The 72,089-nt window shown below is 44.9% G+C and overlaps 2 protein-coding genes across 3 annotated transcripts; both read right to left on the reverse strand.

Annotated features, from left to right (window-relative positions):
- Positions 1–23,617: 23,617 nt before the first annotated feature.
- On the reverse strand, positions 23,618–54,694 carry LOC306785102 (scavenger receptor cysteine-rich type 1 protein M130-like; the record flags this gene model as incomplete). Its single annotated transcript, XM_079279327.1, has 11 exons — positions 23,618–23,711; positions 24,618–24,753; positions 44,058–44,112; positions 46,778–46,860; positions 46,977–47,306; positions 47,602–47,904; positions 47,997–48,374; positions 50,898–51,182; positions 51,275–51,652; positions 52,141–52,425; positions 54,652–54,694. 11 exons carry the CDS (start codon positions 54,692–54,694, stop codon positions 23,618–23,620), a joined length of 2,370 nt encoding a protein of 789 aa, XP_079135453.1.
- A 5,876-nt stretch (positions 54,695–60,570) lies between these two features.
- On the reverse strand, positions 60,571–70,917 carry gtpbp1l (GTP binding protein 1, like). Of its 2 annotated transcripts, XM_079279530.1 has the most exons (15): positions 70,829–70,917; positions 70,352–70,545; positions 69,505–69,616; positions 68,168–68,348; positions 67,401–67,584; positions 66,780–66,944; positions 66,224–66,347; positions 65,776–65,890; positions 65,457–65,601; positions 65,083–65,265; positions 64,717–64,852; positions 64,445–64,623; positions 64,214–64,360; positions 63,566–63,616; positions 60,571–62,985 (listed from the first exon to the last, which is right to left on the reverse strand). In XM_079279530.1, exons 2-15 carry the CDS (start codon positions 70,541–70,543, stop codon positions 62,872–62,874), a joined length of 2,028 nt encoding a protein of 675 aa, XP_079135656.1. In that variant the 5' UTR covers positions 70,544–70,545; positions 70,829–70,917; the 3' UTR covers positions 60,571–62,871. The 2 variants fall into 2 exon arrangements, with proteins under 2 accessions (XP_079135656.1, XP_079135657.1); XM_079279531.1 differs by lacking the exon at positions 63,566–63,616.
- Between the last annotated feature and the right edge of the window lie 1,172 nt (positions 70,918–72,089).

Consider the following 72,089-nt stretch of genomic DNA (forward strand, 5'->3'; position numbering starts at 1 on the left):
ATTACTTATCTCGTTATTGTGCAAATTCTGTTCTTTTACTCTGAAACAAGACTTCCCATGCTGAGATAGCGAGAGAGTGATCCAGTGAGAGTAATACCAATCAGGGGAAATCAGTTTGGAGCACCTCCTCCCATCTTTCACTCTGGTCCCACTCGTCTCCTCTTATCTCTCCTTTTTATGATCTTCACCCTGCACTCTCCAACTCTTCTTCATCCGACTCTACTTTACCTGCAATGTCCTCTCCTTTCTCTGTGCCCGTGCCCGACGCCGCCCTCCAACAGCTCGTGTGTTTCGTGGAGTTAAGTGTGTTCATGAATGTTACTGACTGCCAGTTTGGTTACCGTTTGACTTTTTAAAGAAGTCGCCCGGTGTGTCACGAAGATGAATGGTTCATACGCACATGTGTCTGAAGGTTTGTGGACGTCCTGATCATTGCACCTATACGTCATCGTTAAACAGCTCGTTCCAAAACCTTTAATCAGTGAGTAGGTGGTGAGATATCCAAGGCTAGCCTTTATAGCTCAATTACTTTTTTCCTCTAGCTGCTGTAATTAAAAATGTGTATAAATTCTGACGTCAGCCATGTTGGTAATCTAATTCATCATTTAACATAAATAAGCAGCTACATTCAGTCACACAGAGGACAATAAGCATTTCAGCTTCTGACTCTACAATACATCCATAACACACATTACAACATATCAGCCTGAACACTTTACTTTTTCACTTCAATCTCTGTGTGTAATCTCAGTGCTCGCCTTTTCTGAGGCAGTATAGATCTTAAATGATCATTGTAACACAAAAATTTCATGAGGGAACATAGGGCTGAGGGAACATAGGCCTGAGGGAACATAGGCCTGAGGGAACATAGGCCTGAGGGAACATAGGCCTGAGGGAACATAGGCCTAAGGGAACATAGGCCTGAGGGAACATAGGCCTGAGGGAACATAGGACTGAGGGAACATAGGGCTGAGGGAACATAGGCCTGAGGGAACATAGGACTGAGGGAACATAGGGCTGAGGGAACATAGGCCTGAGGTAACATAGGCCTGAGGGAACATAGGCCTGAGGGAACATAGGCCTGAGGGAACATAGGGCTGAGGGAACATAGGGCTGAGGGAACATAGGCCTGAGGGAACATAGGCCTGAGGTAACATAGGCCTGAGGGAACATAGGCCTGAGGGAACATAGGGCTGAGGGAACATAGGCCTGAGGGAACATAGGCCTGAGGGAACATAGGGCTGACCCTGCAGGGGGGAGGTGATAACACGATGTCCCGACAGAGACATCCTCCGATACACCCCGTCCTCTTGTTTACTCCCACCTTCACCTCCCTCCTACTTCTGTCCCCACCTGTAACCGCCGCCCTCTCCCTCGGTCTCTCCCTCGGTCTCTCTGGGTCAGACAAAGCCGAATTGGTGTTTGGCGATATCGGCGACTCAGCAGCAGACTGTTCAAGCCGCCCTGAGCTCCACTGGAACCAACCGAGCAATTAACTTCTTATTATCCTGACAAAGGGAGGAAGAGAGAGAGCGAGCGAGACATTGAGGGAGAATGTGGGGTTTTATGTGCAGGAATGAAATCATTGCTTTGTATGAGTGAGAGTAACTCTGGGTAATGTTTGTGTGTTTATTTCTTTTTTGCTTATGTTTTGAATACCACTTTCTCACACGTTGCCGTTCATTTTAAGGTCACTGACAACCGATTGTGTTCGTATTGGAGCATTAGAAGAACCCTGAATGACTGAATGTGAGTGTGTCCCTTTGGGCTATTCATCAAACATCGAGCAGACTTTGCAAACGTCAGTGTATTGAACATCTACAAGTACAGTATCTTTGACACAACTTTCAACATCTTGGAGATTCTAACAGGAGCCTAAAGCATCATTCAGTCAATAAAACGACGACAGTGGCTGATATTCAAGTAATTTACTGCTTTCATGATTTTTAAATCAGTCTGAATGAGGTGCATTTATCTTTTGTGACTCGTTCTCTGTCCATTCTTTCACTTGTTTGTACAACATTTTATTTCTAACATTTTGTTGGCAGTATTTTGTGATTTATGGAGTGAAACAAAGATATATCTCTTTGTAAATCCTCCTCTCGCCCTCTTTGACTCTTACTCTGTCTGCACCGTTGACTCTGTATTCCTGCCTTAAGCCCTGATGGTCTCTTCTCTGTTGTATCTCCATCTTTCCCGTTTGATTCTCCTCATTTGTGCATGCGCTGCCTCATTGTCTCCGTCCTGCTGCCCTCCCCATGTTCCTTCCTCACTGCGTCTCCCTCTTTCCATCTTTACTTTCATGTTTCTGTCTCTCTACCCATCTTCGACCGCTGCATGTCCATTTCCATTTGTCTTCTTCCAGCCCTTTCTGCTTCATCTTACACACTCGCCTCATCTTTGGGTTCCCTTCAGAGCCGACCTGACAGCTTAGTTCTTCGGTGCTTCAATCTCTCTACTCTCTCAGCCTACATCCCACATGTCATCGTGTAGTTTTATAAAACCTTGTGTGATTTATTGTTCAAATGATCTCTTAACATGAGAAAGTGCTGTGTTCATACGGTCTATCTTACCCATCCAGCATGGCCTTTGCAATGTTTATTGTTCAGGCATTCCTTGTTATCACAAAGTATTATGTGATCACTTAATATCAGATCATCTTCCAAACGACCAGAAGAAAGCAACATGACTGATGGATTTCCTGACATGTCTGCAGCCTTTATTGACACTGCCAACCACTCAGGAGTACTAAAATGAAAAATATAACAGGATGGTGATGTTTGGACGAGACGACCTATCGTTAAACTAATTTAAAGGCCTTTCTTGAACGGCTCATCTCTGTCAATAAACCTGTCTGGCATCTATTGTGCAGGGCTGAATTGCCCATCACCCTGAGCTTCACACTCTCTTAATTATATTTGCTAAAGAGCTGATTTTAGCTGATGCAACTCTGCAATGTCCTCTGCATGTATAATAATCTCAGCCAGCGGTTACTTAAGAGTTTCCTCTCTGAAGCCGTCTCGTGGATCTCTTGGTATCTCGATGTCTGAGCAGCATTGTGAAAGTGATAGACATGCCGCGCCGCATGTCAGATGCATGGAAGTAAGGTTTATGCGTATCGTTCCAGCAAAGCAGTGTTTGACTTCTAGTGGTCGAAAAGACTCAACATCAAACAAAAGGCATTCCTGTTGCTTAATCTCCCCGCTACTGTACTTGATCATCTATCAAAGAGCAGGAGGCGAGACTGTCTACCGATTATTGGGTGTCTGGTAGGCTAATGACGAGAGTGGTAACCAGAGTGAGCATTCCACTGCAGCTAAATAGGTGACGGGTGAATAGGTATCAATATCTTGAATCAATTATTAATGGCTTTGCTTGTTATAAATCACCCGTGAGGCCGTGTGTGTGCTGAGGGAGGGCTCTCTTTATGAATAATGAACATTCAATTCTCAACTCGACCGGGAATTTCACACCTTTCAAGCTCAGGAGTGTGTGTGTGTGTGTGTGTGTGTGTGTGTGTGTGTGTGTGTGTGTGTGTGTGCACGTAAGGGACAGAGAAAACGCATTCAAATGAAATCAGCCTCGGCCAGAGTTGTTACCCATTCATGTGTGTTTGCGCGCTACATGTGCAGGCCTCCGTCCATGCGTCATCCCGAGTGTTGCATTATTCAGACGGCGGGTAAGTGGCGGGCTGAGCCGTTACCTGCACCACACTTTTACCATTACGTTTGGCTTTGTGTCAGAATGACGGATTCCCAGACGAAGAAGCGTCTTCTCCTCGTTTCAACTTGTTTCTCCTGCATGCGGACAGACCGCTGCCTGCCACGCTTAAAGCCCATGATGGGATCAACCATGGCTGTTTACAGCCCAACAGGGAGCCAGCAACATATCTATTATATCATTTACTGACGTAAAAAAAATACCGTTCATTCTTTCCTTTATGCATCACTGTTTGCTCCTATTTTTCTTACTGGATTCAAGAAGTTCTTTTTTATCATAATGCAATCGCAGAGAAGCAAACGTTGGCTCAATCCAACAACGCTCTTTATTAAATGTGTATATAAAAGGAAATCAAGCCAGTAGAAGCAAAATATAAGAGAAAATAGTGCAACGTTTGCACCGTTGAGGCGATTAAAGTGTTTTGTCAAAAGTACATTTGACTACAAATCAGCTCCAAATGAGGGCGACTGATGCCAGCTGGGTTAAAGTGGCAGTAATTACAGACAGCAGGTGACAGTGTACAACAGATCATGGAGGACAGCAGCCCGGTTGGCCTGTTTTTCACTCTCCTGGAAAATGGAGGAAAGCCAGTGATTTGTGAAAAGTACAATCAAAGCAGTTGATGTTCCTCCTTTCTGTAGCCGGTCTGAACGAATTGATTTTTTCTGTAAAAGTCACTGCCTGAATGCTGGTTTATTTCCTCCACTCACGTTACCAACCGTCTTCTCAGGATGTCACGAAAAAGCAGATGCTTTGGTACCAAGTTGATGCCGCTGTAAACGCGGCGGTACTTCAGGTACAATAGGTGCCGGGGCCCGGTTTGAGACTTGTTGCGTCACAGAAATAACTGAACTGAGCTGTGATGCGTTACAATCCAAAAGGGCGCAGTATCTCAGTACCTTTTTCCCTGAAACTGCTGATGTTGTGACATCCCTAACCCCTTCACTTCCTTTTGATTTCAAATCCCGTTTCCCCATCACATTTATCCAGATGTTAGATTCTTCACTCATTCACCACATGGAGACTCCATCAGGAGTCTCTTAACCCTTTTAAATAATCTGAACAGTCTCTGCTGAATAAAATGCTGCAGTCAAAAACATTTATTTTATTGACAACAACGCTGCTTTCAGCTGACTGTACCTGCCGTAGCTGAAATAGAATCTGAGACGTCGGGGTCATTTTAATCTCCTCGGGGCTGAGATTCAGTGTTTCCTGCCGTTCTTGACTTCTGCGCCCGGAGGCAGATCCATGTCCAGATCACAGTAGATGATTGATGATCTCTGTGGGGAAACTAGATTAATGCAGCAGGAAAAACCAATGTGATTCAGAGTGAGACCAAAAACACGCACACGGATGAAAGGAAGTCATACACGAGAGATGGTGGAACCTGGAATGTGGTTCCAATGAAAACAATGCTGAAAAAAGACCCTTCAATGTAGTTTTACCTGTAAAATATCTCCAGAAATGCTCCTAATATCCCATCACTGTCTTGCATTATTAGAGTAATATAAGACAGAAATCCTAAAATGTATGTTCCCATGCAACGAAACTGCCTCGTCAGTTATATTTTGGATGAACGTATTTTCTCTCTGATTACATTTGTTCATCATGTATCACAAATACGTTGAATCAAAGTCCGTAGAGGAGTTCGGGGCGAAGGTTTGGGTCAAACAGGACTTTCACCCAGGACACCGGAAGTTATTACCGAGTTTATACGAAGACGAATTATTTCAACTCAAAACATGATCTCCTACCAAACCGAACCAATAAGTTTGGTTCGGTTTGGGAGCGCCACAAGCGGTTAAAGCACTAACGTTAATACACGGAGACATGTTGATATGAAACATGTCTGTGGTTGAGAAATTTAAGATTTAAGGAATAAGAAACGTAAAATGCCAACGTTTTACTGGCGTCCGGGTTGAGAAACCTCCTGACATTACTTCTATTATTGAGCAAGTTATTAAGCCAGTGTGGATGAATGTTTTTGCCTTTGTTGATTAATGTGATGTAAAAACAATCCCTGCCCTTCTGTCTGGTGCTTAAAGCAATTAGAAGGATTGAGTTCAGTTCACACAGAGTTCAAATGATCAAAGACGTCCTTCTTCCTTTCATTCAAGTTGAGTTCGAATGTGTTGTTTTTTTCAAAACACGTGCAGACTTGTTTGCATCAAAACGTGTTCTCTGCATCTCTGAATAGCTCCCGCTTGTCTTTCTTTACTTTATCAGACATCACACACGTACCGGATCAATGAATACAGGACCGAGGCCATGTGGGTACAGACGGCCCTTGTGGCACCGAAACAACATTTCCCCAAAATGAAAACAAATGAAGCTGCTTTAACGGTGGCACTCTGTGGTGAACTAACCCAGCAGCACCTAAAGCTCTGCACCCTGTAGTCACTGGAGGAAGCTAACATAGCCTGACCGCCTAGCGTCCATCATTAGCCGCCACATTAGCCGCGTGCTGAAGGAAACGGCTGCAGAGTGCAGCGGCAGTAATGGCACTTTGAAGTAATCAAGAGACAGCACGGATATATCTGACGGGTATAGTTTGATTTAGTGGACAATATGCTTTTATGCATTGCTGTAATAAACATGAAGTGATGAGCGCTGTAAACACGCCACTGTAAGGCAGCTGCAGTGTGGAATATTAAACGGCCCACTCATTTATTAATGGAGCTCAGCATACAAAGGCATCCCGAGACACCGGCGTGACGGAGAGGAAGAACAGTTTGTGTTTTTCAGATGGAATATCACGAGATTGCATCAGTCAGTCTTGCGTGAACGGCTTGAGAGGAAATTCGGCGTTTCCTCACAAAGACGCGTGTGTGTGTGTGTGTGTGTGTGTGTGTGTGTGTGTGTGTGTGTGTGTGTGTGTGATGCTCCGCTTCTTTTCAGTGAAGGAAAACACACACAGGGCCATTTCCGTCTCGCGCTTTAATCACTAAAATGATCAATCCAACAGTGGTCGTCGATCCTGTAACGTGAAGCCATATGCGCCTAATTGGTTGCTGAGCAAACCGTACTCATGCTGAGTAACCTGTGCATTGAAATGTATCCTCGAGGACTTTCTTAATTGTATGTACTACCTGCTGTTGCAACGGGTGTTTGGCTGTACTTTGCACTGAGCTTCATGCCCCGCGGATACTTCTCATCTCAACACACACAAGTCTAATCGGCCGTTTATCCAAAGTAGCTTCAGAATCTTCCTTGTTATCTTTTCTGGGATTTGGTGTTCACACGAACACAGAGAAACTGTTATTCACATCCCTATACACATGATACATACTAGTCACACGGTTACTGATAACTGCACTCTATTAGACCCTCTTTCCATTCAGCTGTCAAGCAAGTCTTGGAAGTCTTGGCCTGAATATCCGCTGTCTGGATACGTTCTGCTGTCTGGACTCTGTTTTGACTTTGATGTCTGTACGTATTAAGACTTCTTTAAAACAATCCTCACACACACATGCATACACGCCAGTATTTAATATTGTTAAAATAATCAGTGTCCACTGATGTGGATCTGTGATCACGAATGCTGCAGATTTGTGATCACTGAGGATGACCAGACTGATGTCAGTTGCTTTGTGGCATGAAAAGGTTTTAAAAATCTCTCCACCTGGTTGAATAACTGCCGCATACTCATTTAATTCAAGGCACCACACACGTGTTGGAGCCCCGTTTCTAATGAGTTGTCCAGTGTGGTCTTTGTATCTGTATTCCAGAGCGTGGTCTCGTCATGAAGCGTCTATCGACCCCTCTGCAAAGAGAGAGAGAGAGTTGTGTGGTAGGTGGCCATGAAAGTGTCTCTGGATTCACTCTGTAATGAGACACGCATAGCAGAGAGGGACACAAACATTTTATGGAAACTAATCAGGCTACAAGCATGGTGTGTGTGTGTGTGTGTGTGTGTGTGTGTGTGTGTGTGTGTGTGTGTGTGTGTGTGTGTGTGTGTGTGTGTGTGTGTGTGTGTGTGTGTGTGTGTGTGTGTGTGTGTGTGTGTGTGTGTGTGAACTACAGCTCCTGGCTGCTGCAGTAGCTTGAGGATAATCTATAATGAACAAAGAATTGGTCATGTGGAGAAAATGGATTTTTCCACCTCGCCGTCATGGTTACTGCAAGGTGTGTCTCTGAGTAGTCCGTCTTCTGTTTCTAATAGCAAGTCTAATTGCAAGTACGTTTCTGTTCAAACTATTTTTATGCACGCGCGGGCACAAACGTGTGATCGTATGCGAGTAGGCGTCTACATGCGGAGGGAAAGGTAATTGCTTCTCGCTTAATTCCTCCGTCCATACCGGAGCTCAATCCGACCAAGGGAAGAAGGGCAGCTGGTGTGAAGAACGGTTTGTCAGCCATGTTGAAACGTTCCTAATTGGATTCCCTTGGCGGCAGCAGTCTGGGATGAGGACCCGGGGAGGGTGAAAAGAAAAACGAGACAAGTTCATTTAGTCTCCTTTCAGACAAACGCTCCCCCTCCTCTTGTTTGATTTCATCCCGCTTGAATGTGGATGAAAGTACACAAACTGGGACAAAAGTCATTGTACGATATGATGCGTACATGTGAACATCATGTATCGCGTGCTTGTTGAAGTTTCATGCCATGGCTCGGCCTTCCAATCTGAAGATCGGCGGTTCGAACCCCAGCTCCTCGAGTCCGTGTCGAAGGGTCCTCGTCAAGACGCTGAATCTAAAATGACCCCCAATTGCTGTGCCATCGGTGTACGACTGGAATTAATTGAGACACTTGGTAGCCTCTGCCATCAGTGGGTGAATGATGGGAAGTGAAGCGCTGCGAGCGGTCAGAAAACTAGAAAGGTGCTCAGAAAAACACATTCATTGATGATTGAGCACGGCCCTTTTGGGTGACTTGAGTCACCACAGTCAGACTGGCTCGTCACGTTCAATATCAGTGATTCATGAGCAAGAGCTTTCATTCCTCCCATCTAATCTGAGACCGATTTTCAATCTCAACATCAGGTGAACCCAGGGAAGTGTCTCAGATGACAGAGAAGAGGCGTTATCTGGCCTCTGATGGCCTGAACGAGGTTTGTGTGACCTTTTCATTTACTACTGCAGTTTATATCTTCATTTGAGGTTCATGGATTTGGGCATTAAATTTAATTAACACTTCTGCATTCAGGGATTAATGGCGGCTACGTGGCTGCTCAAAACGTTAACTGCATGTCGGGGCTTCTACGTCCACGTTTGGATCTCGAGAACTCTGATATGTTTCTGATGCTGCAACACGTGAATCCAACATGAAGCGCGAATATTCTTATATTTATTATATTTGTTGTTTCATATTCAGGGTTTTGGAGTTTGTACGTAGGACTGTCATGAGAAACGAGCACGAAACAAACTCTGTCTCAGTAGACCTTAAAAGACCTTGAAATGTTTTCTTTTTTTCCCTTTTACAACTCAATGCCAAGGCCAAAGGGCAGACATCTCGAGGCCAAACAAACAAGACAATCCAACACAAACAGGCAGCCAGACAGATTAACAGCACCAGCATAATTAGCTCCTAGAGCTATGTGCAGAGTTTCATTGTGCCTGCCAGTGGTCAGGAATGCACACAGCGAGCCGCTGAGAGGAAGTTATTCCGGTAAAGTTATTCCGGCTTGGCACTCATCTGCCTTCTCTGGGTATTACGGCCAGTGCTGTCTGAGCGGCTGATGAGAATTACTGAGTCTTTGGTTGGGGGGGAAGACTCTGAACCTCTCTCTGTGATTTCACAGCTGAAGTACCACAAAAATAACATAATAACACAGTTAAAGTAATAATGCTGAAGATTTTCATTGAAATAAACGTCTGTTAAGTCTATATTGCAGAATGAGTCATGGTGATTAAGCCCCACTGACTGGAATGTATAGTTGCAGCATTATGAACTGTGTCTGGCATTCCCAGAAAAACAAAATGCTGTATTAGCTAAAAGCATTGACTTTTGTTTTTAAAGCGAGTTGTCTTTCTATTATGAAGCTATCGCTGTCAATGCAACGTGTTTATCTTCAAGCATGACACTGAGCGCTGTTGTTGAAAAATGCACCCACACAACCGTACAACACAATGGTCATTTTGGTCCTTTACCGACCGCGGACCCGTTTGAGAAGTGTCAGGGATGAATGGAACAGTCGGGAGCGGCAGCAAGTGAGCTGTGAGATGGAGAGCTGCAGGTGAGCGGCTGCAGAGTGAAGCAACCAACCTCTCATGCTGTGAGCAGCAGAGAACCTGATCACGGTTGCTCACAGAATGACGATTGAAGGCCTTTTTTTGCCTGACTCTTTGATTAAAAGGATTATGGTTTGCTTTGCTTCCCCCAGTATTCTGGGATGTGTAATATCGGTTACCAATGGTAAATAGGGCGTCGCCAAGATTGTCACTTTTATAGTGAAATAGAGGTGTGTTCACAGGATTCTAATATAGTCTCTTCCCAATAAAGAATACCACGGAAAGGCTGTTAACAAAGACGGCCTTCTTCTGAGCCCGGTGTCTTTCTCAGGGTGCTTTGTCGCGACACAAGGTGTATATACCGCGGCCTCCTCTAGCGTCTGTATGAGACGCACCATGCTTTCAAGTACAATGTAAACTCATCCATGTCAATATTTGAAGCTTTAAAACCACACAACGTGGGTGGGAGGGGAAGGACGGACGGGACAAGCACACACAGGACTTTCACCCAGGAGACAGTTTGCTCTGAATCCACAACTTAACCTCAAGGCAGCGCGTGAAATAGTCATGAAATGCAGTTTTTGAACGCTTCTAGTCACCTGCTCTGACTGTTGCTTAGTTACGTGGATGCATTTCATTTGTGTCCATCACAAATTAAGATTTGTTTTGTCCGGAGCGACAAAAAAAACCAGACAATTCGTGTCCCTGTACACAAAACCAATAGATTCTGTGATCCTGGGCTGGAATCATTTTAACCCAAACATTGTTTTCCTAAACCTAACTATTTTTTGTTGTTGCTAATTTGTTTAATTCCCATAAAAATCTTGATCCCTATCAAACACGTCACTCTTTGAATTGTTGAATAGAAACAAAGGAAAAACTTCCACTGCATCCTTGATTTTTGACGTCTCGTGATACCGAGGATGATCGACTGTGACTCATACCTCGTGTTATTGCTGCTGTAATCTGAGGCAATATAACATGAGTACAGATGTGTGCTGTCACTCTGTATCTGACTTTATTCAATGAAGCCATCTCTGCTGACAGTTTGCAGAACCTGCTGGAGAACCTAAAAGGCGATGGCATCACCGTCCACATAACATAACTTCCATGACGATAACAAAACACTTCGTCTCACTGCACCTTTTACTGGGAAAGCCCGATGCTTCTCACACACTCATGAAATCTGAAATATTGTTTGTAATGTAATAAACTCTCGTCATTGTGATTAATGCCTTTCTTAATGAACTCGGCACAGGACAAAGCAACTCGCTGCTCTGCATCACGTCTTTGTTCACATTGTTGGTTCTTTGTTGCAGTAATAACCGGCTCGCTGCACACTTATTGCAGTACATTCGTCACTGGACATGAATGAGGTGAACTAATTGAGATATTCCAGACGAACAGTCCAACAGGTCGATAGTTGATCACGATCTCGGTCAGGAGGATCGCGCCTTCGCTCACGCATATCTGTGCGTGCGTCTGTTCACGGTTATTCTCGCGTTCTGAGCATTAACCTCAGGTTTACGCCGGTTTTGTTGTCTAAAAATAGCCTCAATAAACGCTTCTAGTTGAGTTTACGCCCCTTACACGGAGCTGAGGCTGCAATGAGAGTACACCTGTTGTGTGAGACATTCAAACATTCTGGTAATTCTGCTTTATTCCATCCTGGATCAACGCATCCTCATACGATTCGTATGATCCTACGAAAAAGGAACTAATTTTCCGTACATTTTCTGACAAAAGTCAAGCAACACGTGTCAATTTCTGCTTGTTACGTGCATACGGCCATTTCAAAAGAAACTTGTCGTCACAGGAAGCTATGTAAGGTTTAGGCAACAGAACTATTTGGGTTAAAATAACCATCAGCCGTTACTGAATACGCAAGTTACGTGTTCGTTAGCCGTCCTTGCTCAAGACTACGTGGACAACATAGAAAGAAGCTTCGTGGGGTATCTACGAATTACGACGCAGTATTTTTTGGATGAGACCAGCCTGCTTGGATCTTACCCTCGAAAGTCAGTCAGGTAAAGAAGCAGGAACAACCATATGATGAAACGGACTACACAGTAGCTGCTTAGTTAGCCGAACTTAAAAGAGAAATCAAGGCTGTAAAAGTCCAACCCAAACCATCCGATCGTCAACATCATCTCCAGATGAGATAGATATGATTATGAGGAACTCCAAAGCACAGTTTGCACTGCACCGCCGACTTGAATCCAAGCTGACAGTGGTACAGCTTTATTACAAAGGTTGACCAGACTGACAGATGCGCACAGACGGAAACAACTCCAGGGGACAATATGAAAGACTAAAACAAAGGATGTATACAGCGCGAATAAATGTCAAATAAAATCACTTTGCTGCCGGACCCGGCCCAAAGAAATGTGAATGAAATGTCGAGGTTATTGGGATCTACGTCCGGTGCAAGGAATTGGCATCGAGAGGCGTGCAGTGTGCAAACATATGCAACTCTCTGGAGGTCTGCTAACATTCAAAGCTCCCACTCACACACTCGATCATCGACGGAAATCAAAAGCCCGACTCTGAAACAGATTATTGTTGCGACTGTCGGGTCTCATGTGGGTGGATTTAGTTCATACGCAAAAAAGCTCCATTGCACGTTATTGCATGTGCCCTCTCTGGAAAAAATAAATATAATTTGACATATTTTTACAATCTGACAGTCTATCTTCTATTGTGTCTATCTTCTTTGTTGTTGAGTTATTTTGGAAAATGTGAACGTCCAACTGCCCACTCTGGCCTCATAACTGCATAAACCATGTTTCTCCAGTATACACGACCTGTTTCAATGTCTGTAAAATGACAAACATGTCAACCAAATGGATCACGCAATGTCACTTCTCATCACCTCGTCTTGTGTGCGAGCAGAAACGTGACCCGAGTCATTAATGACCCCGGCATGCGAATTTCCTGTTGGCCTCTCCGCGGATGATTATCGTCTGCCTGGCATCCTCTCTTCAATCGGCGCCAAGCTAATGGCTTGTTGTTGGGCAGAGTGCAGGGAGAGGGAGGGAGGGAGGGAGGGAGAGAGGGAGAGAGAGAGAGAGAGAGAGAGAGAGAGAGAGAGAGAGAGAGAGAGAGAGAGAGAGACTTGCCGGCTGAGCTGAGCAGGATTTTGAGGCAGATGCTGTTATTTGCCAAACTAGTCTTTTGACACATGTCCTCGTAATCTTGTGGAAATATCGGGAATTAAGTGGGTTAAAATGCAGAGTAGAGTTTGAGTGGTTTGAGTTTCAGCCTTGGTCATAGTGGCGTGCGCACACACACACACACACACACACACACACACACACACACACACACATACATGTATTCTGGCACAACAGTCACTGCAGAATTAGACAGAAGAACTGAGTTGTAACAGAATATAAATGCATGGCTTTAATTGTAGAAATGCTCCATGTTGAATCCTGATGCCACAGCAAGTAAGTAAAAAGTTAAGTTTGGAATTCAAACAGTTCTTTTCATTTGCACCAGAGCCACACAAATCACGGATGCGAAAAATAAAATCACACATTTTCATGTCCTAAAGTAAATGAAATGGTAATAATGTAGAGAAGCACAACTGGATGGTTGCTTTCCCTGATTGAAGGCGTCTTCGGCACAAGCTTGTGTCTTTGATGTTAGCCGGATCGGCAACGTCAGGGGCTTCTTGCTCTTCATTCCAAACTTCTGAGTGGTCCAAACCAACTCTGATAATCATCATATAAAGATCATCAACATAACTGCTAATAATAACAACATAATAACATAAATAAAGATCTCTGAGGCATGTTTTTTTCTCTAAATCCAACCAAGTGAAATCCCTGAAACCCACCATGTTAGCATTCAATTTAATTCAGAGTGCAGGGGTGAGTGTAGTGTGTATGAACTGGTTCAGTAGAGCCCCAGAGCATTGACTACTGTAGGTGGGACACCTGGTCAGGTGACACCTGGGCTCAGATGTTATGAAACAAATGAGTCTACGACCTTTTCCAAGAAAACTGAGGTTGAATTTAAAGTTCAGAGTGAATGTAATATGAATTGTATCTGAATCTATGCGTCGCAAATATGGATTTACAGGTAAAAGGTGTACTATGGTCATTACATGTAGTTATGTTACTGGGCTGGGTGATTTCAGCTTACAAATAAATCCATTATCTTAAAATGTGTTATGGTGCGTTTGGGTTTTTCTGCAACAAAAATAGATAGACAAAATCTATAATGAAAAGCAACGCGATGCTTTTTTTATCGTAAAACGGCCGTCAGAGTGGTGATGTCAAGATCTTGTTGTAATAGAAATATCTCTCTGAGCTACGAGGACATACAAATGAATGATCTTCTGCTGGGGATCATCTGACCCTGCTGTTAAATAGAAGAGATGAGAAACACTTCATTAATCCCACTGTGTGCACCCGACTGCCGCCTGGCAACCATAAACCAATGACCATCAATTATAGAATGCAGAATAATGTTAATGTGTCATAATGTTGGATGAACAAAGGGGTTGCTAATATTCCTCTTGCACGGTGATGAGCTTTGAGGTGGGGCGACGGTGCAAACAAGGAGGGCTGAATGAGTCGGGGACAGCTGTCTGCTGGCATGCAAAGATATGGAGGAACTCCAATCAAAGTACAGAGAACTTCACACGTGGACGCTTGGTCACGATAATTTCATGCGACCAGTCACGGTGTCATGGTGGACGTTACCCCGGGTCTCCGTGGACACGTCTGGGAGCTCGGCTGTCTCCAGGCTCCATAAGCTCCCTGATAAAAAGACTCTTTTGCCATCGCCAGCGAGGCAGTAAGAGGGGTAAGAGTGGCCGACATGCTGTCATGATTCCTGAGGCATGCCGGAGGATGGCTTCCTGGGGGGGAGATACACGAATATCACATTATTGTGACAAGAGTCGGAGGAGGCCGGCCGGTTGTAAGTCCTCGTCTGGGAAGAGGAGCTGGAGGAGGAACAAGCAGGGAGGGGAAGATGAAGGACCGAACATGAGGGTAGCCAGTCCATCAACGGAGAGAGTTTTAGTGTGATGCTCGGGTGTTTCATGGATGTGTATCCTCTTAGGAGAGGAGAGCTCTCGGGATAACTGGTAGGATGAGACGGAGGAAGAGAGCGTAGGCAAGAGGAGACACGGAGGAGACAATTAGTTAAAAAGTAAAAAGACAGCAACCATTTGTGTGTCAGCGAAACAGCTTATTCTCCACGGAGAAGAAAACTCAGAGACAAGAAGAAGCAACTGCGGTGATGGAGAAACGGAAAAAAAGAGAAAAAAGTAGCGCAATAGTTCGGCAAAAAAGTCAATGGAAACCCAAACCGGTGCGTTAATGTGAATATTTGCATCCAAGAGTGTTACGGAAGCAGCTCGGCGGTACATTAATCATATATGGACCACTTCCACAATCACACCGTGCCTCGTGTAATTCTAATTATCCATTCGAGGATGGCAACGGCTCACCAGTTCACCGCAGGGCTGAAATCAAAGACGACAGAGAGAGAGAGAGAGGGGAAGACAAAGTAATGAGGGAGCGGAGGGGAGGAAGGCAGACAAGGAGAAGAAGAAGAAGAAGGCGAGTAAGAAAACAATGTGTTCCTTAAATGTTAATTAACCAGAGACAAAAAAGGCAGCACATAGGGCACTGCATTATGAAAGATGAAAAAAAGGGGGAAGTGTTGAGAAACGGTGGAAAATGACTTGAGTGCGTTAACAACAAACACATGGAAGAAGTGAGGGCGGCAGGCAGGGCTTAACCCATCAACGCAGCAGGTTTGTCATGCTGTACGCCTTTCAGGAGGACCTTTTCCAACTCCGAGAGGCGGTGAGAATGTCAATTTAGGCACTTTCTCTGCTGGTAATTACGCTCCATCGCTGGGCTAATGGCTCATTATGCATGCGGACGGACAAGGAAGAGATATGAAAAAGAAAAGATTCACGCAGAGGACACACACAGGAACGAAAGGATTCTTACAGGCAGTGGAGACGCAGTGGCTGTCCAATTGGTTGATGATGTGAAAGTGTTGAACATGACTGGATAAGCTGCTGTCAAAATTCAGTATATTGTTCACCAGGACAGCACTATATTTTTAACTGTTTTTCAGGCTCAAATGAAAGCACAAAACAGACCGTTAAGAGTTCCTGTAAAGGCTTGCGGCGTTTTGCTAGAACTGGTTGCCTTCATTGTTAGGGTCGGTTATGTTTTTTAGCATGAGCAGTAATATGGAGCAGACAGCGGAAGAGTCTGAGACGGGAAGCGATGTACTTAAACCTGCAGGCTGTCGTAGGAAAGCGCACAGAAAGTGAGTAAAGTTTGGGATCATATGAACCGTTGTATGAGGGTATACCTTTATGATTGACAGGTCGGTGCCACGGCGTTGTCTTCTCTAGGACTTGGCCGTGTTTTTGAACTTTAACCCTTTCACAGTTTGTTTCACCTCATTGCAACCAGCTTGCTCTGGTTGCAAAAAAACAAGATGGCGACGGCCAAAATGCCAAACCCGAGGCTTCAAAACAGCATGACCACTTTCCGATTGTTGTTCGAGCGATCCGGTCTCAATGGGTCTTGGGTGCATTCACACCTGTACTTGGAGCGGTCCACTTGGGGTCGACCAGGTGTGAACAGGGTCTGAGGGGATTTTGGGATGTAAAAAGGTTCCTGCTGACCTCACTGGAGGGAAAATGGTTGAAGTTCAGAACTGTAATAGGATGAGGATGCTAATTAACGCCAATGTCACACTTTGGTCCACTAAGGAACAGTCGAGTTGGTTGGATTGTTCCGGGCGATTCGATGTAGAGAGTTGATGCAGAGTCATTGTAGAACATTAGTTCTGTCGCAGCACTTTTCTCGAAATAAACACTGAGTGACAGACAGAGTGCAAAGAGCCGTAATTATTTCTGAGTTCATCTTGTCTTCTGGAGTTTTGTAGAATTATTATTATTATTATTTTTAGCTCGTTTCTTTTCTGCACATCCAATTAGAAAGGCCGTCTCTCAGCCTGATGTTTTTTTATTCGCCTCATCCTCTTTTCTCCCAGATCATACGGTCGCAGTTTGAACTGCAGTTGATGTAGAAAATTAAAAACCAAACAGACACAATAATACAAAAAAATACAAATAATACAGATTGTATAGAAGTCTATGAGAAAATGACTCTACTTCTCTCTTGATTTATTACCTCAGTAAACATTGTAAACATGAGTTTATGTCTCAATCTCTAGTTTCAAGTCTTCTTCAACACAGCATGATGTTCATTTAGTACATTATGGTCCATTTAGAGTCAAACAGACCATAAAGCAGGGGATGCTTCAGGGCGGGGCTACTGTGATTGACAGGTCTCTACCGCAGCATTGTCCGGTCTATGTAAACATCTAAACATAGACAGTCCTTGCTGCTGAGAATTGAAGAATCCAGATTTGTGAAACTTTCAGATAAATACACGAAGCAGAAGCCGTACAGTGTCTTTAAGCCTTGAAACGTTTTTGTATTTTCATATTCTCACAAGCGTGCCAGTGTGTCGAGCCGTTCTTCTTCAGCCCTCCGTACGATGACCTAATCAGAGTAAGAGTGAGGTAGAACCAAGGACAACATGTAGAACATGGCCTCGAGTGGTGGGAGTGTTGGTTTGGGGGCATTTGTTTTACTGCTGTTTTACCAGCGATGTGTGACTGCCGGACCGGTGAAGGTGGAGCGCAGACTGCACTCTGACAGTGATGCTATTTAACACACGCGTCTGCCCTCGGGGGCCAAAGGTCTGTCCACGTTACGGTGAAGTGGTGCAGGCCGAGAGCAGTGTGTGTGTGTGTGTGTGTGTGTGTGTGTGTGTGTGTGTGTGTGTGTGTGCCATCCTATCATTCACAGTTGTGGATGTGAATGATTTGTGTGCTGGATGTCCACGGCGTCGACATCCCCTGTGCGTCCGTGAACCCCTGTTGATTGGGTGTGAAAGGACACTTCAATTCGCTGACAAAGCAGAGGCCATCGCCTGCAGGCGACTATTATCGTGAGTGTCGATGGCTAAATGCTGGTTCTCTCATCTCTAAATGGTAGATGGCGAAGGAGCTAATTAGCAGAGAGGTCAAGGAATGGAGGAGGAAGGAGGCGATGGAGAGGAGGATGAATGGGGTATGGAGTGTCTGCAGAGAGGAAATGAGGAAAAGGGAACATGTTAGTGAGCCTTTAAGAGTCAGAGAGCTGATGCAGAGGCCAAATGGCTGCTGACAAACTGCCAGGCACATTTAGGAGCGCCGTCGAGATATACTGTTAAACAACAACACGTAACTCGTTTCTCACCTGCAAGTACAAACCGAAGCAGATGGTCTCTGGAGACGGAGCTCTTTGGTGGTTGGAACACAATTAGGGAGAAGGGCTCTCATTAAAGCAGTGATGGAAGTTACTGTGCTGCCGGCGCGCTGAAGTGGGGCAGTGTGTGTGTGTGTGTGTGTGTGTTGCGTTCATGCTCAACGCCACCGAAAGACTCTTTTCAAAGTTGAATTAGATGTGGGGTTTCTCCATTAGTCGCTGGAAGGGTGTTTGTGTTGATGTGTTTGCTTGTGTCTACCTGAGAACGAATGAAAGCGTTCCATTAGCTCGAGTCACGCACACACACCAGGTCTGCAGCCGTAAAGCATTTTGAAAACAACAATCAGAGATGATTTTCACGCAGTGTTACAAAGAACAGCGACGCCGTTACGATCGCAGACTTGAGACGCCATCGCGGCAAAACGCGGAGCGAATCTTTCGCCTCGCTAGACGTACCGGAGGAAGGAGGGGCTCATCTCCATGGATACTGAGGCCTTTATCAACGCTGGCCGATACAACCGCTGCTTTTTACCTGTCGTGGAAGTCGCGGATACGTCGGAAAACCAAACGACGTCCTGTCCCGGTTCACGACATCATCAATCACGTCGCTTCATTTCATCATATCTAGCAAGAAAAAAAGCAGAAATTGACGCCGCTCTGATGGCCCCGCTCACCCCAGCATCACTTTGTTGTTTCGCTTTCAAATATTACAAATATCAGGTCATGAATAATGTTAACTGTACTTTGCAGTCTCGACCCAATCAAGTGGTGGTTTTCTCTCCTTTGAACCCAGATTTGGACCATTGCACTGGAAGTTATTATATATAAATCCATATATCTATATATGTCCATACCCCCGAAAGTATGTTGTGATTACGCCCCAGAAACACACACATCGTGGTTCAGACACACTAACCCTCAGATCTTCATGATAATATATTCAAATTGGAATTTCACTGCTGTCAAGAACTGTATGAGCACATCAGCTCCATGATGTGAATGTGATTGGATCTGACACGAGTAATCAAACATAATCTGTCTCCCTTTCCAACCTCTCCTCCTTTTCCATCTCGGCTAATCGCTTCCCTGTTCACTTCCATCTCACGTTGTCGTGCGAACGCGCCACAAGCAGTCGGTGTCACGGAAATCCAGGGGATGTAACCGTGTGAAGGTTCTGACTTCCCAGACATGAAGAGGGTCGAGCGGCTGGACCAGCGACCGTCATGGAACGCCCCATTGACTGTAGATGCAGTTCATTGAGTTGCTTATACTTCCAGCAAACTTTCTCCTCCTCGTGTCTGCATAGTGTGACCTGACGGATGGGGGGGGGGGGGGGGGGGGGGGTTCCTACGGCCCACTACTCCGAAGCCCAGATCATCTGAAAAATGTCCCATTAGATCGAAAATGTATTTCAACGAGATGGTGTTCCACTGAGAGATGAAGGCATTTATTTTCTTGATACAATTCATGAGAACTCGGGAGACTTTCTGTCTCATGTGAGGACAAACCTTTCCATTAGAAAGACCGGAGCACTCAGTGGCTCCCTCCTCATGAAGTCTGCGAGTGAAAAAAATGAAAAGTAAAATGCACTCCGTGTTGTGTGGATTGCTTTGAAGGCAGTTTGGACACACGTGCCAATTTGAATATACAGGAGTCTGTGCGTGCAGCTGCTGCTGTATGTTAATTGCTTGGTTTAAGGCTTCAAAGGAGAGTGGCTGGAGGGACTCATTGAAAACCAAGAACAAGGAAAAACACAAACAGGGTGAGACGAAGGGGGAGAGACGGTCAGGAGGACACAGGCTTGTATATTATCCACGAGAGGAGGAAGAGACCAACTTGATCTTCATCAATGTCCACTTACTGACGTGTATTAGAGACATTTGACTTTGCTCTCGTCACTATGTCTAAATCAAAATGGAAGAGTTCAAACTGAACTTTTCCAAATGTTTCCAAAAAGATCCTTCATGTATTTAAAGTCACTCGGTTCTGCCGAGTGAAGTAAATGTGGCAGTGTCCTAAAGCTGCATTCTCTCTAGTGTCCACCAGGGGGCGACTCCTCTGGTTGTATAGAAGTCTATGAGAAAATGACTCTACTTCTCTCTTGATTGGTCCATTTAGAGTCAAATAAAGCAGGGCATGCTTTAGGGCGGGGCTTCCGGTGATTGACAGGCGTCGCTACGTCACTCCTCCTCAGTCCAGATAAGGACACTTCTGTTTATATATAAATGCATACATGCTCCTTCTATAGCTATATCATGCATAGTTTGGCCATTTTATATTACGATATATGATTTTGATTAAAATTATTTTGATTTAAATGTCTGCTGAAAATGAACATCAATGTCAATTCAATTACATATTATTAATCCGTACAGCATGCAACATCCTCTCTCCTTGGAAGCTTGCATCGAATAAGGACCCCCCCCCCCCCCCCCCCAAACGTATTGTTAGATGAATATGCCAAAAAATACACAGACACAGAGATATACACACAAACATGTACACATTGACAAACTAAGTATTCAGGAGATGCGTCTCCATATGTCAGCACCCTTGGAAACTCCTCATGCCATTCTGTCTCTTTGTGGTAAATTGTATTGAGTTACCACATGTCGTCTCAACTCTGTTGTAAACTTGGGGTTCAGATGTTCCCCGATCCATTCATGAGGTGATGTTTATCTCCTGCTTTCAAGTACCAAATACGTCTCTTGTTTCTTAATATCTTTTACAATCATATTGTTCATCATTAGTGTGTGTTTATTGATTACAGTGCACTCCATGGCTTGCTTCTCTCCCCCCGTGTCGAATCGCAGACTATGGCCCGCGGCCAAACGTTCATCCCGAGTGGACCATGGTGCTCCTCTACGCATCGCAATCCAAGAGCAACTTCCCTGAAACCTTCTCGCACCACGGAGACAATCGGGCCTCGATTACGAGCAATACCGCGTGCCACTTAAAGTCATACTTCTAAACACATATATATATATATATATATACATATTAGGGAGGAGGACGGCGGGTGTGATTCATGGGGTTTGAATGCGTTGCCCGTGTTCTGCTGTGAGTAGGCCGACATGATTTTATATAAAATCATCTGTGTGCACGTGCGTGCAAATGTACTTGGCTTGAATATTGATATTTCGCAGGGATTCACAGGGATGTGTGTGCTCTGGCGATTTACCCGAATCTGTTATTCAGGAAAGCACCGAATAATACCATCGAATTCTTAGACAGGAAGTTACCAGGAGGAGAATCGGCCATGATTGACGTGTCTGCATGTCAGTTATGTTTCCTCAAAGCAATTCATTTCAATGTGGACGGCCACAAATACAAAACAATGTCTCCTCTAATACGCTAACATTCCACTGATCTTGATTTCTTTTGGCTGGACGACTGTGAAAAACATGAATTGTGCTTCAGGAAAGGAACCTTGTTTTTTGTAGGAGATCGTATTTGCCAGGTCTGGGAGAGAAGGCAGAATATTTAGTTGAAGACAGAGCAGTGAAGTAACCTTTATTTTGTAAATGAATTAAACTTAATGAAATGTGTGTCCACGAAATGAACAATACCCAGAGAACAGAGGGGCAGACTGGCAGTGACAGGACCCCAAAACTCAATATATCCATGTATCTTTTATTTCCTGTAGAAATACTGAAAGCAGATAATAATGATTGCTGATACCGGCCGATACAAGTGAATGAGGGGAGTATCAGCACTTATACACACACATCTTATAAATAATGTCCTGATGCACAACGCATAACACAAGATTAAACAATACTTCCTTTACATTTACTACAGTTCTTTCCTTTTGGCAACTTCTAAGGACTTTCCATCCCCAAGCCTTAAATAATCCCACCAACGCCAAACAAACCTTGACAAAGCATGTCGACAACTTGTAAAGTGTGGCAAAAAACAGAGACACTTTTGATGTTGTTCGCATCCCCGGAGCTGTAAGACGAAGACTCAGAAATAAATACCGCGCTGAACTGTCAGCGCTCAGTTGGAAACTCGCACCACCAGCAACCCGGCAACTCGCCGCCTCTTTGCTGCTGTCCGATGGCCAACGTTTACCCACTGGTGTCTCGTTTCATCCTGCAAATGGTGGCGCAGAGACGGGGCCGCATACTGCAACAGTTGAATGTGCTTGGCTGCTAAAAGGTGGCGTAAACTTTGGAGGAACATTTTCTTTGAAATAAGCTATAAATGTATTATTAACACTATTTATCCCATTCCAGCCATAACTGCTGCAAACGGCTGAAATAACTCAACTCGGGCTGCTACACCACCAGATAGACAGATAGATACTTTATTCATCCCGCAAAGGGAAGTGTTTATGCTACAGTTAAAGCAATACAAATATTAACAAAAGTAAAAATTATTAAATCAAAAAACAAAATGAAAGAAGAGAATCCTTCACTGCAGCTTTTACTTCAGTCATTTACATTGTACATTTTTTTTAAATTGTGTTTATTGGTTTATTTGAACGGCACAGTGCACATTAATAAAAACATTTCTGCAAGTTAGCCAAACGGCTATTTTTCATCTGCAGTCCCAAGAGGCAGATGTTACACAAATGTGTTTTATCACTCATCATGTGGGACACGCTCCACGTAAATGAATCCATCACAGAGTGAGCGACATTGTCAGTACTCGCTGACACAGCAATAGAACAATAACACAGATGGGATAAAACACCAGATTTGGTGAAGTCAGACTTCGGCAGCGGTGTGTGTGTGTGTATATATTTGTTGATTTTTCAATTTTTTGTATATTTCGGTACTTTTCCCTTTCAAATAACCTCCTCCGCAACCACTACCCCCCCTGCGATGCTCCCTCTCGTCCCTGGTGGCTCGAGCTCTATTCGGGGCACTCTGATGGTTCCCTCCGGAGCGGGCGGCATGGGGATGGAAGGCGGGGTCACCGGTAATACATGCAACTGACTGTTAATCCCCCGCAAACGGTCCGAGGGCGACTCAAAGCGGGACCAATCAGTCAAAGAAATTTGTCAAAAATTACAATTAAGGAACTCGTGCTTTGCTGCCAGTGGACGCGGCGATACCGCCCTGACTTTATTCACGTGTTTGTTATTTTGACAGCGTTGAATGCACATGTTTACTGATGTTATTATTTTGTAATTGATGTCATTTGCCCTTTTCATTCACGTACTTTCTCATACATCTCTCTGTTCTCCCGGTTTTCACTGTTATCGTCGTCACGCTTACGTCTCGGTTTGTGGTGTGTGTTTGTGTTAGCGCTGAGACTTTACGCAGCCCAGTGATTTCCATTTCCATTTCCCTTCGGCCGTCTAACCGTGTCTCCTTTGACCGCCGCCGTCCCTCGTGGCTCTCCGCAGCAACACGTGGTGCATGTTGGGAGGTCAGTGCTGTTTTAATAGCCTCTCCGCACACTCTCAGAGTCGGCTCAGGGGCTCGGTGCTGGTGCAGCGTTAACCGCGTTAGGCAGCAGGGTGCTGTTGATGGGGAGGCGGGTCGTCCTCCAATCAGAACCACACTTCCTGCAAAGTCAAACAAAGTCAAACACGGCACCCGTAATATGCCCCCACATGTCTGTTTGATGACGTGCTAACGTGAACTTTGAGCTTGTTTTATATGTTCTGTGTATAGCTGAACAAACAAAATGACAGATTTCATCATCCAGCAATTATCCAAAAGAAAGCCGACACTGTGTTTCTGTCGAGTGGAAACCTCATACCTCCACATTTTTGTTTTTCATAAAACAATGCTGTTGGTGACCCTTCACGTCTGTCTGTGGGTTTTACAAATACCTCATCGCTCCATCCCGCCTCTTTCTTGGAGGTAAACCGTGACGAGGCGTTTCCTTCTGCCTGCGTCTGAGGAAATGTTCCCCAGTTTCATAATGAACCAATCAGAAGTCTGCCCGGAGGATTCGTCATCAACTGTTTAAGTTAATGTGCTAGCAGTCTTCTTCAAGCAAATCACATTAAACCTGCAATGTATATCTACAGATTTTGGCCACAAGGGGGCAGCGGCAACACGCTGTGAACACCACAATGACTATTTAAGTTGATTAGTGAGTCGTTTATTTACACATCCAGGGCAACCTTTGGTCGTGTTTTGTCCATTTACTGATCTCTTCTCTCTGAACTGCTCCATTCCTCAGATTGACCAGACATGGACATGCTTGATGTTTAATCAGCTACATTACTGCCCGCTCACACTCGCCGATCTCTTTCTTCCATCTTGTTTGTCCCTCTCTATTTGACTCTCAGCCCTGAACTCACAGCATCTCCTCTCGTGGCCTCCTCACCTCACATTTCCTCCCCCCCCTCCCCCTGAAGACCCCGTGGCTCTGAGCTGTTAGAGTTTGTCAGATCCATTAAGATGAAGACGCGGCGAAGGTGGGGGCGGCGGCGTTTGACCTGCTTTGACCTTCCCATCACCGGGAGGCCTTGGCAGAGCCCTCCGGGAGCTGCCGGATGTCTGACTGCGTCCTCGTGGCGTAAGCCTGCCTCGACAGTAATTGGCTGGCTCGGAGCGCCGCGATGGGGCCCTCTCCTGACAGCTGGTGGGTGGATGCTGCACGCCAATTAGAAAAACAGAGCGAGACACGGGGCGAGAGGGAGAGGTGCACTGTGTTTCTGTGATTCCACAACGAAATAGTGATGAGACAAGAGAGCAAAGTTTGTACTTCTACCTTCCCAAATCCACGATGGTTGTTCGCCATAAGTGAGAAAGTGAGAAACACATACACACTTTCTTTTCGCGCTCTTTCCCTCCAGGGCAAGTTGTTTTCTAAATGCAGAACAATTTCTCACTGAGGAACTCTTGGAAGCACAGAAGCTGTTTTAATTTGCTGGCCCCAAAGAACCGCTTCAACCACGGAGGGAAAAGCAGAGCAATGCAGTGAAACTGCTGTCTTGCACTATCGGCTCTCAGCTGAAATTAGGTTAGCCACCGAGCAGAAGTGACACATATTGGAAGAGCAAAGCATCCCGGCATGAAGCCGAGGGACGTCCTGGCAGGTGTCTGAGTCTGTGCTGTCAGTAAACCCACATCAGTCTGTGTTCTGGAGCTCTGAACATCAGATGCCAGCAGGCGTGGCTCTCGGGATGACGATGTCGGCTCGTCGGTTGGTTAGACCACCAGTACGTTTTACCCGTATTAAATAAATGAAATGAATAAAACCTGATGTATCAGTATGGAAAACTTCTGTAAGAAATGCTGCACAGGCAAAAAAACAACCAGGGTTTGATCTCCGCCAATTATTTAGCTGGGAGACGGCTGCTATTTTTAAACTGATAACGAGCCTCGTGCCAGCAGATCGCTTTGTATGGAAAGATGTGCTTAGTCTTGCTGTGGATTATCAAATCAAATGTTTACGTTTTTCTTCATCTGCAGCAAATCCTGACGTGATTAAAAACACTCCGTCTCTCTAGAATGGTGCAAAGCAGCCACAGCTTCCCAATTAAAGGTGTTCTAAGGCTCATTAGTTCTGGAAAGGTAAGTGTCACCGGAGAGAGAATTGTAACAGAGCAAAGCATCCCCCCCCCCCCCCCACCATTTTCTGTCCCATCTCCAAACTGTTTGTTTCCCACCAGAGTGATGCTCTATTTCCAGACGGTTATAATTGAAAGCACTTGTCTGTAACAACAGCCGGTATCTGTTATGCTGTCACTGCTGTTTGACTGGAGAGTTGTTTTCTTGTTAAATCCTGAACTATAATATGCCACATGGATTAGAGAGAGTGTGTGTGTGTGTGTGTGTGTGTGTGTGTGTGTGTGTGTGTGTGTGTGTGTGTGTGTGTGTGTGTGTGTGTGTGTGTGTGTGTGTGTGTGTGTGTGTGTGTGTGTGTGTGTGTGTGTGTCAGAGAGAAGGAAATGGTTTGAAATGCAAGCTGACTCCCTTCTGTCACATCATTTGCTCAGATTCTCTGAAGTATTTATTTTTATTTCTGGTGACATCTGCAGATTTCCGTGATCCGAATTGAAAGTGCTCCTCTCTGATCGCAGCATCTTTTATTTCATCTGGTTGATCATTTTGATTGGAGTTCTTGTTTTTAGAGCCGATGGTAAACTATATGCAGACGCCGAGGATTTGTCTTGGCTACACATCACCTTCACACCGAACAATGCCGATTCCAGCCCAAAAGCACAGCCCGCAGTTGGATCAAACTCCAACTGCGGGCTGTGCTTTCTCACTTCTTGGTGTCAGAAATAATGAATGAATACCTGTTTTCTTTTATTCTTCTTCCTCTGTTTACAAGAAACATCTTCATTGGCGTGTTGTGCGATACAGAAATAGACACAATGACGAGAGGGAAGAACAGAAATGAGCACATTATTATTATTATTATTGCACAAAACGTACGTACCTCCGCACAATAATGCTGCACACGAGGCTCAGAGGAAGAAATGATGGAAAAACACATTTTAATACAGATGAATACTTTGTCATCGAGAGCGCACGGTTACAGTCCTCGTGGATGAAGAGAGCGCGTTTCTATAGAAATACTGGATGATGGAAAGTTCAAGAATGTGGTGTTTTCAAAACATGATGTATTTCCATGGGTGTTTTCTGTGGAATAGAAAACTGTATGTATTTACCTTCTCTTCCTCTGAGGACAGGCATCCTTTATTGTTCTTCACTCATTTTCCACACGAGTACAGTTCACTGTTCTCACCTCTCACTTCTCTTTCTCGTCACGTCCTCTCAGCTGGTCTGGGACGGTCTGCTTTCTGTCCCCACAGTCAAAACAAAGACATGGAAAAGCAGCATTTTATTTTCATGCACCATATAAACGTAATAAACTCCCAAAAAACTGCAGGTTGGCTTCGAGTCTCTTCTGTGAAATCAAGGCTGAAGACTTCTTCATTGAATGAAAGACATTCGTTTCTTACACTGCGCTGGAACGTGTATCCTCGTGTTTTATATTCTTATTCATTGTGTTCTTCTATTTTCCTCTTCTCTTGGGCTTTTATATGTTTGTGTGTAAATGTCCGTCCATAAAGCGCTTTGAATCGCCTTGTTGCTGAAATTTGCTCGATAAATAAACTTGCCTTTTACAACTGAAACTACTTCACAAAGTCTTTTACTCACTTACAATAATGGTAAACAAGCTGTTAAACTATTTGTCGAAACTGACTTTTGTTTTCCCATGAGATAATAAACTTCTAGACAATGTTGCTGTTACTTAACAACTCGTGGCATTCTCTGTTACGGTGTGTTTATGTGGTCTCTACACGGTGAGTACCGTGTGATGTCCTCACAAAGATGACTGAGACAATGTCTGGAACTCCACATGAACACTTTACAGGGTGACTGATAGATCATCCTTTTACGCTGCACATTAAAATGTCAATGAATAAAGCTGAAACTGAAACTTGTTTCTCTCTGAACACACGCGGTGTTAAACCTGGCTTTGTCTGAGCCGCGGCAGCGAGACATGCTGAGAATATTTGGGCGGCCGTTCTGAATAATGCACCTTTCTGTCACCAACCAGCTGCCTTTGAGCAAAGCAATTACAGTTAATACCTGTGATTTCTCAGGTTCAGGGTTCTGTTTTCCTCCCCTGAGAGAAAGAAGAAGCCATTTGCCGCTGATCTTAAAAGCAGGAAAACAGCGTTCACAGCTGGGTAGTTCATCAGCTCTTTCCTCTTCTTTATCAACGAGTATTCATATCACTCTGTACATCGTGTCACATGACACCAACGCGATGCAATGGACGCTTTAGTGAAGCAATAACCCTCACAAACTTTATTGTCTCATTCATTCCGTCTTGTTTAGAACAGTGTTGTTGGATGGGCAGCTCAGTCTGCACAGCAGCAGCAGCAGCCTGGAGGCAGGACCCTGATCTGAGTGGCTGGAAGTGCATTGCTGTGAAGAATAGTGATGCTGAAAAAGCACACGCAGGCTCATCAAACCTCTTCAACTGCATCAAGGCTAACGAACAAATGAAGGAGTCGAGCCTCTAACAGCTCTTGTTCAGACAGGCGGAGATGAAGACGTCAGCCGTCGGTCGACTGCAAAGGCAACAGATTCACGAGTCTTCAGTTCTGTTCACAGTGATGGATGAGAAGCTGCTCTCTCAAAGTCTATTTGAAGCGGTGTTGGTGCGGCGGTGCATGAAAGGAGGATCAACCACACGTCGCTGGGGGAGATTAGTTAAAAGCCTGGTGACTGAAGGATGTTATATTAAGAAGTGTCATCAGGATCAGGTCTACGTTCATAAGAACTGTATTTACATGGCCTGCTGTTCTTTTATGTGCCGGAAGATTGATTCAACAATCTCTCTCAGCCTGAAGGATGCACACACACACACACACACACACACACACAATGCTTTCACACGCAGTCCAAGAAGCTAGAAGCTGTCGTTTGGCCGTGCACAACACGAGAACTGATGGCTTTCAGAGCTCAGTAGCACGGTTGCTGCGTCCTGGGTGAAAGGGCCATCAACCTCTGGGGTCAAGGGCCATCAACCTCTGGGGTCAAGGGCCATAAACCTCTGGGGTCAAGGGCCGTAAACTTCTGGGGTCAAGGGCCATAAACCTCTGTACACCTCTGTATTTCTGGGGCTCCGGTGTCAGCAGCGGGTACCCGGCCAGATGTTCTTCTCCGTGCGCTGCTTGTTGTTTACAGCCCGAGTAGCAGCCTGAGATACGAGACTTTGGAGTTGAAGTTGAGAGCCAACATATACAACAGGATTGTTTCACAAGTGGCCGATTTTAAAGCAATAGAAAAACTGAATCATCTCCACATGATTGCTCAAATGTGATTTTTTTTTTTTTCACCTCTCAGACTACAAACAGAAACCAGAGCGCTTCTGATCCCAAAGTCTCGTCCTGTTTCCTGTTTGTATGGATTATCTACGATGGGATTGGCTGCCCCACTTTGTGTGAGTTCTGACTTGCTTTATTTGAGTGAATTGTGGGTAAATTTGACCACTGAACTGTTTGCGAAGTCTGTGTTTATTTCACACAAACACCAGACTGAGCATCGACTGCAGCGACATAGACACTGATGCTGTCTCTGCACAATGGGCCTGTTTGTGTTGCAGCTGAGCTTTATTTTTTTATCTTCTGTCTGTTGTTAAGTAGTCATAAAGCCTCAGAATAAGCATGACTTCTTTCCAGTCAATATGCACATTTTTAAATTTGCATTGTGTCTATTTGTGCCACCCAGTGGAGCAATACCACATCAGGGGGTGTTGAACTGTATCATTGACTTCCTGTCTTCTTGCCCCGTGCTGTATACGTCTGCTCTCTTCTGTCTGAACATCCCTTTCACCACGCCAACGATGTGCAGACAAACCAAGAACAACAGAGAGAAGACGGAGCCAAAGATACTTCATACAAAAGACAAAATGTCATCAGCCGCAGACTGATTCCTAACGTACGGTAATCGTAGCCTCATCCGTGGTAGGAATCAGTAAAATAGGGACGAGTGTGGCAGAGATGATGGAGAGAACGATTACTGGTGTGGAAGCTTGGGTAGAGCACAGTATTCACTGAGAAGAGGAGAGAGCAGAGGAAAAGGAGAAAACGAGGGATGAACAGAGGATGGTTGTATGAGAAGGGGAATGATGGGGGGGTGATGAAGAGGAAGAACAACACATAGGGATCAGTCAGGGGAAGGAGTGGAAATGACAGGTCGGAAAAAAAGAGTCCAGTAACGGATATTTGATCAGAAAAATAGAGAAAGTAGAGGAAGCAGGTCAAAGGATTCGTCAGTAATCATCCATCATTCCTCAGGGAACCACATCTTGCTATAGAACTGTACTGTACATAATAGACTATCATGTCTGATACAGACTTCATCACGTGCACATCGGAGTGTTCTGTGTTACAATCTCAGCAGACGATAAAGGTTTCTACACACGTGACTAATTCCTTTTTACATCTTCCGGTGCTTTGTGGTGTCTTTTCTTCTCTTCGTCTCATTCTCCGGCTCACTGGAGCGACAGACCCGGTATGTCTGCTGTATGACGCCTTCCTCCACCCTCCCACGTGAGCCGTTTGATTACAAAAACAGGTTCAATCTGCGATGAAGTGATCTCGAAAGAAAAAACAGCTTGTCAGCCTCAGAAGAAGCTTCGCTCGTGCTGCAGATAAAAGGCAGCGCAGAGAGGACAGAGACGAGCTTTAATGCAAGAAGAGGCTTTTCTGCTGAGTGTCCAAAAGGAGCACAGATACAGTCACACACTGCAGCCGAACAGCTCTCATAGAAACGGGTCATCCAGAATGACATTAGCATTATCAAAAGGCTCATTCTGCTCTGGCACCAGAACACCACCGCGCAGAAGGTAATATACTCAAACACAATTAGCAAAATGTGATTCATCATTACATTTTAAGCCGATGAGGAAGAGAAATGCACAAATCTCTTTTAATCTCCTTCACGTTGAAATGATTCACAGTAATTACAGTTCACATCAGGAGAGAGGCTCCTGAAGGTGAGTGTGTAGCAGCCACAGGTTCAATCTGTGACACCACCTCATCAACTGTCGCGTGCATTTAAATGAGGTTCCTCAGCTGTAACTTTGCCCTCCGAGGCGGGTCCGGATTCGCTGGTTATTCCGGACACCCATCCATCACTCTAATTGAACAGCACGCTTATTAAAAACATAAACAGAGCACTGCTTAGTCTCGCTGCTTATGAGGCAAATGAAGGATTATCGCAGCTCAGTGTTCTTATTGGGGAAGTTTATTTTAAAAGAACAGGTTTAGATTCACTGGAACCACTTCAACTCTGACTCATTAAATAAAGCTCAAGCATGTGATATCAAGTCATTTTAACTTCATGAGAGAGAATACATCACGACCACACAAATAGGCCTACCCGTCATTAGGACGAGAAAAAAATCGACTTTGTTTGAAAAGTGCAAAGAACATTCCCTCTGATCAGACCTGCCACTGCTTCATACACTTCCCATGTGAAGGTTTTCTCAGAGGAGCTGCCGCACTCATCATGCATGGGTCTCTTTAATTAGTACCTCAGAGGTTTCTCATCAGAATCAAAGGTTTTAACCAAGACCTGGGGGCCAGATGTGTAAAATATGAAATGTGTATATGTGTATATATATTATCCAGTATTCACGTAAAGAAACCTCTCAAACATGTGTGATATAGTGAAGCGACAAAGAGAATAATGATGTCAGAGAGGTAATGAGGCCTATTTAGATCGGAGGTTACAGAACTGGGGATTATGGGATGAATCCAAGCGGTCGGGAGATGATAACTCGGGTTATTTTCAGACTTTGCCCTTTTCTGATTCCTAGTGAAATATATATTTTTTTTTCAGACGACCGCTCCAACATACGCGGTTAGTTTCCAGCTCAATAACCACACCGGCAACTCTCTCCATCCGCGCACTGGACCTCAGTTTGCTTAATTCGCCTTTTTAGTTATTGATTGCGTTTTGCTGCTGCTGTTGTCTGGCAGATATGTCGTCTGTTTGTCCCAAGCTCGTATCTGCTGCTCGTATTATTAAGACTTTAATTAGTGTTCTCTTCTATGAAAAAACTAAATGAAGGGTTGTCTTCTGTTCCTCTTAATTAAGGCAGCGTGGAGGGTAGACTGTGAAAGAAGTCAAGTCTCCTCCAATCATACGGAGAAATGAAAGCGTTTAACCCAACGCGGTTATTGTGTATTGTTAATGTATGTTTAGTGTGTGTGAGGATGGTGGGTGTTATTTTAACTGCAATGACAGAAGAAAGTCAGGCGGCAACATCCGGTTCTGAAAAATCAAGCCAATGCTGAAGTGCCTAAAACCTTCGACACAGATTCCGGTCTCCGTATCAACTCGTCTCCACCAAACATGGGCACTTGGGGTAAATTGTGCAGGATCCACCACTATAAATGTCATTTCTGGAGCTATACTGCGCTGTGGGCGAACTACTCCATATCCTATTCTCTTTTAAAAATGTTCCTATCACTAAATATCGAAACATAAAAGATACGCAGCTGTTCAGGCTGAGACTCTTTTCTCTCTGGTTTTGATATGTTGGAAGTCCAGGCTTCATCGCTGAAGTTCCACCACAGTTACAGGCCTCACAGCACGACTTGCTTTAAAGAAGAAGAAAAAGGCGCCGAGATCCCTCGTCAAGCTCATTATACCTGAAATCTCCCGTCACGCTCACTTCCGTTGCGTCTCTCTTTCTTTGTCTCGATCCATTCTCTTGTCCTTCCCTCCTCTTATCTGTCCGTCTACATCAGCACAGGCCGACGAAGGGAAATGTTCTGTCTCTTCTTCCACTCATTTTCCCCTCCATCCTTCTTTCCTGCTGCCCCCCCCCCCCTTCCTTTTTGCTCATGGCCCTTGCATCAATAATTCACAGTCCCCTGTAGAGACAACCGCCTGGTGGACTGATTAAACATGAGAGAGGGAGAGAGAGAGATGGACGAGGGAGATGCAGGGGAGCAGGACTGATGACAGGGCAGATGAATCAACGTTTGAAACTTTGAAATGCACGAAATACAGACTCCAGATGTGCAAGTGAGTAGAAATGAGTATATTGTTGATGTCACCAGACACCCAAACAATCTCTGTGAGGACATTTGTCTGAAGTCAGTCCGGCCGATTCGTGGTGCGGATGAGTTCAGGGTAAACATTAGGTTCTGGATCTGAGGTGAAGGGATGCAGATTGTGTGTGTGCATGTGTTCTTGTACTTGCTACGTAGTGAGGACTAGTTCTCAAACCAGCAGAGTGAGGACATCATTGGTAAGCGAGGATATTTCACTTCATCAGAGGCCTGTTGAGTATTTAGAATAAGGTTCAGGTCAGGGTAAGGGTTGGGTATTTAGTGGTGATGGTTAAGTTTTGGGAATGCATTATGTCAGAGAGGGTCCTCACAAAGATATAAGTACAGATAATGTGTGTGTGCTCAACCCAGCCATCCAGAAAGCCCAATATTATCCCCGTCACAAAGTGGGCGTGGGCAGCATAACTCAGCCATCTCTGATTTACACAGCCTCGCTAATGCACCGTCGTTAGGTGAAGGAGGCATCACATTAATATTGTCTCCTCTCTTTAAATCTGCCACATTCCCATTTGCCAAGCAGTCACCCATGAAGGAGCTTCTAACTCAAACCTTGCAGCGCTGCAGTTCTGTACTTGCTACGATCGGGACAACTTTCTGTCGGGGGAGGGGATTATCGAAACAATGCATGGACGTACAACATGCTGCTCACATGTTCGAGGTCTGTGACAGGCAAACATTCGAGGCAAAGATGTGGCTGTCTTTTGGATGTGAACTTTCTTATTTAAAAGATTTACTATTACTTAACCTGCTGCATTATTGGTACCAAGTTGTACCCACGCTGCTAACATACCGAAAAACCACTGGCCTGCAGAGTGCCATGCACACACCGCAAAACTTTAATAAGCAAGTATGCATATGGCCGAATGCAATATTCATCTTAATGGAAGAAGAGCTTTGTGTCTGGGAGCCTGGCTGCTCCTATTTAATGAGGGGTTTTAAAACGTACCACCTGCTTGGGAGTCTTGGAGGCGAAGCGCAGGGATTAATATTCATCGCTGCTGCATTGAAATCTGTGGCGGATGATAGAAGGTTGTGTTTTCCCTCTGCCCTGCAAATTCATCCTCATGACTGTTAATAATTCAGCAGTACACACACACACACACATACACACACCTCTCTTAAATGACTTGGATGCACCTGTATTGTAAGACACTTATGTGATAAAACATTCAACTTGATTTCTATCACTCTCACACACACACGACACAGTTAAGCAATTACCACTAATAGATTGTCTCACACACACACACACTGGTTTATACGACCAGGCCCACTTTTACGGGACTGTGAGAAGTCATTGGCCCTTAATGACTCCTGCCAATGCCTTAGGCTGCAGATGTATTAATGTCATATTAGGAGGAAATGGAAAGAATTCACCCAGGGGGGCTTAATATTCCCATTTATTTATGGGCCCGTGAGAATGGTAATGTATGTATCTGACATGGAAACATTATAGGCCGATGCTAGAGGTATAGTGTGTGTTTCCCTGTGTGTGCGCTCACTGGTAACTCTACACGTCTCCGGTCTGACGTGTGTTTAGAGAGGAAATCATGATTGCATCTGATGGACAGTCACACAGAGGAATGTGCACAATCCTTAAGATCAGATGTCTTGTATTAAATAATTGTATTAAATAATATCCAGTATTAAAGTAGTGAGAAAAAATATGAAAAATGTAATTTGCTTTTGTGCAGCAGAACATTCTTTTAGTTTGGTTTCTGTAGTAAGTAAGACGAAGTTTCTCCGTCTCATTTGCATAAATATTCACAAGTGATAAGCCAACCACAAAGCAATATGTGTATCTATGTACTTGCATGTATTTCGTTATGTCTGTCTGTTCATTAGCCTGTGTGTGTGTGTGTGTGTGTGTGCACTTTGCTCTGATTCATTATTGAATACTTCCTGACGACCGCTATGGCCTCGGCACAGTATAGTTATGAATCATTCCCTCATCAGTAATAGGTGTGTGAGGTCATCACTGTGTGCGAGGCTGCAGGACTCCGGGGACCAATTGAAAGCCGAGAGATGAAAGCTGTTTACGGGAGGACAGAGAGCCATAGCCGTCCACTCAAAACGTTCTGGCAAAATAAATATAGATATATATTTATCTCTGAGGTTTTGAATGTTGTGTCAAATAAGTGGAATTATAAGTTCTGGACACGTGCTTCTTCAAAAAGCAGAATTCATTGCTGAGCTGTCCTGCTGGAGGCTGACTGATGTGATAAAACTCTGGCTCAAAATAAAACATCCGTCAGTGCTCTAATGCTCTTTCAAAGTGATCCAATACTCATTTAAAATGTTCCAAAGTATCTGACTCCATATTGTGCTTGTGGTGCTTTTTAATGTCAGCACACAGTGTCAACAACTCTCAACAACTCCTCCATCCTCTGCTGGCTCGTACTTCTGGTGGCCGTGGCTCTAATAGCCGGTTAGATGGCATTAGTTGAAGTTTTCCATCAGTTTGACTTCCTGGAATGTGGGAGCTGGGTGAGCTGAAAGGTTGCAATTATTCAGCATACACAGAATGTTGAAATTGACGTACATCCATTGGCCCCTGGCAGACATTGAGCAAATACAAATCTACATCTTGTATCAGTCTAATGTGTATGCCCACAGGCAGCAGCAACACGTCTCCAATCCTCCCTAATGAGATGTAATGAAGCAGTTTTATTCAATTGACATTATTTCATTGTGATGTTGTCTTTGCCAGTAATTCTTCTCTGGGCAAAGACTCACCAACGTCAGATGCACAAATGTGTATCATCAAAACGGGAGAAAACGTGCGCTGTCGGTTTCCCAGTGGCTCTTCATCCAGTTACCAAAGAGTATCAATGTAAGTTCTTTGCGTCTCTCCGCAGTAAAGGAAATGGTGGACAGTGGAGCAGCTGCAGTAACTGTGGAACACCAAACGCCCCGTGTCGTGTGCAGCGTTCACAGCTCTTTTCCAATGAAAGTAGCTGGCACTCGCTCCAAAAGTCGCTAAAAGTCGGCAGCTGACGGCGTATGCTCATTCGCAAATTGGCGACACCATCGCGCAGACATTTGAGAAAATGTCAGTCGTTGTGTCGGTTGCATCGAGCGAGAGATGTCAAGTGTCCGCACGGTATTAATGTTCACATTTTCAAAATTGATAACAGGGTTTGAATAAGTTTCTCAAACTCTGAGCAGTAAGAATCCTTCATCCCTGAGAGGGTTCTGCACTCCCGCTTGTCAAAACATGAATATCATCACAGTTTAATCTCTGAGGATTTTGAATCCCCCTCTGCAAAACACCCCACAGGACAATGATTGAATTCAGCCACGATAGAACAACACGTCTCTGCAAACGCAAGTGTTTCCTCCGACCGTCTCGCCATCGCATCAAAGAATCCATGCTGTACACCACAGGGCCATTTTCAAGTGTATGAAATCTGTTCATATTTCAGATCTGAAGCCCTGGATATTGTAGGCCGACACAGGCTGAAATATATGACAACGGTGGTGCAAGTGCGGTCGTCAGAAAATCTCCGACCGACCGAGAGGATCCATGCTGCTAGCGTGGAAGTATTGAATTCATTATTGATTTCCAGAAACAATTACATGCTGCCAATACTCTGGAAGCTCAAGCTCCATTTTAAAATATGAATGAGTGTAATGTTCAAAAAGGTCAAAATACTGAAAGTAAATGTTGAGCCGTTTGGTACAAGTGGTGGAAGGAGAAGGATGTGGAAGTAGATCAAGCAAACCCAGGGGACATCAAAACCGGGCAGATCTTATAGGCCGGTATTTACATAAAGAAACTACACACAGTGGTCCCTCTGTTTCTTGGGTCGTGGTATTAAAGCCACAATGAGTTGGAAACCTGCGCCAATTTTCCGCCATTTACAATCCGCACCTATGAAAAGAGATGAATGGAGAAGTTTCATTGATGGGTTGAGTTGTTTGTTATTTTAATTGAACACAGACAGAAGGAAATCAATAGAGATGGTTAGAGAGACGGGAATAAAGAGGCTGTTTTGTTCGATATCTCTCTCTTTGAGGCATTCAGTAAATATCGGATAAAAAGAGAGATGCCCTCAAAATGCAATCATTCATTTTCAAACTATATTGAGGCATACGTTGTTTTTTTAGATACTGGGAACGCTGTCACAGCATCAGCACAAGCCGACAAAGACTTACCCCGGGGACGGTGGATAAGGATGGAGAAACAATACTCGAATGATCGGGTCAGCGGTTTGATCCCCGAAAGGAACTAATGAGGACAAAACTACAACAACATCGCTCTTGTTAAAGTGTTCTTCAGAGAGGAACTGAACCCTTGCAAGGTTCACTCACGGTATATTCTGCCAAATTAGAGTCTTTTGGAGATGGATTATAAAAACATACTCTGTGGCCGTGAAGTCCTAATCTCAGCCCACTCAGTGGGATCCCGAAGGTTTGTCTCATTTTCATAAATGAGCTGTTCTGTATGACTTCAGATAATTTGACGAGTGTCCACTGTCGTCTCAGTTCAACACTTAATTAGGACAAATCCTGTCAAATGAGTCATTTATTTTGCTGCCATAAAGTTTAGGAATTTGCAAAAGACGACAGACTGTATATAAGAAGTGGATGCAGTCACAGCGATGTCACCCATTGGTTTGAGGACGACGGTTTTAAAGCCTCGAGTTCGGCATTTTGTCCGTCACCATCTTGGTTTTTGGCCGCGCTGTGTTTTTTTTTGGAACCAGGAGTGAGACAAGAAGAAGGTGGAGCTCATTACAGCTGAACTCTGAAGAAGACATCAACAATTAACTTTCATAAATTGAAAACACACTAAAAGGGTTAAAGTGCAAAGGCGAAAACATGGACAGCTGTGGTAGAGACCTGTCAATCAGCGTGTAGCCCCGCCCCTAAAGCATCCCCTGCTTTATGGTCTGTGTGACTCTAAATGGACCATAATGTACTAAATGAACATCATGCTGTATTGAAGAAGACTTGAAACTAGAGATTGAGACATAAACTCATGTTTACAATGTTTACTGAGGTAATAAATCAAGAGAGAAGTAGAGTCATTTTCTATAGACTTCTATACAACCAGAGGAGTCGCCCCCTGGTGGTCAGTAGAGAGAATGCAGGGTTTAAGCACTTCTGCATCGGCTTCAGAACAGAAAGAGCAGTCGAGGTTGATGGAAATAGTTTAACAGTCAAAATGATTATACATCCTGAGAGAGACAAGAATGTGTGTGCCAAATTTCGGGAAATATTCACTGAAAACCACGATTGCCAACCTCATGGTGGTATCGAAGAAAGGTCAAGGGATCACCAAAGACTTTAAGGTTCTTCCCCTGGCGACCATGAATATCCGCACCAAAGCCCACCGTCATCTATATTTCAGTCCGGCCCAAAGTCGTGCACTGACATCTCCATCCCTGGAGCCATGCCAATGAAAGAAGAGTGATCAAAAGCAAAGCTGTTTTGGATCAAGGCTCCAAAAAATATCGATCGGCTGCTCTTTCAATAACGCAACTCAATCGCTCTTTTTCACACCATTCCATTTGGTAAATGCTCACATCGTTCATCGCTCATGCCGACGTCACAACGCTGGCCTCATGATAAAGGCAACAGACTGAAAAACGCTGATGTGGGATATTTTCGAAGGCAGTGCCAAAAAACAACCACCCATGATGTCACAGACTGAGTGAGTAATGATTCAAATCGTTACGCTTTAAGTCAAGTATGTGATGTATAGAGCTATCTAAAGTATAGTGTGTAAAAAGTTTTTCAGAGAATTATTTTCCTTTCCGAGTGTTCAAATGCAGTAAAATCAATCAAAATGATCGGGTTATTAACTTTCAGGCCCACTTCTCCTGGCAGACAGTCGTTCAATCAGGAGAGAGCAATTGGAAGTGGATAATAATATCTGTTGAGCTTAGCAAGAGAAAGAAGTTTTGGCAATATGATGCCATCGACGTGAAGCCTCTTCATGAAGCAAAGGCCGATACGAAGCTGGGAGATGGGACAGGGACCCCTCGGGGTCCAGAGATCCATCAGGTGGAGGCTCCCTGGACATCCTGGGGGTCAGAGTGGTGATTGGGTGGAGGTGGGTTGCACGATAGTAAGTATGAAAGGCAGAAGAGGAATTAACTGGGGACAGAGAGATCATTGGTCAAATATGGTGACGGATTTGCAAAAGTACACGAGTCTCTGCACTTTATCACATCGTGGTATCAGGACATACACTTAGTTGTGACGGCTGGAGATGATACAGATGCCTCCACTGCATGACACCATCAGGCCCCTCAAGGCATGAGTGAAGCACACCTGGCAAAGTGCTTTGCCAAGGCAGGTCTCCCGGAGCTGGCTGCCTACCTCTTGTCTCACATCACAGGTAGCATTGAACTGAGACTACAGTGGACACTCGTCAAATTATCTGAAGTTCATAACGTCATCCAGAGGAGATCAGTATTCACTGAATCTAGCTGGTTCACTACAGCTGTATGAACCCAAAATAAAGAATTTTGCTTTGATTTAACCGCAATAAATGGATAAAAAAAGGGAAACTGACCACCTAATGATGCCGTAAAAAGTCTGAATTCATTTTTAGTTAGTTCTCTCCGCAAGACGACGAGCAAACAAGCTTTAAAATGCTTGTTTGCTGAATGGAGTTTGGATCGATTAGTGCTACGCTAACATTGTAACGGCTCCATCAACACTGAAAATAGCGTCATGTAGGCGTAAATATGCTGCCGTTGTTACTGTTTGTACCATGTGGTTTATACACATAGAGCTTCAAGTGCGAGCAGCTGGCTGAGACACGTTGGTTTAATTCTCTCTGTAGTTCAACTCGTTTAATATGTTCAACAAAACAGACACTTGAAATGTCAAGATCAGGACCGTAATCCAAACAAGTGGTTTGGGGGTTTTAGTTGCTCTTTGACCTTTTAGATTACTCTCATCTCGTCATATCAACAAACCTGACTCGGCACTTTTTCTTTACAAACAGCTCATGTCTTATTCATCTCACAGTTCACGAAGTGAGTCAGCGAAGAAGAACGTCAGAGGAAGAGATCCCGCCTCCAAAAAAAGCGAGTTTATTTATTTGAATCTAGAATCAACGGGCGACTAACTGCAGCCAGCGTTCACCGCTGTCAGCAGAGCCGACCGCACGTATTACTGTGATTATTAATGAGTCCTGAAGAGCCCAGTCAGCAGTTTCTACACATCCCAAAAAAAGAATGCGTGTGCAGTTTACTCAGAGCTTTCATCCACTCATTCATATTTACTCTGATACAATATGTAATAACTCTCTCGCTGATCAATGAGCAGTGTGGTCAGTCAAGTAATTGATGAAGCAGTTAGTTGATGGATTTAACATCAAAGAGCTGCAAAAAGAGGACTTCATTGTGATTAAATAAGACTTTTAACGATAATTAATCACGACTTTTCACCACTTATTTACATTATTTTGATCAAAGCCGAGGTAAATCTGCGTAATAGGGTTGTGGTTCTTTGTGCTTTATTTTCCTTTATATTTTGTATATGTACATATATGTATTTATATTTATATACACATATATATACACATTTAAGGGAGGCAGTTGATTTAGCAGCGCAGTGGTCCCTGGAAGAGAGCTGACGATGAAAAACAAACACAGAGCAGTGGACATGTTGGAGAAAGAAAAGAGAAACACGTTGAGGGATGCAGGACCAGAAGACAGAAAGTAAAGATTCAGAGCCCGGCTGCAGAGTCAAATCCTGGCTGGTGTGTCGAGCTCCTCTTAGCCCCTCTTTGTCTCTGGATGCTCCAACAGAACTGGACGAGAGGAGACAGACAGTGTGTGTGTGTGTGTGTGTGTGTGTGTGTGTGTGTGTGTGTGTGTGTGTGTGTGTGTGTGTGTGTGTGTGTGTGTGTGTGTGTGTGTGTGTGTGTGTGTGTGTGTGTGTGTGTGTGTGTGTGTGTGTGTGTGTGGGGGGACGGACGGTAACAGCTGAATCAGGGAGAAATGAGGCCAAAAGCGGGAGCGCCCTCACCTAATGAAGCACCCTAAATACAACTGACAACTTCCCTTTCTCCCTTTCTTCCTCCTTTATCCACGACTCTCTTTCTCTGCCAAAGTCTGTAGAAAGAACACAGACACACACACACACATATACACACAGACACGCACTTACCAAATTCTATATTCAGCAGCTGCCTTTACGGTATCGGCTTTACTGGAGATAATACGATTCAGTGGCAACATGCCAGACCGATGCCTCCCTTCACGCTCACACTGGCAAATACTAATGACTCGAGACTGGCTGCGTTCTCGTGCAGCTGTATTTGAATAAATCCTGACACAACAATGACACCTGCTGGCCAGCAGAGACCTGATAGACGCAGGAAGAAGACTCTTTGTGTGCTCAGCAGCAGACAGTTTGGTTTCACACACGTGAAGTTAAGACTGCATCACTTTAGAACAAGAGCAAATTAAATCTGAGAGCACACTGAGTCTTTATGAGGTGTTACATCCTCACAGAGAGGCAGGTAGCAAACAGGAAGAGACCAGAACAACAGACATGCAACAAAGACTGTGTCTCTGCAGAATCATCACATGAACTGTGCTGATGGATTGATTCAATTTCAAGCATCACCAACTGATTGAAAGAAGAGCATCAAAGGTGAAGTAGATGTGATCTGACCTTTAGTCTTCGTCCTGTTTTGACCTCTGCAGAGAGTCAAATTCTATTCGATTTCCCCTCAAAATGTTTATGCTCCAGCGAGGGAGCTGATAAAACAGGATTTCGACGATGATGAAGTCAAATCCAAACCAATGAGATTCAGTCTCAGTTTGCAGCTTTCTAGGTCTGAGTGACTGGATTTCACAATGAGTGCAGAGGACTTGAGTGAATAAAAGCCGGTGAAATCCGTCTGTTGGTTCCTGTCCTTGACTCTATGATTGTGACTCTGACTGGCTTTTGTGCTGAGCGGCTCATTTCACCAGCCTTTCTCCCTTTCATTGGTCATTCCCCCCAAATCAGCAAGTTTAGCTCTATCGACTGATGCAAAGCATCGGCTTAACATTAAAGGATATATTTCCCAGACGTTGCCTTATCGCTATTATCCGACATAAAACCCGTCTGAAAGGAGTTTTTGTTCCTTCTTTTGAAGAGTGAAGGAGTTCTTTCAATTGCCACTGAAGCCTTTGTGCTGGTGGAGTGACCCTTTGGGATTTCATTGATTTTCAAGGAAGGAGGCCCGTGAAGGTCCATGAAACATTGTATCTGTAAAACCTTTTTCTTTCACTTGGTTTCCAAGCGTAAAATGAGAAACGTATACTCAATTTAACAGGTTAAAGGCAGACTGGGCAGGATTTGTTGCTTGCTGCTCGTAAACACACCATTGGAAGTTGAATGTAGTTGAATGTAGTGGAGTTCAAAGTACATATTTGCCTCTAAAATGTAACGAAGTAGAAAAATAAAGCAGCTGAAAATAAGTAAATAGAAATATTTGAGAACTGTACTTAAGCTCAGTATAGTAGTCGTATAACAATATGTCTTGTCTGCCTTTAAAGTGTGTTTCTTCTTCTCATATATTTAGATCCATGATTCATCATCTGACCTCATATCTACAACGTATACTTTCTTATGTTTTTCAGTTACATAGTGTCCAATCTTCTCTTTTTTTCTAACTCACTCTCCGTCTCATTGTCTCCCTCCTCCAGCACATGCCTTGAATCAATACACCATTCCCTCTGCCTGTTGTTTTTCCTGCCAGCCTCTTTCTCCGTCTGTCTCTCAGTCTGTTTGTTCTCCCTCTCTGTGCAGTCTATCACATTTGGCACCACTTCCATTCCTGTTGCTCTTCTCCGGCAGATTGCCCTGTTTGTCACTCAAACCCTTATTGCGCGCCGTTTCTCAAGCGCCAGAAATCAGTGCATTGGCTGAATTAAACCTAAGACGGAGTCAAGTGAAGTGCAGTGTAAATATCCATGGAGCGAAGCCCACTGAAAAGACAATGGCTGACATGGGAGCTTGGAGAAATCCACTGGAACTGAGAAGTCCATGACAGGATTTGGGCAGCAGCTAACTTGTAGTTCCCACAGTGAGGCACAGAACACCAGTGATGACTCTTGGACTGTTCCCATTTGTGCTGTGTACGGATGGAATTAGTTATAGCGCACGTTATTTTACAATCCAACTACTCAAAATAACAATATGTCAATCCTGTCATGGCTGTATCTGTTCCATAGACAGCACTTGCATCTATAATGTCTGTGTGTCCTTTGCATGGCTCAAGAACCGTTCATCCGATTAACTTCACACTTGGTGGGTGTATTGCTGGGAACCCAAGGGAGTGCAGTAGAAAATTTGGTGCAATTTGGAGACGTTGAATATGAATAAACTTTGAATAAACAAGCGACCGCGGAGGCCGAGGCTACGGTTCACTTTTGCTGCTGCATGCTGGGTATCGGTTCCGTTACAACCAAACGCTTCTTCACTTTCATGGAGTCAATGAGCGATGAGCAAAAACAGTCTCTATTCTTAACATTCAACAGATTCAGAAAGTGATATCGTACTCCATTCATATCGCCACCGGCAGGCAGTAACTGTCTACCATGATGACGCTGCCACCTCGTGGTTTCCCGGTATATGAGGAGGTTACCGCCTTAATCGAACTGGTCTAGTGCCTTTAGAAAGAAGTGGAAAGTACCCGGGTAACAATTGGATTTCTGTGCTTGTGTTTACTTTCAGCGCAAACAAATCTCAAAAGACTTTACTGAGACAAACGACCTATGATTGATGTGTAACAGGGAAGTGAACATCGTCAACATGAAGCGCGATTGACAACAGCTAAAGTGTGATGTCCCCGGAGCTGCATGATGATGGCTCAGAGCACACACGGCCGATCAATGCCAAGCTGAGAGACTTGGTCAGTGAGAGTGATTGATTGACCCCTCGACCGCCACAGGGGACAGAAAACGAATGCGTTCTCTAAAATACCGTGTGGGCATAAGAATGCTTAAGATGGTTACACATCGGTACACTGGTCTTGATGAGGGTTAGGTTTTTAGGTTGACACACAGAAAAAAGAGGGTTCATGAAAAAATGAAAGAAGAAAGCATGAAAACAGGCAGACTACACAACACAGTACAACAACTATCAATAAGAGGTCGAGGCAGTAACAGGAATGGAGAGAAAAGGAAACGCGTTGATCAATGGAGTCTCTCCAGATTGGTGCAGTCCATTGGGAAGGACCAAAGAAGCACCACTGAACATGAATATTGGATGAACAAAGACGCTGTGGGAGGAGACTTCTTTCTAAATGTTAACAGACAGCAGCAGAGCAGATGCCGTGACAATGTCACGCTTTGATTGTGAGGAAGAATTGGGCTGTACCTGCCTCGAGACTCAGGGTCTGATTCCACATCGTCTTCTTCCTGCCTTCTGCTGCCTGTTGATTTTCATTAAGAATATGTAGGTAACACAATCGGAATGACAAAATGAATGTAGTTTAACACAAAAAGTGTCACGTGTCCCCATTGTGGGTTTGACACTCATATGTTGTAATAAAATAAAGCAAACGCTGCTACGTCTGATACAATGAGACACCAATCAATCACGAACTTTAAATTTGGATACCTGATATGACCTTATTAGAAGAAAATGTCTCATGATGTCATGATCTTGGTTTTGATTTAGTTTCTTTCCTGTTTTATTTTGAAGTTCCCTGCCTCTTGTGTCCCGTGTTTGTTTGACTTCCTGTGCAGCAGTTGTGTTCAGTCTCGTCCTCTTTCCTAGTTGTTTCTTTATTTTTGTCAAAGTGCAGGAAACAAGCTGCACGTGGCAATAACCCAAACACAGATGCTATCAGGCCTCACATTGTGAGTTCATACTGTATATTTACTGGAGCATAAGCTTCCATTGGTAACTTTCCACCGGCAAAATGTAACTCTACTGACATAAACTAATGTCATATGGAATGTGGAAACCTTTGTACTCCACAAGCTCATTCAAAAGGATGAGCATTCATGCTGGCACTGAACGGTGCAAGTTGGTTTACAACGAATTGGATTCCTTCTTGTGCAAAAAGCCACCGGTTGAGCAGGAAACACAGTCTGCCTGGACGAATGAAAGGAGTGGGCCTCTTATCAGAACAAGCTCATGTCATCGTAAAGATAAGCTCTTTTGGTCATGCGCTAAAAGCAATTTAATGGGTTTTATTTCCCATTAAATTGCCACAATTACTGACATTTAACGGTGAGTAAACTAGACACATGGTGTCACTTCTGTTTTCTGTATTCATTCAGTGATGTAGAATGATGGAGTTCTTGTTGTTAACTGTAGGATCTGCCATTCCTCAGTATCTTTATTCATGTGCAATTCATTATTTCAATATCTTTAGAGAATATTAATGTCTTTGTATGGGACAGTGTTGTTTAAAAATGCAACGCAAATTAAACAGTGTTAACAAATGTACTTGCACCACTTCTGGTTCAGACTGAAGGAAATTCCTCTTTGTTTTGTGTTCTTATAATAAAGACTTCTTGCTCCCCAAAATTCTGCCACCTTTTTATTTACAATGTTCAGCTTTATTTGAGATAAAGAGAACATTTTGTAAAATTGCTATATTTTCGTAAATGATGAAGGCTTTATTAGTATAATATAAGTATAGTATGTTGAAAAGTTTCAATAAAAAATGTGATAATATATTGTAATGTAAAAAAGTAATGATGTTGTATGTCGAAAAATGTCATGAAGAAAGTTTCTTGTACAATGTTGAAAAATGTGACAAAAGACAAGTGTCATTAAAGCATTTTTATAATTGAAGCATCTCGAAGCAATAATGGATTATATGTGGTGAATATATTGAGATCTGAAAATGCATTCTTTGCTAGATAAAAAACAATAGATCATAAATCCTCATAGACAATGGAAAGTAAAAAGAGAATAAACATCTGGTATAAAACACAAATAACACGTGAGAGAGGACTTCCTGCAAAGTGCTGCACGGGGCTCGTTGCCTCACACTCGTCCGTAGCTGTGGAACTGGAATGCGCCTCGAAGACGTCTTTGTGTCGGAGTCAGCCAGGTGCTCAAAGCACAAGATGCTGCCGTTACGCTGTCCTGATGTCTGGCCCCTCGCTGCGAAAGCAGAGCGGTGTCAGACAACATCTACCTTCACCTGCAGATGAAACCAGTTTCCCCCTGTTGCACGTCTTTGTTTCATCTATTTCCACAAGTCAATCAGACAATTTGCAAATCGCTGATTTGAACAGAAGAATGGAGAGATAGGTTCTTAGGGTGCGGTGTGTCTCGGACATTCGTGGTGGATACCTCAACAACAACAATGAGCAAAATGGTCAAAATTCTTCATCACAAATCAGTGAGTTTTTAGGGGCCGATCACAGCGGGACGTTGTTCATATTTGTATTATTATGATTATCTTTCAGATAAATGTTGTCCTGCTGCCAACATGTTGCTCACTGCAGTAAGTGAAGTCATGAAGTTCATTATGTTTTTTAAAGGACAAACAGCAACAGATTGTCAACATTGAGCATCGTTCTCCAGAATGTAGAAGATATACAGTACGTCAGTGTTTCATGTTTGTTCTGATAGTCTCTGCTTTCTGCTTGGACTCTGGTAAACCTGCTCTCAAGTCGACTTTCAATGTGTTGAAAAAGATTGTTTTTAAAGATTCACGTCTTCAGCAGGAACCAATGGGCTTGGAGCTGAGAGCCACAGACAGGAAGTCAGAAGGTGTGGAGAGACCGACACATTGTTGAGAGGAAGACAGACGGGCTGTAATAACGGGAGATCATATTCAGCCTGATGGTTGAAGGGAACATGCGTATCAAAGGGAGCTGGTGGTGGTTGTGTGTTGGAGGAGCTACTCTGCTCCTTCTTCTTCGTCTTCTTCGTCTTCTTCGTCTTCTTCTTCTTCAGCTGCAGGAACACCCATCTTATAACGAACCAGCTGAGTGTTCTTCTGTCTGCACGGCATCTGCCCCCTGTTGGCCTGCAGAGACATGACAGCACAGTCCTGTCTTCAGTTGACTGAACACAGAGCGAGAGCTTCATCTCAGTGGCTGGTCTGAACAGCAGACGTGTGTCCGTACCTTACAGTAGAAGTAAAGGCCAACGTTCAGCAACAGCAGAGCCAGCGGCAGGACGATGGCTCTGATGATCAGAGGTCTTGGATCTGAACAAACACATGGACAGTCATCACATCACACGACATCATGAGTCCAACAATCTACAATCACTGACACGTATTACTCAATCATCTTCAAACCTGCATGAACACAGTCAGCTTACCTAAGACGGTGATGGAGAGCCGACGGCTCTCAGAGGAGAAGCTATGATTAAAAACATGGAGGTGATAAACACAGCTGTAGCTTCCTTGGTGGGCGGGCTCTGCAGCAGGAAACAGGAAGTGGGCAGAGTGATTGACAGCTGGCTGGGTGTCGTTGTGTGCTGAGTTGGAGGAGGTGAAGGTGAGCTGGAAGGAGCCTCCTGGGTACTGTGGCTGGATGGAGCAGCTGATGGTGAAGGTGGAGCGCCTGAGCACCGGAGCCCCCTGCTGCTGGGCCTCGGAGACCCCGTACATTGAGGAGGACACGGTGATGATTGGCTGAAACAGCAGGTCTGTAAACACAGAGAGGTGATGAAAGTTCATGTTTACCCTCCATTGAAGGAGATGAACCCTGAATAAGGACGTGATGTCAGAGGACAGACAGACTGACAGGTGTGTCCTCCAGGTGGAGCTCAGCAGGAGGGTTTGAAGCTTCCAGAAACAAGCCACCAATCGACACTTCAGGATGTCGTTGTCCTGGTTAATATTACAGTTTAGACCAGTGGGAACCCACTGACTGTCACTGTGACAGAGGACGGAACATGCTGGAAACACTGCTGTCAGAGATGATGTCACTGATGGGCTTACCTGAGCAGGTGAGATCCACGATGGAGGAAGCGGAAACTGATATTAAACACTCTCTCAGAGCAGATCCAGAGCGAACACAGGGAGGGTCGATCCACCACACAGATCTCTTTGAGGACTCCTCTCTCTGTCTGATAGAAACAGCAGAGCCACAGTCCAGCTCTCTACAGGCAACAGCTGCTTTCTTCAGGGTCCAGTCAGAGTTATAGTAATAGTCATAGTAACGTACTGGTCTCCAGTCTCCTTCATGTTTCACCTCCAGTGTTCCTGCACAGCGACTGGCTCCTCCCTCCAACCTGACAGGTTCTGAACAGAAACAAGAGAGTCGTCAGTGAAGAACAAAGTGAGTTTCAGTAGAACAGAGATGAACCAGATCAAAGCTGCAGCTCCTCTTCTACCTGAGCAGGTGAGTCCAACAGCTTTGCCAGGTGAGCAGGTGTTTCTATCTGAGCCTGAGCTTCTACAGTCCAGGAGAGCAGACTCACGGCCTCCACACTGGAACTCTTTGGTCCACATTGGAGCCTCCACTTCTCCATAGAGCGCCCCCTGGAGGCCTGAAGGAGCCCCACAGCCAAGCTCCCTACAGACCACCTCTGCATCCTGCTGGTCAAAGTCATCTTCACACACTGAGGACCACCACTGGTTAGACTGGTCAGACTGGTTAGACTGGTTAGACTGGTTAGTCTGGTTAGACTGGTTAGACTGGTTAGACTGGTCAGACTTCACCTCCAGTCTGCCTGAGCACAGACTCGTCCCATTCACCAGCCTGACAGAGTCTGAGAGATGATAGAAGATGAGAGAGAGAGATAAAAGACACCAGACACTAAATAACATGATGTCATGAAACAATAATTCAGAGATTCAATTAAATAATACAATCAGTCAATAATATTTATAATAATAATATTAAGTAACCAGCTAGCTAAGTTAGCTCAAAATACAAATATCAAAAGATCATGAACTTAACATATTTAGTCAGACTGGGAGGAGGATTCTTTTAATGTTTACAGAAAAACAGCGTGTGTCTTGTCTGCAGTGTGAGCGTGGGCTGACCACAGTGGGCCCTTTGGAGCTGCATTACAAAACAATGCACAGAAGCTGAGAGACGGATTGGTGCTGCTGGGTTCATCATTACCTGTGGTGTACCCCAAGGTTCAATCTCAGGTCACATTTTATTCTCCGTATACATGTTCCCACTTGGTCCAATCATCCAACATCACAATGTCTCTTTTCATTGCTACGCAGACGACACACAGATATACCTTCCCTTGAGACCTGATGACCCCAGAAGCCCAGCGGCTATTTTAGACCGTCTTAATGTCAACTGTCGGATGGCACTGTCACGATTTCTCTGTGTGTGTGTGTGTGGGTGTGTGTCTCCTGATTGCTTTCATTCACTTCACCTGTGCTTAATCACCTGCCGTGGCGTTTCCCTCTGCCAACCCCACACATACACTGTGTACTCCCCTGCTTTCCCTGTTCTGGTTATCAGATGGTCTTTGCCCACCCGTGTGTTCATCGTCTCCCAGGATTTCGCCCGTGTTTGTTTCTTTGGTTTGTCACTTTGTCTTGTTGTTGTTTTTGGATTTTTGCCTTTACGGACTGACTCCCTGTGTTTGACTGTTTTGGTGCCGAGCACAATACCTTGTTTTCTGCTTCACCTCGTCTCCAGTGTCTATTGTAATGGTCATTTTTTATGGAGTATATATTTCTCCTTACTGAGTATGTATTTCTGCTCAGTATATCGTATTCATGCGTAAGTAATTTAGCTCTGAACTTTGTTGAACTTCACCGTGTCTCTGTTGTGCAGAAGAAGAATTCTCCCTTGCCTGTTCACAAAGATAACTGGCCGTGTTGTATGAGAATGTTCCAGCACCAAGGCCTTTGGGCCGCTTGCTTTGCTTGCTGACCGTTTGTTTTTGAATGTTCCTTTCAGTCTGAGACTAAAGTTTGTGTAACATCGGCCCCCACCTTTGCTCATTCTGTATAAAGAAAGCTTGTTCACTTTTTTCTTGGTTCTTCCTCACTGAGACTGAACGCATTCTGTTGTGATGATTGAACCTTCTCTGCGCAGAGAATAAATACTTAAAGACAACCTGGTTTTTGTTTTTTTGTATTTTAGCATGAAAAGACTCACGCAAAGCGGGTATAGGAATGTTTTCCATGACACTATCTCTGCGTCTGAGTCTTTGCTGTACCTTAGAGTCGTGACGGGCACAAAATCTTCTTCACCTCAATAACTCAAAATCAGAAATCATAATATTTAGTCCCCCAAACCATAACTCCCATTAAAAGTGCCCTTGGCCCCCTTCCCGTAAACATGAAGTCCACTGCCAGAAACTCGGGAGTAGTTTTTGATTCAGATTCAAGCGTCAAACCACAAAAGTTGTCGAGTCCTGTTTTCTTCAAATTTGAACCATGTCCAAAATCCTCTCTCACCCTGATCAGGAAAAAGTCATTCATGCATTCATCTTTGCAAGACTGGACGACTGTAACTCCTCCTTCTCTCTGGCATCAGCCAAAGGTCACTCTCTCTCCTCCGACTAGTTCAGAAGGCAGCAGCTCGGCTTCTCACTGGTTCTAACAGACGACATCACATCGATCCCGGCTTCTCTCCACTGGCTCCCTGTACGTTACAATTGATTTCATGATATGATAATAAAACGGATGATTTATTTTCATTATTTTAGCCGATTGTTGTAAATGACTATAAAAGTAATAATTTGGAAAGAGTATTATGTTCCATTTTGTTGCAAAACCAGCAAAATCATACTTAAATAAAATGAATGAGAAACAAAAAAGTACAACGTACTTACTCTAAGGATGCATACAGAGAACAGGGGGCTCCGGTGACTCAACTAAAATCATAAAACTGATTTATGGAAGCTGATCTGTCATAACAACAATGGGTGTTCTCAGGAAATGTGGCTCCGCCCCCTCAGCTCCGCAGCTTCTTGACGGGTCCCGAACTATGCTCGCCTGCCACAGCTGACTCTTTCCGCTGAACTGCCACAGACTGACGCTGAGTGACGCAGAGTGCCACAGACTGATGCTGAGTGACGCTGAGTGCCACAGACTGACGCTGAGTGACGCTGAGTGCCACAGACTGATGCTGAGTGATGCTGAGTGCCACAGACTGATGCTGAGTGACACAGAGGTGCCAGTGCCACAAGAAGGATCTCGGCCCTGCACCCTCAGAGAGTGTTTCAGAGACAGATTCCCAGGATGTAGTGAGGGAGGGACTGGACCAGAACATATGAAGTAGATTGGCACATAGATGATGTCACTGATGGGCTTACCTGAGCAGGTGAGATCCACGATGTAGGAACGGGAACCTGATGTTAAACAATCTCTCAGAGCAGATCCAGACCGAACACAGTCAGAGTAGATCCTCCACACAGATCTCTTTGAGGACTCCTTTCTCCGTCTGATAGAAACAGCAGAGCCACAGTCCAGATCTCTACAGGCAACAGCTGCTGTCTTCAGGGTCCAGTCATAGTAATCTACTGGTCTCCAGCCTCCTTCATGTTTCATCTCCAGTGTTCCTGCACAGCGACTGGCTCCTCCCACCAACCTGACAGGTTCTGAACAGAAACAAGAGAGTCGTCAGTGAAGAACAAAGTGAGTTTCAGTGGAACAGAGATGAACCAGATCAAAGCTGCAGCTCCTCTTCTACCTGAGCAGGTGAGTCCAACAGCTTTGCCAGGTGAGCAGGTGCTTCTATCTGAGCCTGAGCTTCTACAGTCCAGGAGAGCAGACTCACGGCCTCCACACTGGAACTCTTTGGTCCACATTGGAGCCTCCACTTCTCCATAGAGCGCCCCCTGGAGGACTGAAGGAACCCCACAGCCAAGCTCCCTACAGACCACCTCTGCATCCTGCTGGTCAAAGTCCTCTTCACACACTGAGGACCACCACTGGTTAGACTGGTCAGACTGGTCAGACTGGTCAGACTGGTTAGACTGGTTAGACTGGTCAGACTTGTTAGACTGGTCAGACTTCACCTCCAGTCTGCCTGAGCACAGACTCGTCCCATTCACCAGCCTGACAGAGTCTGAGAGATGATAGAAGATGAGAGAGAGAGATGAAAGACACCAGACACTAAGTAACATTCTGAGAAGATCTGTGACCCAGAATATGAATCTGTTGATAAAATGATCCCGAACATCTCAGAGAGATGGAGCTGGACTCTCTCCTTCAGGAGAGTCCAGGCTGAAGGCCGGTGTGGAGGTACTGACGAGCCCCCGGCTGAGCTGAGCTGCTCTACGTTGTGTCCAGTAGGTCATTGGTGGCTGTTATGGTGGAAACCAGTGAATGAGAAAGCTGTGGAGCTGCAGGAGGAGTCCTTTCAGGCTGCTGGTCGGCCCAGAGGACTCCTGGAGCAGCAACATGGAGGTTTCATAGAGAAAGATATCTTGGTGCATTCAGCACCTGGTTTACTGAGGCAGCAGCTCACCAGACAAGTCTGCTGCCATTCTAGCTGCTGCATGTGTGTCAACATGGATACATTGCTGTCATAGATGATGTCACTGATGGGCTTACCTGAGCAGGTGAGATCCACGATGGAGGAAGAGGAACCTGATATTAAACAATCTCTCAGAGCAGATCCAGAGTGAACACAGTCAGAGTTGATCCACCACGCAGGTCTCCATGAGGACTCCTTTCTCCGTCTCATAGAAACAGCAAAGCCACAGTCCAGATCTCTACAGACAACAGCTGCTTTCTTCAGGCTCCAGTCATCGTAACCTGCTGGTCTCCAGCCTCCTTCATGTTTCACCTCCAGAGTTCCTGCACAGCGACTGACTCCTCCCACCAACCTGACAGCTTCTGAACAGAAACAAGAGAGTCGTCAGTGAAGAAATGAGTTGAATTAATGAAAGATAAAACTATAACTTGACTGCTGATTCTGCTTCACTGGTTCTTTGTTTCTCTTTTCTTTCTCTATTTACCTGTTGATGTGTGATTTCCTTCAGCCTGGAGTTCTGGAGAAATAGACACATATTTGTTGTTTTAAGTAAATGTAAAAGAAATACACAAATATTTGTTTTTCAATGTATTTGCAATGTTCATCTCAAACTTATTGTGATGTTGTTACATTGATATTCAGACAGTTAGACCTGCATTTAACAACAGGACTGTGTTTAAACGTCTCCTTCCTTTTCAGCCAATCACAGAAGAGTAGATTAAAGGAGAACATTTGTTATGACAATACGACAAAAACAAGAAAAACTTGCTATTTCATCATTACATTCACCTCTGAGAATCTTTAACTGTGTAGTTGAGAATATTGGCAGCGTGACTGCTCGTTTATCCAGATATTTAATAAGTAAGCTTTTATCAATTTCACTTGTCATATTTGGTTTGATCGTAAAAATACTGTGAAGTGAAGAACCGGATCATATTATAGTCCATACTTCCAAGTACACAAGTCCGTACATGGCGTACTTGATGTTGAGAAAGGCCCGAGACCAACGACTGGAACGCCTAAAAGGGTTCAGCCAATCAGAGGCAGCGAGACGTGATCGTCTCTCAGTACTCAGTGATGAATACATTGTGTTTCCTGTGAGTTCTTCACAATAAAAGCCCCATTGTGATTATCTTGTTGATGTGAAGCAGCATCAGCAGTAAATGCTGAGTCAGCATCAGCAGCAGCTTCATGCTGCTCTGATCCGTCTGCCGGAGAGTGAACAGGAAACAGTGAGGCTGCTGTCAGACGACAAACAGCCTCACTGATCACATGCTGCATCGTTTCCTGTCTGTTCGTCATGAGTCTGCTGACTGCACACACAGATCATTACTGCACATACATTGATTGCAGAAATGTGAATTTACTACAAATATAATCAATGACTTATGATTTGATTTACATTTGGGGGATTTTAACTTGAATGTGTTCGATTTTACAAAGTTGAGGTCACATCATCACGGTTTATAAACGAAGAGGAAACGTTTGTGGTGTTTTTATTTAACATGGAGGCTGGTACAGTTCATGCAGTCAATAATTAATGACACCTTTTTATTTGATTGCAATAATCTTAAAAGACGTGACAATGCCACCTCACTCCATCATCATAACTGTTATTGTTTCTGCTTGTGTGTGTGTGCATGTGTGTGCGTGTGTGCATGTGTGTGTGCGTGTGTGCATGTGTGTGTGCATGTGTGTTTGCGTGTGCATGCGCGTGTGTGCATGTGTGTGCGTGCGTGTGCATGCGTGTGTGTGCACGTGTGTGTGCGTGCATGCGTGTGTGTGCACATGTGTGTGTGCACGTGTGTGTGTGTGCATGCGTGTGTGCGTGTGTGCATAACTGTTATTGTTTCTGCTTGTGTGTGTGTGCACGTGTGTGTGTGGACGTGTGTGTGTGTGTGTGCGTGTGTGCGTGTGTGCGTGTGTGCATAACTGTTATTGTTTCTGCTTGTGTGTGTGTGCACGTGTGTGTGTGGACGTGTGTGTGTGTGTGTGTGCGTGTGTGCGTGTGTGCATGCGTGTGTGCACGTGTGTGTGTGCACGTGTGTGTGTGAGCGTGTGTGCATGCGTGTGTGCACGTGTGTGTGTGTGCACGTGTGTGTGTGTGTGTGTGCGTGTGTGCGTCAAGTATTTTGTTAAATCAAATTCAAACATGTTTTGTTCCCGTTAAATCACAATCCACTTTTGAATCGTTGTTTCTGTTTAAATGATGCTTAAAATACCAAAGACCTGGACAACGGAATGCAATAATCCTAATTTATTATAAATACAAAACACATTCATAAACACATTCGGCACTGTAGGCACTCTGAGGGATACTTAACAAAGACTTTAGTCATAATGAATAGTAGGGAAATATAAATATTTACAGATATGCGGTGCCGTTAAAAAATACTGTTAAAAATATATTTAACCACTTTGAAAAGTTATTAAACAAATGAGACTTATTCAAACACATTGTTCCACGCTCACAAATGTGCATTATATTGCAATTTGAAAAGACTTATTTGTCGTTGAATCGAGTGTTAATTTAACGATCCAACAGTAATATTGAGATAAAGCACGTCGTCTCTAAAGCGGAGTCCTACCTGAGCTCCACACCAGCAGCAGCAACATCAACAGGTGATCCATGACGTCCAGGTCGACCGTCTCTCCGCCCGTCCGTCTCTCCGTCCGTCTCTCCGTCCGTCTCTCCGCCCGTTTGTCTCTCCGCCCGTCCGTCTCTCCGTCCGTCTCTCCGCCCGTTTGTCTCTCCGTCCGTCTCGCCTCCCGTCCGTCTCTCCGCCCGTTTGTCTCTCCGTCCGTCTCTCCGCCCGTCCGTCTCTCTGATCGTCTCGTGTGCTGTCCTCAGTTTATATCTGTGTGCGGGACGAGGTGGAGCTTTACTGATACTCATCTTTAGTTGTAGATCATATTCACACATCTTTTAACTCTGACAGACTGTTTGGGTCAATTTGACCAGTTTTGTCATCTGACAGCAGTACAAACACCCGAAACATCATTCTTTTCCGAAAGTCACCCAAAATACACAAAATTAAAAAAAAAAAAGTATTTTAAAATGTACTTTTGTACTAACATTATAAAGGTATTTCAATGACTGACATCTTGGCAGCTAGAGTTAGTGAGCAGCAGGCCCTCGGTCTGTTCCTCCAACAGGAGGAGGCTGATGGAGGAGGCTGATGGAGGATGGAGGAGGGTGATGGAGGATGAAGGATGGAGGAGGGTGATGGAGGAGGGTGATGGAGGAGGGTGATGGAGGATGGAGGATGGAGGATGGAGGAGGGTGATGGAGGAGGGTGATGGAGGAGGGTGATGGAGGATGGACGACGGAGGAGGGTGATGGAGGATGGAGGAGGGTGATGGAGGAGGGTGATGGAGGAGGGTGGATGGAGGAGGGTGATGGAGGATGGAGGAGGGTGATGGAGGAGGGTGATGGAGGAGGGTGATGGAGGATGGACGACGGAGGAGGGTGATGGAGGATGGAGGAGGGTGGATGGAGGATGAAGGAGGGTGATGGAGGATGGAGGAGGGTGGATGGAGGATGGAGGAGGGTGATGGAGGATGGAGGAGGGTGATGGAGGATGGAGGAGGGTGGATGGAGGATGGAGGAGGGTGATGGAGGATGGAGGAGGGTGATGGAGGATGGAGGAGGGTGATGGAGGATGGAGGAGGGTGATGGAGGATGGAGGAGGGTGATGGAGGATGGAGGAGGGTGGATGGAGGATGGAGGAGGGTGGATGGAGGATGGAGGAGGGTGGATGGAGGATGGAGGAGGGTGGATGGAGGATGGAGGAGGGTGGATGGAGGAGGGTGATGGAGGATGGAGGAGGGTGGATGGAGGATGGAGGAGGGTGATGGAGGATGGAGGAGGGTGGATGGAGGATGGAGGAGGGTGATGGAGGATGGAGGAGGGTGGATGGAGGATGGAGGAGGGTGATGGAGGATGGAGGAGGGTGGATGGAGGATGGAGGAGGGTGATGGAGGATGGAGGAGGGTGATGGAGGATGGAGGAGGGTGGATGGAGGAGGGTGGATGGAGGATGGAGGAGGGTGATGGAGGATGGAGGAGGGTGGATGGAGGATGGAGGAGGGTGATGGAGGATGGAGGAGGGTGATGGAGGATGGAGGAGGGTGGATGGAGGAGGGTGGATGGAGGATGGAGGAGGGTGATGGAGGATGGAGGAGGGTGGATGGAGGATGGAGGAGGGTGATGGAGGATGGAGGAGGGTGATGGAGGATGGAGGAGGGTGATGGAGGATGGAGGAGGGTGATGGAGGATGGAGGAGGGTGGATGGAGGAGGGTGGATGGAGGATGGAGGAGGGTGATGGAGGATGGAGGAGGGTGATGGAGGATGGAGGAGGGTGATGGAGGATGGAGGAGGGTGATGGAGGATGGAGGAGGGTGGATGGAGGATGGAGGAGGGTGATGGAGGATGGAGGAGGGTGATGGAGGATGGAGGAGGGTGATGGAGGATGGAGGAGGGTGATGGAGGATGGAGGAGGGTGGATGGAGGATGGAGGAGGGTGGATGGAGGATGGAGGAGGGTGATGGAGGATGGAGGAGGGTGATGGAGGATGGAGGAGGGTGATGGAGGATGGAGGAGGGTGGATGGAGGATGGAGGAGGGTGATGGAGGATGGAGGAGGGTGATGGAGGATGGAGGAGGGTGATGGAGGATGGAGGAGGGTGATGGAGGATGGAGGAGGGTGGATGGAGGATGGAGGAGGGTGATGGAGGATGGAGGAGGGTGATGGAGGATGGAGGAGGGTGATGGAGGATGGAGGAGGGTGGATGGAGGATGGAGGAGGGTGATGGAGGATGGAGGAGGGTGATGGAGGATGGAGGAGGGTGGATGCATCAGAGCAGGAAGACAACGTGGAAGAAAGCTCTGATTACTGACTGATTATTAACTCGTTTATAATCATTTTATTATGTCATGTTTTGTGCTCTTAGTGGTAAAAGTTGAATTAATATTGATAATTATGATTTCTTATGATATAGCAGTGAGGACGGCGCTTAATGGTTGCAATGATTAAATATGGTTACATTATAAATTCAGAATGGTCATGCCATTTTCAAATTCAATAAAACATATTTCAGTGATTCTGGCTTTCATGTCTTTATGTCTTTTGTAAAACAGGACGTGATAATGTGTAGCCGAGGTTTTTGAATGTTTCACTCTCCCTGCTCTCTGAAACAGTTATTAAGGATTAATCATACATGTGTTAATGAGACATAAGCTATTTCGACATTGTAGATAAATAGGTCTTGGTGTATACCCGGACCACACTGTGAAGGCAGGAAACATGAACAGCATGTGGGTTGAGTGCGTTTCTGTGAAAGTGATTATATCTGATTTCACGAGAAGCTGCTGGCTGATTATAGATTATAGGAGTGTTTACGTGACAGGCTGAGATCTTCCTCTCACATTAATGCTGCCAGTGCTCTCTCCTCTGTTTTAATAGATGTGTTCACGTCACACTTACAGCTACAAACGACTTCTACGAGCGTCAGGAACTCTGAAAGACTTCATCAGCTGTTGATATGGTCGTATTTGGTTCGAATTATTAACTTGAACATGAATCAAAGTTCCAAATTGATGGTTTCGTATTCTCTGTATCAGTCTTTGGTTAAGACAGGTGATTTAATGTTAATTGCATTATATTATTGTGATAATAAATAATTATTTCGTAGACATTTTAATTCCTCTTTGAACTACTGAACCAGCATTATTTTGGTTCCCCATTATTAGTGAAATCTTATATTTTTAAATATTAGTTCTATTGATAATATATATATTATATTTCTCATTTCCTAACAACCACACCAGCTCAAACTGCAACATAGTGGTGCGCCGTGTGAGGCCTAGTATTGTCTATATTCATTCATAATTCTGCAATATTCATTGATCAATGACAACATGTTAGATTCCACTTCTGAGATAAAAGAAGTGTTTGAATTCAACAGCATGCTGAGGATGAGGCAGAACTGAACGTAACGGTGTCGTCCACGTCAAAGTAGTATTTCGTATTAAAAGGTAGAATTGTCTAAAAATACAAATGTAACAGAAGAGTTCCTCTCCATCATCTCTGGTGACCCACTAAGCGTGTGGTGGTGTCTGTGTTTTCTCTGTTCTTCTTACTTTGCTGTGCTCAGCACCTTTCTGACAGCATGCAGCCACCAAAGCACTGATCCACGTCCAGAGCGAAGAGCGAAGGCTTGAACGTGACCTCTGACCTCAACAACCAGCTGGTACTGCAACACATACGCACGACATGATCACAGAACCTACTACGAGCAGACAACACACAACACAAACAATCACGTGTGTGTGTGTGTGTGTGGAAGAAGAGGGGGGAGACAAAAGAGAGAGCGAGAGCGAACAAGATGGCGGACGTGTTCACATAAAGTGGTCACGTGATGAAATACTCCATAATGGCGGCTAGGCCACGATTATTTAACGGGGAATAAAACACACTATAGAGGTCGGCTTACACGCCACACGTGGGTATGAAATAAGTGTAAGAGTGTGTGTGTGTGTGTGTGTGTCGGTTAGTTTGAAAACAAAGGAAAGAAGAAGTAGGACGCACTCTATACAAGGAGAATCCTCACCGCACCAGTGAAGTACAGGAACTGTAACTTTATCATGAGTTCACTTTGAAAAGACTGTTTTCATGTGAAGGACATAAATCGTCTTCACTGATGAGTTGCTGGTCTTTAGTTTCACACGCAACTCTCTGAACTGCGGTTGTGTGAAGCTGATCGTATCTGATTTCATAAGAAGCTGCTGATTGCAGATTAAACTGTTTCCATGACGGGCTGAGCTGTTCCTGTCAGATGAAGGCCGTCAGTGTCGTCTTATTATTTCTGATGACGCGTTACGTCAGCAGGTACAGCTGCTTACTGTACTGCTAGAACTACTGCAGTCTGTATGGAACTGTTCGACAGCTTCAGATCAATTTTAGCTGCATCAACACTTTCAGTCCCGCCCACGCTGAGGTCGTGAGGCCTGTACACAAACCCACTGGTCCATCTGACTGTCAATCAACGGATCAATATCTCTGTGAGCACATCCAGCACCTTCCTGTGTGCAGCTATGATCCATACATGTGTGCGTCAGTTTGCTTCTCCTTCACTGAATAGTACTTTTAAAAGTACTAATAAGACAGTAAAAGCACTCATTGTGTACAATGGACCATTTCAAAGTATTATTTTATTGAACTATAGACTCATTCTGCTTTTCTGCTTCATCCCATTGCTTTAGCGTGTTCGATATATATTTCTGTTCTTAGAGTTAAAAGGTGAGATCCTGACGGGCTTTAATGAGTGCGATGTCTGTCAGTCAACGACAGGCTGCAAAGTGCTGCTCACCTCAGCCACTTCCAAAATGTAATAAACATGTTGTATAGTATCCCATAAGTCGATAAGAGGTACTTTTCAGAAAAGCCATAAAGTCATTGTATAATATGTCATTAAATCGTGAGTCCTAACAAGTCACAGCTTATATTTCTGAATAGATTAACTCTGGACACCGACGTTGCTGACTGCTCAGTCTGCGCTTGACAAAATGTGCGCGTGACGGACACCATCAGACGGACACGCGCCGTTTCTTTCTCCCCATTCCTCCCTGTCGTGTGTGTGTCTGAACAGAATCACAGGGACATGTTTTTTACTTTAATACTTTCATAAACTGTTAAAAGAGTGCAACCTGCATTGATCACGTCGCTCATTGCTCCCGGGGCTCCGCATCGCACAACGATGACTCTTTCTGAACTGTTGAAGGGATTTGATTGAAAGGCCTTTGCATCCCGAGGCCGTGACATTGTTGTTGCTGTGAAAGTGATTTAAAGTCTCTCTCCACAGCTTCCTGTTGGTGATGACTCCACTAATAATCAAGCTGAAGTATTGAACCCATACATCTCCTGTCGATCATGTCGATTGAGTTTGAATTCGTTGTTTCTCTAAGAATCGACAGTTTATTTCTGATACTCATCACGTCTCCTGACCCAGGAGGAGCCTCGAGGACCTCTCCTGACCCAGGAGGAGCCTCGAGGACCTCTCCTGACCCAGGAGGAGCCTCGAGGACCTCTCAGTCCAGCCGGATCTGGATTACTGTCCCCAGAAGTGCTCCGGCTTTAGATAACGCTGACTACTTATAAACCCATCTAAAGAACTCCCCGTTTCCCATTGTGTTTAATTTAAATAGTTGTATTTAGGTGTGCATGGTTATTCAGGTTTTGGTCGCTGTTGTTTTTTTTATCATTTCTTTTCTGTGTTATCTGTAAAGGCCTTTGGGTATGAAATGTACATTTGTCTTGTAAACAACCAGCAACATAATAAAGGAGGTCAAACGGCATCTGCAAGCTAATGTAGAATGCTAGTCGGAGAACAGCGGCAAGTGTCTGATCTGCAAAGTAAATCTAAAGTTCACAAACAGCTCAATCCTGTTACTCGATGTGCAAATCTGCACATCGATGTGCAAAGTATGATCCACGTGTCACTTTTCTATAACATCTTTATTTAAAAGGATTTACAACAAACTGGCACCACTTAAATTTAAATGGCATATTATTCTCATCCTTAGTTCCTCTGCACAACGCTGTATTTTTACAAACAAAACATGTCAAAACAAAAGGTGTAATAATGTGGCAGTTCAGTACGTTTGTGATCTTTATAAAACGGGGAATTCAGAACAGACTGACCAGCATGAAATCAGCATGTGTGTGAGAGGACATTGGGGCTTTTGAAGAAGAAAACTTGAAACTGTAAATCCCCAAAAAACTTCTGTTACCGTAAAAGTTAACTTGTACACTGCGTGACCATATAAATAGAATAGGAGCAGAATGCACTACTGGGGCATCGAGTGTTCAACTAGCTAGCTAGTTAGCTTGTCCACTGGAGCGGCGAGAAGTGAAGCAGAAGGACCTCTAAGACTCCAGCCTGCTTTTCGGTCTCATCTTCTGTGACCAGTGTAGCATTACAGCATGGCAAATGACCACGCTAGCTAGCTTACTGGCCAGCTGTAGGCTAGCTATCTTACTGGCCAGCTGTACGCTAGCTAGCTTGCTTACTGGCCAGCTTTACGCTGGCTAGCTTACTGGCCGGCTGTAGGCTAGCTAGCTTACTGGCCGGCTGTACGCTAGCTAGCTTACTGGCCGGCTGTACGCTAGCTAGCTTACTGGCCGGCTGTACGCTAGCTAGCTTACTGGCCGGCTGTACGCTAGCTAGCTTACTGGCCGGCTGTACGCTAGCTAGCTTACTGGCCGGCTGTACGCTAGGTAGCTTACTGGCCGGCTGTACGCTAGCTAGCTGACTGGCCGGCTGTACACTAGCTAGCTGACTGGCCAGCTGTACGCTAGCTAGCTTACTGGCCAGCTGTACGCTAGCTAGCTTACTGGCCGGCTGTACGCTAGCTAGCTTACTGGCCAGCTGTACGCTAGCTAATTCCACGACGCTTTCATGCTACACCGGCTACAGAAAGTGAGCCGTACAAAGTTGTCACTCGTTTATTCTCTACGCTTCGTAACGTTACTCCACTGCTTGTTTTAGTCGTTACTGCAAAACCTGACAAACGTAAGTTCGCGACCTGCCTTAAGACAGTTCAGTTTATGTAAAAGTTAGCCCGCTACAACGATCACAGTGGCAACGGTGCACATAAAAATGGCCGCTGCTCTGACCATCCTGCTGTTGATTTTAATGGGAGTGTTCTGCGCCGCTTCTTTTTCCACGTTTTATACCCTCAACAAAAACATCACACAGTTTCTGTCAAAAGGTTTATCTGGCCGATGCACGACTGGAGTTGAAACTTTAAATTATTGACATAGTTTATATAAGAGATTTTATCTCGGGTCACATGAAAAGTATTCACTTCCTGTGTCTGACACGCGTTTAGTTTTTCCCCTTGAAGCCTTAAAATATCTGGTTTGCAGCCACATTCTGATTTATGTCGAGCAGGAAGCCATGATGTGCACTCGAGTCACATCTGCATCATTTTATTATGAATTAAATATGTTCTCACTTGGCTTTCTGACATTTAAGGTGTGCAGCACCACCGCTGGATGTATTTGTGCATGAGATTGTCAGCTTCTGGATTTTTAGTGGTCAGACTGGGTCGAGATATTTCCTGGTAAACTAAGTAGGCGACTTTACTCTTTATCCACGACGAGATGTTTTAAGAACACCGGGAAAGCAAATCTCCAGACAATGACTTCAGCTGCCGCCCTACAGAACGGTAGAGTAACCCGGCTTCAGAGCTACGAACGAGCGTCGAACAAACCCGATGCATTAAATGTTTCGCTTCACGTCACGGACACTCCTGATTATTACCGTCAATTCCATGAATGGACTATCGTCTCAATGACGAGGAGCTTTTCTACCGAACAGAACTTCGTGTGACCGCAAAACTCTACAACGCCGGCTGAAGAGGATGCACTGATGAAAGTCAGGTTAGGGTGAAGAATGAGGAAAAGAGAACGAGCAGCAGCAACAACAAAACATTATATTATGTCCAAAGTTCAGGCAGGGAAAGTGACTGATGCCTCTGCTGGCCGGGGGGGGGACACGACGACGACGCTTAATGCTATAAAAGGAAGTTTCTCTTCTAATAGAAAACGGTTGTGTAAGGTAGTCTACTCATTTCAGAACTGCAAAAAACTCAAATAGACCCTACACAAATAAAGATTTAAATTAACTTAATGTGGAAAATCCATCACTTTCTGGAAGCAAATAGTTGAATTATGGATTCATGTTAAAGAAACGTGGGCAGTCGGTCTTTGCACACAGCCCCCCCCCCTAACAGAGATGATGTGTTCAGGCGGTCCCTGCTGCTCCTGCAGGCACCGCTGTGGAGATCGTCGGCGCGTTCAGACCTTTCCCTCGATGCCGCTGACCGCCTCGCCGCCGTCCTCCGCCTCCCGACTTGAGCTGCAACACAAGACGGGAACAACAGAGTGAGCCGGCCGTCACATGACGTCAGGGGAGAAGCTGAAGACGGCGGCAGAACGTCTCACTCGTCTGAACTTAGACGGTCAAGAAGGTAAAGACATCCTATTCCTCTGGGGGAGGAATTTATGTTGCTTTTCACAGCAACATGAAGAGACATTAGAGGATTATGAGCTGTTGTTTTTAACACACTGGTATCCAGTCGACACTCAGTTCAAGTTAACGTTATCGGTATCAGGAAGGGAAAATGGGATTTATAAATCAGTTACAAAAACAACCTCACATCAAAATACTGTGCGAGTCATATTTTCCACTGGAATGAGCCTTTCTCATGTTTGTAGGCAAATACATGCAACGTTAGCTGGTTCCCTGTGCAAAGATAATAATGAAGTAGTTCTGATCAGGGCTGGTGTTGACTGAGGTTAAAAAGATTGAACTCAGTGAAAGTGGAAAATAATAATCTCGAATTTGATGTCAGTATTTTGACGCAGACGTTCCCGTCCTCTCGGAACGTCAGAGCTCTGAAGATGAGGAGCCGTCACGACCGCGCAGGAACCTTTACCTTGTTCTCTTTGTTGCCGTCTTTACACAGAGCCGCCTCCTCTGCCACTGTCTGACGCAGCGAGGCAGGGAGAGGGGGGAGAGGGGGGAGAGGGGGGAGAGGGGGGAGAGAGGGAGAGAGGGAGGAGCAGGAGACACGGTAGAAAAGAAGCGTTAAAGTCAAACACACAGAGCAGAAAAGAGAGGAGGGGGGGGAAATGAAGAAGAGTGACGCGGGGGGACAGTTTCAACTGTGAAGGGGAGCTGAAAGCAGGATCTGATGGGGGTGGGGGGGGTGTGAACAGACGGATCAGGACCAGTGAGAGACGGGACAGTGAAGGAGAAATGAACAGACACATTTAAAGACTCAGAAGCAGGAAGAAAAGGAAGCGAGCAGCATTTTAAATGACTTCACATTCAAACAAAGTTCAGTTTGTTGCAGAAAAAGATCCAAATTGGAGCGGTGTTACAAAAGAGTGTCCTTTATTATTATGATGTCATTAAATATGATAAGTTAAATGAAGAACAGCGCCCTTAAGACAGGAACCCTAACCCTGAATCAAAGGGAGGTGTCCTGCATTATGTACTCAGTTCTGTCATCACGTACCTTTTATGAATTGATCGACAGCCATAACACGTGTAACGTACGACACACCGTGCAGGTACTCACTGGTAGCTGTGCTGCGTTGGGACTCGGCGGCCGCGCCGTCGATCCGGCCTCCTCATTGGCTGCCGTGCCCTCTTTGAAGGTCTTCTTACTGGCCAGCAGCTTGGCCTGCTGGGCCTTCGCTGCCTGGGTGTTCACTGCTTGGAGAAGCTGAAAATCACAAGCGCGGATGAATGAAGCGTGTTTTCTCTCCGTCACATCGACGGTGGAATACAGTGAGTTGTGAACCGGTACCTTGGTGATGGTGCCCACAGCTTTGGTGCGTCCTTCCCTGAACACCAGCTTGTGGTCACAGTGCAGGTACTCGGGGGTCTTGATGAAGCGGAAGTGGACCGCCGCCTTGTCCCCCGTCCGCAGGCAGTCCTTGTTCATGGTCAGGATGGTGGCCGTCTGCCTGATGCTGCCACAGTGGACTGGTGTGACGGAGAGAGAGAGCAATGACCCGGGTGAGCCAGAGACACACATGAGCTACGTAAAGTGGTGCATATCAGAGAGCGAACACTCACCCATGGCCTGGTATCTTGGGGATATGGTGGTGGGGTGGTGGAGCACCAGAATCTCAGCCTCAAACTCCCAGGTGGCCTGTGGCATCAGCTTTGGGGAAACCATCACCATGCCTTTCCTTATGGACGAACGTTTGATCTGAGACACGGACAGGAGCCGGTGAAGACAACAATGAAGTAGTGGAACCAAAATCCAGAGCGAAGAGACACACGTTGGGATCTGCATACATTCAAAGCTAGGAAACTAATTCATATGCATATTACACCAAAAAGCTTCACAACACAACTTAACTTTGTGCCCGGTCGTCTAAAAAAAGCATTCAAACGTTCTCTGACAGACGTTCTTCAGCCAAATCATTCCCAGCCAACCTTTTTGAGGGCGAAGGACGCCGTCTGTCCCCCGCGGACCTCTTTGACGGGCATCCTCTTGCGGTGGATGGATTTGACTGCGATGGGGATGAAGGTGCCCAGCGGGTCCGGGCCCAAGAGCAGCGTGTCGTTCAGTCGTATCATTCCGCGTAACGTAGTCCCTGAAACTACCGTGCCCACCCCCTGTAGAGAGAGAACCACCAATCACACACTTCTATAGAGACTCTCCGTTGGCATCGGTACGTGTTAAACGTTTCAAACCCATTTGAGATTAAGCCAAACTCCAGAAAAGGACCTCAGCGGCCTCTCACCGGCGAGGCCAGGAGAGAGAAAAGACGAGAGAGAAAAAGCATCCGTGTGTCTCTACTTCGTACCGGCACCGAGTACGTGTCGTCTATCTGGAACTCGGCCGGCTCATCGTTGTTGAAGTTGGTCCTGGAGGAGAGGAGGTTGAGGAACATCTTCAGCAGCTCCATGTTCTCCCCCGTCACATTTGAGATTTGAAAAATTGGACACATCCTGCCGGGAGGGAGGGGGAGGGGGAGTCAGAGGAGAAGAGAAAAGTAACTACGAGACAAACACACGGCAACAAAACAGAAACTACAGCTCGGCGCTGAAGCCCAAGTGTTTAAGCGCCGCTAGCATCGGGGACGTTTAGATCCATCTTTGGATCTTTCTTCTTCTTCTTCTCACCTCTCAGAGCTGAAGTTGGAGGCTGTGACGATGACGTCGTCCGTGTTCTGGACCAGCACGGGGATTTTCCTGCAGCCCGGTGACTTTAATAACCTCTGCAACAGTTTTAGCGTCTCTGCAGACAAATCCACAGAACATTCATCACACGAGTTGTTCTCAATAAACGGCTGACACGACAAAATAATAACACGATGGCTTTGCTTTAACTGAGCTAAAGAAGCTGGAACATGCAGCAGGACGACCCTACGCATGAAGATTAGAACCATTCAGCTGTTTGGTTGGCGTATTCCTGCTCTGCTTGCATGGACCCTGTAGTAGAGGGAACACGCTGAACCTCTAATCTTTGAGCAGGTGAAGCGTCACACAATGCACCTTTAAAGATACACGGCTTCTTTCTGGGTTCTAACCCCAACAGGTGTGTGAGTAGAACAGTGGTTTGTGTCTTTACCTTGCAGGATGTTGGCTGGACACATGTCTATCTTAGTGACCACTACAAACACGGGCACATTCAGGGCCAGAGCCAGACCCAGGTGCTCTTTGGTCATGCCGACGATGCCGGCGTTACTGCCAACCTGAGCCGGGAGAGAGGAGGAGGAGCAGGGACACAGAGCGGGGTCGTCTTTAATGATCAGTAGTGAACAGAAACACGCCAGAAAATGACGTAATCACGGCCGGCGAGAAGGCTCCGCAAGTGCTCGCAGTGCTTGGTCGTGCACCTCTGAATATTTGAAGCGTGGCGCGAGGAGCACGATCACGTGACTGTCACTCGTAGTTCACTGAATAAAACAGTGATGTACAGAGAAGAACAATTTGATTTTAGATGCTTTAAACAAGACATTTCATCCGTGACTTGTTTCTGTACAGGGTTTGTATGAAGGTAAGCTCGCTCTCCGTCTGTGTATGAACGAAGCTTTAGGTTTGCAGAGGACACTGGAACAGGAATAGAAGGTGAACAAACGATGAACCAACAGGACACTTCCCCCGACCCTCTCTCCCCCTCTCACCATGAGCATGCAGAAGTCCGGCAGGTGTCCCGTCATGCCGAACACGGTGGTCTTGAGGTACTTCTCGTGGCCGGCCAGGTCGATGAAGGTGATGACCTTTGAGGACTTCTCACAGATTTTGGTCCAGTCGAGGCCGCCGCCGTGGCTGTCCGGCTTGTTCACCACCTGGAGGAGCCGACGCAGACAACAGCACATGATTTACACAAGATGAAATAAAGCAGTTCAGAGTCTATATATATATATTTCTGTGATTTCTAAAGCTCAGTTTCTGCTGCTGATATTGAATCAATAGAACATTAAGTCAGTTTGGCTGTGAACCTTGATTGTCAGCGTAAAAGTCCCTGTTTTCCCTCCAACACCATAAACATTTGCATATTGTACAATGTGAGATGCAACACCTACATCTATGTTCCGGTCTCATGCAACAAAAACAAGAGTACAGTCTAATGATGCACCGGTGGTGTCACATCTCACATCTCTATGACACTGGGGAACCGACAAAGCTCGATATTTCGTATGTTTTTGATGCATGGTAACGTCTTAGGAGAGGAGCTGTCACTGTCTTCATTTAGCACTTGCCGTGGCTCATGCTGTAAGTCCTGAGCGTTGGCAGAAGCTCACCTGTCCCTCCTGGTCAAAACCCAGGATATCATTGCCCACACTGCTGGTCCTGCCACTCTCCATTTCATGTTTGTGTCTAAAGAGCTTCTGGCGAGCAAAGCCTCTGCCATTGTCCAGCTCACCGTGGGTCAAAACCCCCAGCAGCGTGCTCTTCCCCGCGTCCACGTTCCCTACCACCGCCACTCTGGAGACAACAGGGAGGAGAAGGTGAAGAGTGAGGGCTGCAGGTCACAGAATACATGTTGTTATATCAGCGCAGTGACGGGAAGCCGGTACACATCCTCTCTCTCTGCCTGTAAAGGCTTTAAAAGGTCCACTCCTCCATTCTCAGGTGTGTCGGAGAACTACGGCGGCCTTCAGGTAAAGCAAGAACGTGAAAGTCTCTCTCTAGATGCAGTCTTTGGTTTGTCCGCTCTGGGCTACCGTAGAAATACGACGGTGCGACATGTCGGACTCTGTGAAGAGAACCTGCTCCCTATTGTGGATATAAAGGGCTCATTCAAAGTTAAATGAAGCACAATGAGTCTTAGTTTCAGGTGATTTATACACTAATAACAACAATTACACTTCTGCTAAAAGAGCCCTTGAAATGCAACACTGTAGCTTGTTGATTGTCTGTCGCTCTGTTCCTGTTCTTGTGTAAATGAACATGCATCCTCAGCATAAACACAGGAGAATAACTACATCAAAATAAACAACAAGCCCACACAGCCGACGGTTGAGGTACTAATTATAAACTAAAATAAGACTTTTCCTCTGAATGTTACCTGACTTCCAGGAAATCCTCCTCGCCCACACGCCGGCGGATGAGGTAGTCCCGAATCCTCCCGCCAGCGTCCATCCTCTCTCTCAGGAAGATCAGGTCGGCCTCAATCTGTTCACACAGCGACCGCACTGTGGCCACCGACGCCTCCATGTCCTTCTCATCCAGACCGTAGTCGCCCCCGTCTAAACAGAGAGGAGCAGGATGGACGAGGAGGGCAAGAGAGTAATAGTCAGGGCTGATGTAAAGGGAATGTTTGTAACCTGCTGTATGACAGGCCGGTGGTCAAAGAAAGAGTAAATAAACAGGTGGCTTGTGGGTGTCAAGTGAGATGAGAAAACCTTCTTCTGTGAGCAACACGCCTGCCAAAACGCCTCGATCCAAGAACAGCAGACTGTCAGCGGTTACTACACAGGAGGTGTATGTTTTTAAAACACTACAACGTGTGTGTTTCTCAGTGAAGGAACCTAAACTGGGCCCTAACTCGTTACACCAGCTACTGTGGTTGAAGGAGCTCACTGTTGCTTCTCTCAATGTAAACAGCATTCCACTAAGTGGACACCTGAACGGCTTGTATTAGGCTGAACAAACAGAAACCACAGTCAGGCCAGTAGGCCAGACAGGCATGAACTAGTGAACTACTGACATTCCCCGTGCTGACAGCGGGGGAAACCGACACCCTTTCACACGACCCACCAAAACAGGCCACACGCGTTGCTGCAACAGGCAAAAAATAAGTGCAGACAAAAGCGCTCGTGGCCGAGGAGCTCAGAATGAAAACCAAACGGCAAACACGCGAGGACACACCAGGCCACGGCTACACGGTGACTTTTTATTAAATATACGGACAAATCCCTCCAGCCTCATTCATGAAATGAACACTGCGACCCATCGTAGAATATTTGTTTTGGACATGAAATGCGGTCATCTGTGATGGCAGAAGCAACAACAACAGCTGATGTATACGTTTATGAAAGCTTGAGGCCAGTGCAGCAGCATCAGTACAGGTCTGATCAGAGCTGTTCTAGGATAACTTCACTTTCTCCTCTGAATCTACCACCGGAAGCTTTCAGCTGTGACCCACTTACAACAAATCCATCCATCTCACTGCATCGACGGATAGCAAAATAACTACAACTGCATACAGTAAATGTGTCCTTCTGAATCTCTACACTTTAAGTGAGATTTAAAGCAAGTCTTCCATCTTTAAGCAAGACTTTCTAGCTTACAACGGATTCATTGGACACGCACTCATGTAAATAATAAACTAAACTAAAGACGAAGATTGAATTATGTCTGTTCGATGGAACCAGACGTATGCTTACATGTAGTCACTCTTACCTGAACCCATCCCGACCACGTAGATGGTCTCTCCACAGCCCTCGTCTATCTGCTGCCTCATGTGCCGGAGTAATGAATCGTACTGTTGCCCGGATGGACTCACTAGAACCAGCTGAGGACAACAGAGTCACACCAGAGACAGACTTAGCAAGAGCCAACACAGACAAGTCTCATGTGTGTGTCTTCAACCAGTAAAGCACACGGCCTTAAAACAAAGGCTGGCTTTTGTTTGTAGGCCATGTGCTCTGAAAGAGTTGTGTTTTGAAAATTCAAATGACTGCAAAGTTTGCACGTACAGTAGATAAAGCCAACGGCTGGACGCAGTTATACGTTAGTAGTGCAACTTACTCAGTAATCTGTTAAACGTTTATGTGATGTCGTCTGTTCTATTTTTATTTGTTGATTTTACAAAATATATATTGATATCATTTCTTAGTTTATTTTTATCATATCAACTGTCTCACTGAACTTTCTGTTATTGTTATAATTGACTTTAGCTACTTTGTCTGTCAAAGCACTTTGTAAAGGTGCTATATTAATAAGTTATTATTATTATTACTTTCTGACGTTTTCTTTCTGATTATTACTTTCTGACGCCAGTCCAAACTGTGCTTTGTGTGGCTTGTCAGGCAACAGATATGCCGTAAAATTAATATATTATTAGTTATATATATATGTAAATATTGTATAAATATACATATAATACATTTAATTCTATGTAATTAATAATATATTAATATATACTAATATATTTATATATTATGTTAGTACCGCACAGCATTTCTCTTCATATAGAGGAACATTATATATTTGTTTTTAATATAAACTAATTCACAGTGAGGCCTACCTTGTTGCTTAAGTCTAAATGATCCTCGGACTCGCAGTTTGCACCCTCGCCGTCTTCAGAACCGTCCGCGCCGGATGGATCGTCGGCACATCCCCGGTCCGGTGCAAACATGCAAGCGGGCACTATGGACTCCACCGCCGGTATTGCACTCGGGCACGATGCCGCTGGTTCTGTCGCCGTTAACGACGCCATTTCTATAGAGGGAGAAAAACAAAACAAAAAATAAATAAACAAACGTATCTCATTCGTTGGGCTACGCTAGCTAGCCTTTAGCCATTAGCAAAGACACATAGAGTTAAAGGGTTGTTTACCACAGCTAGCTAGCTAGCTTATGCTAACCAAACATAACCAAACCCTCTTAGAATGAGGAGCACATTAAAAACAATGAATCGCCATAGCCGTCAACTACGTTTTCAAACTCTTCGACATGCGAATGCCGAACTAGATATTTAAATCCATTGTGAACTAAAGACGTACCAGAAGTTGCTAACTAGCTGACAAAGCTAACTTAGTTTTCTATTCTGGTTTGCTTCGGGTTTCTGGCCGCTGAATGTACGACACGCCCACCATAGAATAGAGACAGGAGATTGACTACACTACTCAAAGTAACGCCCACTGTGGTGACGTGTCCGGAACGTCAGCGTGGTTGCTCCGTGAAATCCTGACCTACTTTCAGACACTGACACCCACACGCGCTCTGCTATGACATATTCATACTAACTAACTTGAAAATGAGGATTATTCTGAATAAATGTAGGTGTGACACACAAATGAAAATAAACAACAAATGAATTGATTAATCATCTTTCGTCAACCTGTACTGAAATGACTAATTGTAGTTGAATAGAAGAGGAAACGCGTATAGTACCTTAATATTTTTACAAGTGCCATTAAATGCACATGTACAGCAAGTGAAAAAGAGAATTCTTCTGTGAATACATGTCGGCCATGCAATAAAAAAAAAAGATTTGGTTGTGTGTTTTCCCCTTTCATCTCCTTTTCCTGGTTCCAGTTTGTTTGCATATATTTAAATGTGGAACGCGTAATTTAATTATTCTTTGCATTTGTATTTATATATGTATTATATATATTTATTGTGCTTTTGAGCCAGTTTCCAAATAGGCATCAAATTAACTCATTGTTATTATATCACAGTGTAAAATGAGGCAAACCAAATGCAAACTAATACACAGCAGCCACTTCTCTCAAAAGTCAGCTGTCAACAGTCTCAAATATATTGAATATTTCTCAGCAACACCATCAAAAATGGTCACATAGGCCCCCAGAAGTCAAGGCATCTACTTTATCATATACAGGCAGTGCAGGTAACCGACTGACCAACGTGAGTCAATAAGTAGCCAGTGACTGTGGTTCATTCTGAGGACAGAGTGAACCAAATTATTACTTAATTGTAATCGTAAACAATGCCACTTAATACGTATTCTTTTGAGTGACGATCCAAAACCGCCGGCATCCTGTAACATGAAGCTGAACAATAATGAGTTCCATTTAGGGTCAAATATCGACCTGTGCGATTGGTCTTTTTCTTCTTCTTTACAACCCTTTCCTTGTTGGTTGCTTCCTCCCAGCGTCACCGCTCTTATATAAACCACTCACCTGCCTGCAGAGCTTTGTCATTGGAGGCACAACCCACTGAAGACAGCCAAGATGGTAAGCTTCATTCACAGGAGAGTCCTTCACTCTCCACATGGACACACGCCTGCATTCATTCATCCTG

The sequence above is a fragment of the Melanostigma gelatinosum genome, assembly GCF_949748355.1.
Source record: "Melanostigma gelatinosum genome assembly, chromosome: 11".
Taxonomy (NCBI): Eukaryota; Metazoa; Chordata; class Actinopteri; order Perciformes; family Zoarcidae; genus Melanostigma; species Melanostigma gelatinosum.

Coding starts and splice junctions, on each gene's coding strand:
- gtpbp1l (XM_079279530.1), bottom strand. CDS start 70,543: ATGGCGTCGTTAACGGCGACAGAACCAGCGGCATCGTGCCCGAGTGCA. Junction 65,266..65,456: donor ACGACACGTACTCGGTGCCG/GTACGAAGTAGA, acceptor CTCTCTCTACAG/GGGGTGGGCACGGTAGTTTC. Junction 63,617..64,213: donor CCAACGCAGCACAGCTACCA/GTGAGTACCTGC, acceptor TCGCTGCGTCAG/ACAGTGGCAGAGGAGGCGGC.